The sequence below is a fragment of the Ostrea edulis genome, chromosome 1, assembly GCF_947568905.1.
Source record: "Ostrea edulis chromosome 1, xbOstEdul1.1, whole genome shotgun sequence".
Classification (NCBI taxonomy): Eukaryota; Metazoa; Mollusca; class Bivalvia; order Ostreida; family Ostreidae; genus Ostrea; species Ostrea edulis.
This window is the reverse complement of record NC_079164.1, coordinates 107,958,007-108,030,095: the sequence shown is the minus strand read 5'-3', so window position 1 is coordinate 108,030,095 and position 72,089 is coordinate 107,958,007. Positions and strand designations below refer to the sequence as shown.

Genomic DNA, 72,089 nt, shown 5'->3' with positions numbered 1-72,089 from the left:
ACAATCCCCCCGCCAGAGGAAGAGCAAGAGGACCGCCGGGTCCGGAGAAGAATGATCGTGCTGATGCTAACTTTGATGGAAGTGGATTTAAAAACCAGGTCACTGTTGCATATACAACGGGAGTACAACAGCTTCATGGACTGCAAGAAAATCATCAAACTTTTCACAAGAAATCATGTTATCCTCTAATTTCCTGTCTGCGTTATAATTTCTTTATTTTTTTAATGGTGTGAAAGTGGTCAAAAAGGTTTCATTATTTCATCATTGAAATATTCCCCTACGTTGAAAAAGTTCATTAATGCAGAATGAGAGGTAGGACTTTGTTTTCAATTGAAATTGTCTGAGGTGGATTCATGGTATACTAAATAATGGCATGCATGTTATGAAATTGTATCCAATCTTACATTTTGTATATACATGTAATCTATTTTCCACCAAAGTTTAGTATTTTTAAAACTGTATTTTTTATTTGTGAATAAGAGAAATTAATTTATAGACTGAAAAGCAAACTGTGATAGTATTAAGGGAGGTGTAAATGTTATATTGACAAGTATAAACCACCAAGCGAGTCGAAATAAAAGAAAACAATTGGAATTTTAAAAAAGTGCATCAGAGGGGCATTGTACTTGAGATAAGCCTTTAACCACTGAAATTGTTAAGATATATGTGTATTATAAGTACTCTAGTTAAAGTGGTGCTGGGAAAATAAATTGTCTGTGCTCTGTTGAATTATGAATGTCTCGAAGAAATGTTAAAAATTTGTCATCGAATGAAATACTTGGAAGCTTGAATAGTTTGTTAGTTGTAAATGTGATCTATGAAGTTTGTTTCTCCTAGTCTTGTGGCATTCCAATGCTTTGTATTACATATATACTGATGAAAATTTGTATATTAAGTGACAGCAATGCTGACTTCTACTTCCTGTTGAGAAAATAAAATTATGAAAACCAAGGTATATTTATTCAGTTCACGTTTGTACCAGTTTTTTTTTTTTTTTTTATTATTGTTTTTTTTATATATATACATGCCTGTCGTATTTTGGTATGGCACCGTTCGTTCATCTTACAACTCTGTGCATAGGACAGACAGTGGGCACAATGTGGGTCGTATACTAACTATGCCTGAAAGGATGGAATCGTCAAACTTTAATGTTCCCAATGAGGAGAGGAACTTGGAAGTTTGTTAACAATACTTTTGTATATGGATTATACGGTACAATGAAATGTTCAAAGTCTATTATTAGTGGAGAATGCCTTTTGATTTTCAAGATCGGTTTTATAAGCAGAAAACAAGATGGCCACTAATAGGACTGGGAATGGTCAAACATGATGCTCATTCAACCATCACATTTTCAGGCAGATTGTATTTTGGTATGGTTTCTACTATTCGTCCGTCAGGTCCTTGTGTGAAGTCCTAATGGGCTAGGATAATCAAACCTAGTACACCAGTTCCCCATACTGACATGAAGATGCCTGTCAATCCTTGAGGTCGTACTGGCTAATTATGAAGGAAAACTAGTACATGTACTTGGGTGTGTGATTTTTTTCCTCAGGCTCAATTTTCGAAAAAATGAAACGCTTTGGGTTGATCTAAAGTGACAGAAAAATGCCTTTTTCCAGATGTGGTGAGGTGTATTCTTTCCTTTTTGACCAGTTTTCCTCCGTATTCTTTCCTTTTTGACCAGTTTTCCTCCGATTTCGGAGAAATTCAGCCACAGGTAGGCCCGAGTACTAATAAGCCAGAGGTACATGTTCCCCTTGTTGTCTAGGTGTACCATGAGTAATAATTTGCTTTATTGGGGGTGAATTCCAAGTTAATTTGAGATCTGACAAAGTCAGTTGAGAACCAACATTTTACTACATTCCAATATTGGAGAAAGTTGAAAGAACACTAGTCATTTTTCATTGAAGCAAAGAATGATTTATTTAGATGTTGATCATTTCTTTCATTTGCGTTACTGGATTGGATTGCCATTCGAGACACAACAAAAGTGAACTCAATCCGGTTTTATCCCATCAAACCATTACATGTATTTACAAATAGGGAAAAATGGCAAAAAATTGGGAAAAGGAAAATGTGTCCCAAAGTCCTGAATCACTGGTCGGACTGTCTGACATCGTAAAAAGACCAACATCAGCGACGGAAAATATTAAAATCTAGAAATGTTTCTGGAAAGCAAAGCAAGGGTGCTATTTGAACAGTGGTAGGAACAGTTTGAGGCTTGGATAGTTTTCATAAACTGGATATATGGAGCTAACAAAAGTTGCTTAAGCACTTTGAGACTCAAACTGGACGGTGTGCACAATGTTTTCTAACCCTTTCCAAAAGCGTCATAGGTGACGCTGGAAAACTCCTCAAAGATTTTAGAGATCATTTTGGAAAGCAGCAACTTTACGAGAGAAACTGGACACCTGGATAGAAACTGACTTGGAACGATTATGTGGTAGACGCAGTAAAGGCGGAACAAGGAAAACGATGGCCTTTGCGGATATTTGTCCACCTTCTGAATGTTCGTCAACCAGAGGAACCCTGTTCGGCTTCTTTCGAAGATGTGATTCAAAGGTACACGCCTAGCACAGGAATCCTTGTCAGGATCCAACACCATTACCGGTACTGGACTTAAGAAAAAGCTTGAGAAAGCCTTGTTCACCCTCATACAAAACCTTGATAGTCCTACTGCAAACGACCATGCGCCTGGGAATGTCACTCAGTGCCTGTGTATTAGAAAAGACACGTAGCGAAATCGTGTAGGAAATGCCGTGCTAGCTGTCCGAAGATCACAAAAATGCACGACGACAACTTGTTGCACCATCATCATGCAAACGTTTGTTGTGTGATACTTAAGTGATAGTGAGCACCCTTGGGCTTCTTGGTAAAATATGCCATTCATGATATTTGCTACAACTGTCGCAAGAAATCCACAAATAATAACATTCGGGGAAAAAAATCTCGATCTAAAACACTCGATCTAAAACACTCCAAAATGAACGTAAAGTTTAAATTTTTTCTAGTTTGATATCTGTGATGTGAAAATGAATTTGAAATGATTATTGTGAAATTTAGAAGACACGTCTTTTCTGCGCTTTAAAACTGTTTGAGTCATACATTGTAGTTAAAGGACACGGACTATATATTTGTATTGTGCTCTATAGATTTATGTAGTAAGCGATACGTTTTTGTAAGAAATCCATGCTGTAAATTACGATTAATGTCTACTCATACATGTATATGCTTTTATTTTATGCAAAGTGTGTAAATCTACTACAGTCTGCTTTTTAAACGCAGTCGGTCAAACGAAGTGAAAACTCATTCAATTTAAAGTCCAAAAACAAAAGTTTTCATTTAGTTATTTGAACCAGTATAATTTCTACCCAGCATTGAAAATGGCAGTACATTAACCAATAAGAAACTGTCGAGGAATAATGACCGATATTTCGGCTTTGCTTTTACTAATAAACCGAAGGAAGATCCATGATCAAGTTAAGTTTCCTGCAGAGCTTGGGTCAGCAGAACTTCAGAAATTCACCGCCAAGGTCTCATCCATTTCTCAGGAGACATCGTGCTGCATCAATGAGGTCACCGAGTATGTTCTCAGGATCAAAGACGAAATTGCATCACTGAGGGTGGTTTTGGAGCGATTCAATGTCCAACTTGGGGAAAAAATCAAAGATGTTTTTGAAAATGGCCTTACCAAAGGTAAAATATTTTATTGAAACTTTATGTATTTCAACTGCTCCTGTCAAATCATTGTTGCAATGCTTTATGGACGTGTACACGACATCTCTAAATTTTTGTCACATTTGAAAACATTACCATGTTTTAAAGCAAGCCACTCGAGTAAACTTCGGTAATTGAATTGTCATATATTAAAATTTCATTGTAGAAAGTAGCTGCAGAATTGTGGTTATGTGAGAGAAAATTTGGGATATTAATAAACTCTTATCTACTAGTATTTCAAAATTCTCCAGAGAGCTGCAGGAAAGTTGAAAGTATAGTTGATTTAAATTTTGAGGCAATAATTTTACTTAAGTGAAGATAACGAATAATGATCGATTTCATCAATCTCATAAAGAATACAAACTTAAGAGAAGGGCAAACACGGCCCGTGGACATACCAGAGGTTACAGGTGGGATCAGGTACCTAAGAGGAGTAAGCATCCTCTGTTGACCGATCACACCAGTCGTGAGCCTTATATCTTTGATCAGGTAAACGGAGTAATCTGTAGTCAAAAATCTGTTTGTAAAGAACAGGCTAACATTGATATGGAACACGTCAGGCAGAATTCAACCCAATGACTGCTTGTATTTGCAAATTATATCATTATAGCGACCATAGAATTTGCGAAATGTCGACTTCAAACGAGGCTGTTGAAACCTCTGTAAAATCAACTTATATGTTGATGCATAATAAGCGAATATTTTTTCTTGCAACTTAATCATAAGAAATTGATAAAACCATTCATACTAGTTGAAAATAATAATAATCATGATTGAACACACCTACAAAATTAACTCTTCCTCAAGGTGATCTATCCTACTGAATACCATCTTATAGTTATTGATAAATCATACGTCTTCATTTTCTTAAAATTTGTTCGTGTAATCATTGCGACAACATTCATTTCATTGTATAGGTATCACGACTACCAATGGTCTTGGACTTCGTTACCAACTGAAAGAGTAAGTTAATAAAATGTCTTCTAATGTCCATTCATATGAATCATAATATCATTCTCTGCAATTTTCGTGACACCAGTTTAAACGTGTATTTTCAGAAAAGACTTGGATTTGAAACGTGCGAAACATATAGCAGAATTGCAAAGAAGTGCAAAGAAACAACAGGATCTGGTAGAATCTATAAATAAAATGGATGGACTTATCAACAAAGTAGAGGAAGAAGGCGTATTTTCACTGGACGATATCGACAATGTTAGTGATTCTGCAACAAGATGGAAGATATGTATTGAAAAACAACAACAGACGAGACTAATGGAGGAGATGAAAAAGAAGGAAGAAGAGATGAAAATAAGAGAAGAACAAGAGAAAATCAGATTGAAGAAACTGGAACAAAAGAGGACAGAACAAGAACGGAAAAGACAGGAAGAAGAGGAGAAAGAGAGAAGAATGAGGAAAGAGGAAGAGGAAAGACAGAAGATAGAAGATGAGAGGAAACGTCAAGAAGAGGAAAAGAGGCGTCAAGAGGAAGAAAGGAAACGACAAGAGGAAAAGAGAAGACAAAGGGAAGAAGACGAAAAAAGAAGAATGGAAGAAGAGAGAAGACTATTGGAAGAACAGAAACGGAAATTAGAAGAGGAAAGAAAACGGTTAGAAGAGGAAGAGAAAAGAAGACAAGAGGAAGAGAAACGTAGAAAAATTGAAGAAGAACGCAGACAGCGGGAAGAAGAGGAACTGAGAAAACGAGAGGAAGAAGAACGGAGAATACAAGAAGAGGAAGAAAGAAAACGAAAAGAAGAGGAGGAAAGAAAAAAGCGGGAGGAAGAAGAGAGAAAACGCATTGAAGAACAGAGAAGACAAATAGAAGAGGAAAGGAAAAGACTAGAGGAAGACAGAAAACGGAGAGAGGAGGAAGAAAGAATGAGGCCAATTATAGAGGCGCGGCTAAGAGAGGAAGCAAAAAGGAGACGGGATCCCAATAATTGGCCAACATACGTGTGAGTGATTTGTTCATTTGTGATTTTATTTCTTAACGATAGTTGTAAGATTTTTTTGGTTTCAGAAATATTCACTTTTCAGTTATAATCGCCCCAAACCGCACGACTCCTATCACAATGGCGTATGTTGTGCTGTATCGGCAATTGTAGGAGATGAAGGGTTGCACAGAGATGATATCGAATGCCGATGTTCTGATCGAGAGGATGACTTGAGCCTCGTATTGGCCGATAAATATGAACAATCCATATCATCACTTGTTACTATCAGATCCAAACAAGGGAAACAAATTGATCTTGAGGTAAAATGATTTCTGAAATAGTTGATAACTTTATGATAAACCTTTGTATGATGAGTATTATGAAATATACACATGAAACTGATGTTAGCCGTGTTATAGTCAACCCATATTGATATACTAAGTACACAAGACACTAAGACCAGGGTATATCATATTGATATACACACGACACCGATACCAGACGTGTATATTGACGTAATATTGATATACGCACGGCACTGAGATCAGCCGTGTATATTGACGTCATATTGATATACACATGGGGCTGAGACCAGACGTGTATGACAATGGGGACATACTATGGGTACGAAGTACAATTTATAGATATCCATATCATATATAATGGTACATCTACATGTTGCTATCAGCATGTAACACATTGTGTGATCAATATCAAAGATAATTACACAATTTCTTCATTGTAAAACGTGTAGTTTTGTTTTCAGATGCCAATGTTTTTGTACATACCACATGCAACGGCCCAAGGTCACCGTGAAGTAAAGTTAAAAATATCTAAAAATGGTGGAAAATGGCAGATGACCTCTCTTATTCAAGGAAATCCAATAAAAAATGAGTCGGTATGCCATATTCTTTCGCTTTGATATCAAATAAGAAATGTCGTAAAATTGGACTTTAATTTTTTAAATTGAAATCGAGACAAACTTTTGTTCTCTATTTCTAAGCTACGAGGGATGCAGTACGTGGGCACTACTGTAAACAACTTTAAAACAATTGACATAGCAGCAATATCGAAACCAAAGAGACAATATGAGCCAATCAGGGACAAGAATTCAAAATTGTTGGTGCCGAAAACATACATTTCAGAGTCACTGAATCCACCAATGAGGGTAGGCATTGAGTTCTTCTCACTGACAAATTATATATAAAGATTAGACAAATACAGAAGCGGAAAACTCGAACATCAATACATGAAACCTATAAGGCTTTATTTTACAGGTTGTTGTCAATAGAATGATGTTTTCAAGCGGAAGTCAGACGGGCGTAACTACGAGACGACGACCATACCCTGCCTATTCTACAAGCAAATAGGAAGTGTCTAGAAGTGTCTAAAATTGTATAGAATTAAATGACAAGTCGTGTCGCATGGCATTTCCCCCCCCCCCTAAGCTTATCAGTTCTTTTATCAAAATTCGTTAATTTCCACCCTTTAATATAATTAATGTACTGTTTTCAATAGTAGCATGTTCTTGTTCTGTTTTCCATTTCATTCATTCCATATGGAATTAAGATTGTTCGAAATATCAAAGCTTCATTTCGTAGTACGAAAGCCGGATAGGCTCATTTTTGAGAAAGTAAAAAAAAATCACCCCATTATATAGAGTATCTCATTATAAAGATATATTTCGTTGTAACGAATCCCGTGGGGACCCGTGTTAGAGTACTAGTAGGTCCTCAGTACCCCTTGCTTGTCGTAAAAGGCGACTAAATGGGACAGTCCTTCGGATGAGATCGCAAAAAACCGAGGTCCCGTATCACAGCAGGTGTGGTACGATAAAGATCCCTCCCTGCTCAAAGGCCGTAAGCGCCGAGCATATGCTCAAATTTTGCAGCCCTTCACCGGCATTGGAGACGTCTCCACATGAGTGAAATATTCTCGAGCGGGACGTTAAACGATATTCAATCAATCAATCAATCGTTATAACGAAATTATTAACTCAATAGAACGAGTTACTATCCTGGAATACACCGAAATAGCCAACTCGTTATTAAGCGATCACTTACGGAAACGTTTCTTTCTCCCGAAATCTAGAAGCAGCGAATTAAGATTAGTAACAAACAAATCAAGAAATCACCGGTAAAAGAAATTTTAACATTTTTTCTTTATCGGTCTTTGAATAGTTCTCAACAACTTGTCAAGTCTTCTATCGACAAGTCTACCATCGACAAATCCAAGTCATCTTCATCTCAATTGTTTTTATAGATAAATGAATATATGTAGATACATGTTGCGAAAAATCGTCAATGTACATTTATTTGAAGTCATTTGTACGTGATATTGTTTCTGTTTCGTGATATTTTAACAGCTAAAATAAAACAATAAAAACAATAAAACCAAGTTACTGTAGACTTTGTCTGTCCGCATTTTCAAAGAAAGAAAATTGAAAGTCGTGCATGAATATCAGGAGCAAAGATAGAGGTTTGATATAATACTTACTGGATCCAGCGAAATGCTGACTTCAATCGAGACTGTTGAAATCCCTGTACAATCAACTTCTTTGTCAGTAGCTTACCTCGATTTAAAAACTGACCATACGCAGAACAAGCTCTTGCATATCGAATCAGTTGAGATATATAAACACTATATGCAGGTGATAATGGAATATTGCTACATAAATATGGGAAGTTGACGATGGAGATACAACAATGTAGTGCAAATGTTTGTTCACATTATTACCTGAGGGTTCACGATGAAGTCACAGAAGACGGTCAAGTCTTACGAAGGAGTCAATAGGAAAATTCTTCCGAAATCATCTTGAGAACTGCACGGGTACAATGTGTGGTATAGATTCAAGTTTTTTTTTCACACCATGGCCCCAGTTACATTATATGATTATGCAAGTGTATAAAGGGAAATTGTTTTTAAAAGTCTTCTTAATGACCCCAAGAGTACAAGATCATTTGAAAATATGTCAAATTAATAAGCAAAAATTCCCATTTAGTGTAGATACATGTACAAGATTTTTCGCACCATGGCCACTGTGGTCTTCGTGAGGCCACAAGAAGGGTTTGAATTTTACATATGTAGGAATATATTGAAAATTCGTCCAAACGCTTTATTTAAAGAACTATTACGTTGCAAGTAGTCAAAATGATACCTAAACATCCCTCTGTGGTGTTGATTACATTTTGATCACAACATGACATCAGAAGAAGTTCAAATATTTTTATAGGAAAAATGGGAATATTCTTTGTAAATCTTCTAAAAACCCAAAAATGGTACATTATATGAAATTAATACGTAATAGAGTGCTTATGTACTATAGATATAGTGTGTTCACGCTAGGCAATGCGTTGTAATGTTGGGACCGTAGATGGGATTTAATGTAACGCAACGCTCAGTTTTGGGATTTGTTTGTTTGTTGTTTAACATCAAATATTTGATTTTTAAAATTAATATATGAACTTCGACAGTTACAGATGAAGTACCACAAAATTCGACCCATACATGACGCTCAAGGCCATAGCAGTGCGGGTTCTTTATCGTACAAACGCCTACCGCGACAGGTGGTATACAGTTGTAGACGAAAGATTCGCGACTTTCACTTTTAGTGCCGGGTGTTTGGCTTAGGAAATAGGCACTACCCATATCAAACGCCTTAGGAACAGACACTTCCCATGCCAAACGTCTTAGGAACAGACACTTCCCATTCTAAACGCCTTAGAAACAGACACGTCCCATGCTAAACGTCTTAGGAACAGGCACAGCCCATGTCAAACGTCTTAGATTTGGAACGTCGCGGGGATTGAGAATTAAATAAGGACCTTCTAGATGGCAAAGCTAGCGACCTTTCCACAAGGCTGCAGCCACCAGTTGTTGAACGATACAATCCATATGTCTCTTGTTATATGTATACTTGCGCTTATATATGCATAAATTAATTTCAACTAAGATAACTTATTGATAATATACAAAGAGTAAATAAATATTTATGATCATCGGTTGATACATGTACTTCTAAAACAAATTCAAGATACATGTACATGTGTATTATTTAAGATCCCTCTGATCCTTAAATATGGGAACGTGTAAATTATTCTATTTTTCCCTTCATATTTATTGAATATTTCAGTTTTCTTTCTTATAGTATCCATGCAATTTTTAAAGTTTGGATTACTCACAAAACGCTAAAATGCATGCACCTCTGAAAAGACTTGAACCGCCTACATCATATTTCTTTACTACTACAAATCCCCACGTTACTTACATGTCTCGGACTCTTACGTCCGAATACCATTTTCCAATTGCAACGAGCTCGTTCCGACTGAACTTTGGATGGCAGGGTTTCTAAACAAAATCTAAACACTACTATTGTATTGGGACTATAGCATTGTACGGTTCACATATTATCCATCCCAAGATTTTACAGATGTAAGTAGAGAATACCCTTTAGCATTTTCCCATCAAAACTATTACAACCATTCCTTAGATTATTCTGACATGGAAATTGATACAACAAATATTGGTGGGTTTGAATGATTAAGAAACGCTTAAATGAATTTGATATTGACTGTCATTTATCAGAGTATATATACAGGATATTGGGCTCACGGCGGGTGTGACCGGTCAACAGGGGATGCTTACTCCTCCTAGGCACCTGATCCCACCTCTGGTGTGTCCAGGGGTCCGTGTTTGCCCAACTATCTATTTTGTATTGCTTGTAGGAGTTATGAGATTGATCACTGTTCGTTATCTTCACCTTGCATAAAGTAGAAACTGGTTTGTATCATGTGTGGTATTTTTTTTATTTTTTTTTATTCTTTTCTATTCATATAGATCAAATACATGTTAGCCGTTCTTTGAACTCTTGATTTTGACTGCAGATTACTCCGTTTACCTGATCAAGATGTAGGACTCACAGCGGATGTGACCGGTCGACAGGGGATGCTTACTCCTCCTAGGCATCTGGTACCACATCTGGTATGTCCGGTGTTGGTATTTTCCCTACTCTTAACTGTTTATAGGAGCTATGCGATTGATCACTGTTTGTTATCTTCACCCTTTTATTATGTATCAATGTGTCAAGGGTTGTTTCAAACAATACAATTACAGTGATCACAAAGAGTCTCCGAAAGAAATGGCAACAACTAACCAGGCCTCAAGACCATAAACTGAGAATAGACTAAAGTCTACTCAATTTGAAATCCAGATAACGTTTGAAATAAATATCATAAACAACTAAAATTTTCATTATATGTTTGCATTTAATTTATTTTAAATAAACCTGCATTATTTTAAAAACATCTGTGCTAGATAAATTTTCAGATATAAATGAGCAATATTTTTTTCACTTAAAGAAGTCTATTCTCGGTTTATGGTCATGGGACCAAAACACTTGAAATGAGTGAAAGTTTGATAAAAGATACAAAATCACATTTCACAGAAGATTTAGATTTTGCACTTCAAATTCTCTAGAAACAGGTGTCATTTCTACCAAAGACCTTAAATCAGTCACGTAGAGATTCGGCTGCATCAATGATATTTTGTATTTTGTGACAATGCTACGCGAAATATTTCATCTTAAAAATGTAAAACTTATACGGTACCAATTTTGATGCACCAAATGCGCATTTCGACAAATAATGTCTCTTCAGTGATGCTCAACCGAAATGTTTGAAATCTGAAATAACTATGAAGTTTTAGAGCTAAATATAGCCAAAAACAGCGTGCCAAAAAGTGGAACCAAATTCGTCCAAGGATAAGAGCTATGAATGAGGGAGATAATCCTTAATTTTGAAATGAATTTCTAAATCTTATAACAGCAATTAAATATACACCCGTATTTTCAAGCTAGTAACGAAGTACTTAGCTACTGGGCTGTAGAGACCCTCGGGGACTAACAGTCCACCAGCAGAGGCCTCGACCCAGGAGTCATAATGTAAAACTTATACGGTACCAATTTTGATGCACCAGATGCGCATTTCGACAAATAATGTCTCTTCAGTGATGCACAACCGAAATGAAATTTCCATCATTAGTTAAGACATGCAGTAATTCAAAGTTAGCTTTTCATGTGGATTAAAGGTGAAGATAACGAACAGTGATCAATCTCATAACTCCTATAACCAATACAAAATAGTTGGGCAAACACGGACCCCTGGACACACTCGAGGTGGGATCAGGTGCCTAGAATGAGTAAGCATCCGCTGTCGACCGGTCACACCCGCCGTGAACCCTATATCCTGATCAGGTAAACGGAGTTATCCGTAGTCAAAATCAGTGTGCGAAGAATGGCCTAACAATCGGTATGAACACGTCAGAAAACATTTGACCCAATGATAGGTTGTATTGACGAACTAGATCGTTATAACGACCATAGAATTTGCGAAATATTGACTTCAATCGAGGCTGTTGAAACCCCAATACCAACATTTACTTTTGAGAGTGATGTACATTTGTCCAAAATTATTGCTTTATGTTCTTGAAATTGTACTTATGAATCTAGCTCTACTGATCGAGGACCAGAAAAGATTATGGGATAGATAGAGTGTCCATCATACGTCTGTTTTAATGTTTTGAGAAGAATATATTTCAATTCACCACCCTCTTCTATGGATGTGTGGAAGGGTATACCATGCATCAATACACAAACATAATTTTACAACAAAAACAGTCTGAAACAACAAACCAGACAGTATCAATACCATATAAACAGTTTACAATACATCCAGACAGCTCATTTTCACAAAACAAATGATCACAATACATCCAAGAGCTCATTTTCACAAAACGGAAGATCACATACATCCAACAGCCCATTTTCACAAAACGAAAGATCACAATTTCTGTATTGATTCTAGATGCAAAAGAAGGAATATAATTGTAAGCATCATATGATTAGTTTTTGACATTTATCGTGCGAGTAACTACAAAAGGTTGTTCAGACAAATGCAATAAGACATTATTTGTCGAAATGCGCATCTGGTGCATCAAAATTGGTACCGTTTAAGTTTTACAATAACACAATTAGTTACAACGAGTTTGTCATTCATTTTAACTGTACACCTGTTTTAATCTTTAATCGAACCACTAGCTGCCATTTTCTTTTTACTAGTATCATACATATAAATTCATATATTTTAGAACTTAACTGAATTTCTATGTTCTATCTAGAACATTGCAGCAACGAGTTCATATGATCACTTTCATTTGCCGGTCTTCTAATATGGTTTGTCTGTCTTATACTCAATATGCTATAGAAATATTTTTTATGCACGACTGCGGTGAATTAACTTTGAACAATCATTCTGAGAGTATTGCATAGCAATATATAGTCCCATGACGGAAAAAAAATATTGGACCGCAACAATGTTCGAAGTTCATTATGAGACCAAGATTATGGTAAAAAGGGAAGATTGGGAAACCAAAAGATAGGAATGATTGGAAACCAACTACTATTCAGGTACAAAGATTAGACCAGGAAAACTTCAAAATCGATCTGTAACTTGTTATGGTAAAGCAACCATCATGATGTGCTGAATATCAAATGAATATCTGCAAACACATTAAAAAACAAAAGTCCAGAAAACTGATAATTCGTGTTATTTTTTAAGTCCAAGAGCCATAACTTAGTGAAACATCAACGGACCGAGACGGAATTCGAACTTGATCTGTAACTTGTTATGGCAAAGCAATGAATCAAATATCAAATAAATATCTGCAAGCACATAAAAAAGTCCTGAAAACTGATTTGCAGGACTGACGGACAGATAGACTGACAGGCGGACGGAACGTTAACCTAAAGTCCTCTTCGACTTCGTCGGTAGGAAACTAATAAATGAATTTTAATTTTATGTTGTTACAGATAACAAAAGCGGAGATGAATTATTTTCTATAAGCGACTTTAAGGTAAAATAACTAATAAGGTCTATAGAATTGACCGTTCAAGCAATATTTCATATGATAAGGTATTTGTGAAAGTCTATAAGTGTTTTTGCAACATAGATAAAAGGTTTTGATTACACCCACAATCAAGCATGACATTGTACAAGTAGCGGACAACATTTGTATCTTGCTCAATGGCAAAATCAGAAAGTCGCCACTTGTCTAATACATTTAAAGCCCTTCTCTTGTCGTCTGGTATATCTGTCACCATTGCTTTGATTTCATCTTCCTCGAAGTTAAGTTTCGAAGCAAGATCCTTCCACTTGTCTTTTAGAAGGTTGGACATCTCTTCAATCCCGGTGTTTGCAAGTGGAGCTAAAGATGAAGTAGAGAAGATTTTATATTCCAGTACAACTAGCAGCTGTGTTCAGCTCAGCTGTGCAACTGGTCCTAACATGTGACACGACTTATGATGAGACCTTTATGACTATGAGGTAACGAACAGGTCATACCCTATGCATACTTTGTCTAGAAGGAATACCATTCGGTACTGCTCTAAAGATAAGAGGTATAGAATGAGTTTCAAGTATCGTATGTAATATGATATTTTTTCAATGATATAGTTTATCAATTTGGTGAAGGAACATGTTTGGATGCTCGATACGCGTGATTGAAGCTTCGTCATGATGTAATACTGAGAGAGAAATTTAATTTGCAGTCAGTGTCGCAATGTTTTTGGACAATGACGTATGTTAAGAATTTGTTTCTTGTTTCCGAGGACGGGATGTATACATACAAACTAATCACCTTTTTCATTGTTAGAATGTAGTTTTAGTTAGTGTAGCCGTAGAGCTATTTATGTTCTTTTTGGTTTTCTTTACTCATACTTATGTGTCCTAAGGACAGACGTGGTAAATGTGATCACGAAACAACTTATAAAACGAGGGTACTCCGAAACAGAAATAGAATAACAATTTTAAAGAGTGGACATTTAGGCGTTGATAACAACCTAGCAACAGAAACATAATCGTGTTCCGCTAGCTGTGGGCTACGTGAGAGGAATTTCTACCATCAACAAAAGAAAAGAGAAAAGACAATGGAGTTCCGCCTCAGAACATTTTGAGGTATAGAAATATAAAAACAAGTTTGTAAGGGAAATATTTTCGAAACATGTGAAAAAAGGTTCGCCCTTGTTAGTATATTGAAAAAAGAGTCTTTCATTACCAAGTTTACTTATATGTGTTGTAAAACTAATTTAGTCAACATCTTCAGTGAACCAACTTAAAATGCTATGCATTTGTAATATACATAAAGTCATGGCTTCAAGGGAAATCAGGCAAGTCACGGGACAGGTTGAGAACAGTTGCATCATTAGTCACGGCTAAATGATACAGGTCGCACAAATCGTCGTAGACAGTATTACAGTAGTTTCATATCAGGATATAGGGCTCACGGCGGGTGTGACCGGTCAACAGGGGATGCTTGCTCCTCCTAGGCACCTGATCCCACCTCTGGTGTGTCCAGGGGTCCGTGTTTGCCCAACTATCTATTTTGTATTGCTTGTAGGAGTTATGAGATTGATCACTGTTCGTTATCTTCACCTTGCATCAAACATATGTAATCATGTATAGTCGAACAACAAAGTTATGTAGCTAGTCGGGGTAAATTATGTGACAGTCGCTCACAAGTCGAACAACATCTTTTGCATTGTAAATATTTCTATGACTACTCGCGTACTACTCCGGTCGCACATATGAAATAGACAAAGGTCTTAAAGAAACTGGTGCTTACTCATAAAATATGTAATCCCTTAAAGATCTCAAGTGAATATATTTCACCAATCCGATTGAAAATAGAACAATCTAATTTCAGTCAAATATTGTATCTGCTTCTGTACACAAGGCGAAATAACAGAGCAGATCAAAATATTCATTTCTAATTCAATTGAGATTCCACTCACCTCCTTTTCCAGCAGTGTATGGCTTAATGAAATCTTCAGCACGCTGTGCAAGGTCTGGGGCAATTCCTTTTAGTATTCTCAGTAGGGTATCAACCTTCAATTCCAAACAAGACCAAATAATCGCAAAAATGTACAGATCGTATCAACAAAACACCAAACAACAATTGCCAAAATGAACAGATCGTATCAACAAAATACAACTGATTTACCTTATTTTCCTGTTTGGGTCTTACATTCGCCCAATTTTTGATGAATGCCTCGCATATCTTCCTCTCTGTTCCTGTCAGGTCCTCTTTCTGTGTTCTCAATTTGAGGTTCCTCAGTTGCCGTGGATTATCAGCCAATCTCGCGTAGAGGTCTTGAGTGTCAAATTTTCCACTGGTCAAATGAAGAGCAATAAACTTTGCCATACCTCTCACTGAAATCATGGGTATTAATTTCTCTATATTGTATGGTAGCAGTAAATGAATACTATTTTGTAGTTCTTTATATGCTTGGAATGAATATATAACTGGAATTTTCCTCTATAACTCTAACAGCTTTGAAGGTAAAATTCATAGAATGTTTTTTTTTAATTTTTTTTTTTTTTTTATACATTTGACGTATAACTGTCGACTAGGTGCAAAACTCCAGCAGACAAACATAGATTAGTGAAAACACCTAACCCGATCATTAATTCGTTACACAAAAATCCCTAAACTGTCGAAATGAAAAATAAAACTTACCTGGTATATCCAAAGCTAAAGGAGCATATCTTTGAAATCCTTCCTCCTACATAAAGAATGAATTATTGATAGTGAAATCGATTGAAATAATTCCAACGATATATACGGGTTTCTATATTCTATATATCAACAAATCTCACCTTTGGTAGATATACCACGAATGATCCCGATCTTGGCGGTTTTTGGTCTTGTTCCCCGACATTATATTTTACCTCGCCATAGTATTTTGGACAACCACTTTGTGCATATTTGTTCTGGATACTTATTTTCACTTGCAGACTTGCGATATCAAAGTTCAAGAAGAATTTAAGACTCTTTGGATTTGAAACGAAAGCAATATTTCCTGTTGCCGTTAAGAAAATATCATCGTTGTCGAAGATCCCAAATTCAGCCATTTCAGTTGGTCCAGACTTATAGCCCTCGTTTTCCATTTCGAGTTGTGTTGCACGACTTTTGGAGGCCTCCACACAACGAATATACACATCTGTAGGATCATCAACATGTTGTCTAACAATCAATCGTACCACTGTCTGATATGCTCTTTGATATATTTCCTCTGCCTTACTACAAATTTCATCCTGTGTCATCGCCTTCGGTACAACGAGACCTAAGATACTGAACACAAATAGTGTTATATGTTAATTCAACGGAGGTGTTTGAGACCCCCACAACCACTAAATAATCACTAAATGCAATATGCATAAATTACATAAGTTATCATAATTTGTAAGATGAGAGAGAGAGAGAGAGAGAGAGAGAGAGAGAGAGAGAGAGAGGGAGAGAGAGAGAGAGAGAGAGAGAGAGAGAGAGAGAGAGGGGTATATATTTGACTAGTAGAAGTTGGATACGAAGTTAAGCTCATACTTTGGCATACATTAATGAGAATATTGAAACTTTAATCGTACTCAAAACTTTGTCCATACGCTGGTAGTGGGACATTTACGGCATTCGGCAGATTTGGTGTTGATTTGAAATCCATCAGTTTCCACTTTCCGTTATTAACACTTGATGCAATTTGAAGCACTGGTTGAGTAAATTCTGAAAATCATTCATTGTAGACGGTATACATGTCTAATACCAGCAGTTGGTATTGAATAATCATAAATGTATATGAAAGTCATTTGGTGTAACGTGATCATTCCTCGAATTACATGTAAATATACTAGTAAATGCAACTGTAACAGCAATGCTGATATGATGAATGCATTAAGTAAGGTCTTAAAAGAAAACTGTGCATTAATAATTCAAGTTACTGAAATTGGTATTAGTTAAAAAGACGAGAAACGAAATAGTCTGTAGCTTTATGAAGTGAAAGACGAATGGATCGAAATACAAAACGATGTTATGTAATGCAGACAAAGGCAAAAGTAGTTGTATATGCCACACAGTTTTTGTATATCTTGCAAAATCAACTCACCAATGAAATCATTTCCCACCTCAGCTTCCTCGTTTTGAATTTTATTGAGAGAATCCCGCAAATAATTTGCAAGATGACCTTGATTTGCTCTCTCTATAGTCTCTAGCAATTCTTCAAAGCCTTCAGCATTGCAATCTTTGAATTCATCCAAAAGTTCCCTCACCTTCGTTTCATTTGTAAGCTTGCTCTGGAAATAAATAAAAAATAACACACACACACACACACAGAAAGAAAGAAAGAAAGAAAGGGAGAGACGATTTAATCGTTGTCACATCTATCTTACTGTTATCTTGTTGATCGTTTCGTCACTGAGTAAATTTTTGTTCTGAATAATTTGAAGAATTTCGTCAATAGCCATGTCTGTGGCAAGTTTCTGAGAACATTCGTGCAAAACTCTGGCGTACATCGTTTTGAACACTAAAATTGATGAAAGAGTTATTTTATTACAAGATTAAGATTAAAGTGATTATATTGATTATATGAATATTAAATTAATTTTTCTAAAATATTATGCAAGAATCCAAACGCCAAGAATAAAGCTGTGATATTTAATGTTCATAAACATCACTCCTTTTCCTATCGCACCTGTTTTCTTAATATAATTAGGCTGAATTCCCACAACATAGTCTTTTTCAATGACGTCATCAAAGTTTACACCCACAAGAGGAGTGGTAGTCATAATATGATTGCCCTCACTCTGAATTTCTGTTCTTGGAAAGAAACTATCATCGTCAACCTAGAATGTAAAACGATCTGGCTGAAAAAGTAAAGAATAGAAATTCCATCAAATGCTAGAGGTAAAAATGACAAATTAATCATGCGTGAGAATGCATTGACGATCGAAAATCCACATAGTTCAATTCGTTAAATTTCCTACAAAACAATCCACTCTTAAATATTTCATATTGTTATTATCATGCAATTTGATTTATCATGATAGCTTCATTCTTCAAATAATGAATATGTTTGCATTAATCATGCAAAATGTATACCTTCAAATGAAAGCTGGTGTCTTTTTTAAGATGGTTTCCCGGAATTCTGATGCTGATATCTGAATTGACCTTAGAGGTAACGCAGCTGCTTGTTCCATTCATGATCACGTGTTCCCTTCTTTTCCTTGATACGGCTATCAGATTTATTCTTTTAAAGTTTTGGAAACAGCCACCAACTAGATTTTTCAAGACCTATAATTATATGGAGGCATATCAATGTCACAATTATATTTTCACATTTTTTGTTTTTACAATTCTATTTTAACATTATTATTTCTAAGTTTTGTAAATTAGCAATTTTACTTTAACATATTCGTGTCTGTTTATAATTTTTATTCTGTATTTTTATTTTAGCAATTTAATTTCAACATTTTTTTTAAGCCTTTTATGATTTTGATTCTATATTTTTGTTTTAACAATTTTGTTTCTGAGTTTGATCGTACATTTTTGTTTTCATTTCTTTTCATTGTTGTAGTTCTATAATTTTGTTTTAGTAATTTTATAACAGTTCTGCTTCTGTTTCAAATTTTTGGATTAACAATTTTATTTTATCTATTTTTTTAATAGTTAGTGGGTCTAACATTTAACGATTCCGTTTCTGTGTCATTTGTATATTCAACCAACCTTGACATTGTGTTTGCGAGATAGTATGCCATCACCTCTATACAGTTTTTACGAGCTGGAAACAATTCCGGAAAGAGGAGACCAACCCGAAAGATTTAAATTTTAAATGATGTGTTTGTGAAACACGATGTCCCCGGTGGCAACGAAAAAACTCTTTTAGGTGAAGGTCAGAATGCCTAAATCTTTGGTACCGAAGGAAAGGTATAGTAACTAGATATGCAGTTATCAAATGTGAAAGCCCTATCACTCACCATTCGAGCAACGTTAAAATTGTGGACGGACAAACGGCTAGACAGATAGGAAAAATCACACACACCCCCCGATCGTGTGCAAATATGCTAATTTGCTTAGGATTTTATCAGTTCCCCACGATTACTATGGATGTAAATATATAATGAGACATTGAATATGCTGTTCCGACTTATGATTGCGTGGCCCACAAATGGTGCTTAATGCGTTTGCAGTCTGACGTAGCAGTTCAACAGCCTCTCCTGTATTCATTGATCGAAGTTTGTGCACCAAATGTTATGTACATGGTCAAAGAAAAAATCATAGGAAATCAGAATTGGAAACAAGAATAAAAATCATTAAGAGAAACAACAAAGTTAAAATGAGAGTTTGAAAACAAAAATAACAAAAAAGTATTAGATTTAAGCAAAATCGTTAAAACGAAATTGTGAAAACACAAATAAAGAATTAGAATTATACACTGTTCGTTATCTTCACCTTGAATGAAAAAGATTAAGATACAATTGTTAACAAGAATATCTAATAAAAATAAGAAATTAGATAAATATTGAATTAAGATTATAAGAACAAATAATATATAATTTGATTAAAGCAGAACACAACGTTAGAATATAATTGTTGAAACAAAAATATACAAATAAATTCAAAAATAGAAACACGAATGTTAAGGTGTAATTGCTGCACTTCGCAAATTCTATGGTCGTTATAACGATCTAGTTTGTCAATACAACCTCGCATTGGGTCAAATGCTGTCTGACGTGTTTCATACCGATTGTTAAGCCGTTCTTGGCACACTGATTTGACTGCGGATAACTCCGTTTACCTGATCAGGATATGGGGCTCACGGCGGGTGTGACCGGTCAACAGGGGATGCTTACTCCTCCTAGGCACCTGATCCCACCTCTGGTGTGTCCAGGGGTCCGTGTTTGCCCAACTATCTATTTTGTATTGCTTGTAGGAGTTATGAGATTGATCACTGTTCGTTATCTTCACCTTGCATACTTCCGTGTAATGAAAGTGTCCAGTATATTATAAAGTATTATAAAAAATAAAATTTGATCGACACATGTGGATTTTACCTGAAATCATAGCTAAAATTTTCATAAATACCTTCGACACGTTTGTTGTAGGTTCAAGAACGTTGTGCTCTGAAAGCCACTGCCCGCCGTTTATGGATACTTTGAGGATAATGTCCCTATTTGCAAGTAGCATGGCATGTGGTATGTATATTCTCAAAGGCAGCTATAATACAATTGATAAACGTGAAGGTCAATGACCGAAAGTAATTTGAGGGTAGTTTTTACAAGTAATTCTTAATAATTTTATAGAAACGTATACCTCAAATGACATTTCAATGTCATTCTTAACTTGAATCTGTATCAATGATGACGTTAGAATTTCTTCTTTGCTTTCCATGCATTTGTTTAGGTCCTGTGGTTTATCAGAGAACGAACAAATCAAGTCATCCTTGAGCAATGGTGGATTGTTTTCTATTGCCGATACTGCACAACAAATACCACAGTGAAATGAACTCTCTTCCTCCTCTCTGTGGTATCTAGCAAACAAAAGAGGCGAGATGCATGCAAGGTGAAGATAACGAACAGTGATCAATCTCATAACTCCTACAAGCAATACAAAATAGATAGTTGGGCAAAAATGTTCCTGCTTGGTGCCAATGCAAAATATGATCAATTATTAAAACCATTACTTTGAATTACTTTATCTTAATAAAAGCATCACTGTTGAAAGTAACTTTTTAATCAAATTCATAAAACCATAAATTTTAATTAAAATCAGCCTAATGGAACAAAACAGACTTAGGAAACAACATTCTTTCAACGAGTTCTGAATCAACAAGAAGTGCAGACATTTTGATAGGAGTTTATACAATGGACACAAATTATCTGCAACTAATGAACAACTTTTATGAGACTGATCACTTTTCATTATCTTCACTTTTTAATATTACGGGTCAGACTGCAACAGACCCAATCTAAACCTCATTGTGTTTCTATTATAAGCAAAACAAAAATGATATACATTCAAAGGCCATGACTGACTGAATGTTGAGCATGGGTACACATGTATCTGTAAATTCTCTTAGTTATACTCCAGTTTTATCTACTTGTTTCATTTATGATGCATTTAATATGAATCACTATTCGTTATGTTCACCTTTCATGAAAGTTTCCATAGGTGTATTTCTCAACGACTAAGCCTTTAGGTTTAGCTTCATCATACTAGGATATAAATGTATTGATGTTTAAATTCATGATTAGGCAAAATAAACGGATTTATCAATGCAACAAAAAAGGGTATGTTGGATTTCGACGATATTCCCTTTCTAAGACCAACGAATTCATATAGTATATCATTTAAAAAAAGATATTCTGGTACATGTACTAACATAAAAATTGGCCAGTTGTTGGGGTCTTTTCTTTTCCTTTCTGCTTCTTCTTTTTTCTTAAGTTCTTCTTTCCGTCTTTTTTCTTCCCATGCTCTTTTTTCTTCTTCCTCTTTACGTCGCCTTTCCTCTGCCTCTTTCTTGAGTCTTTCTTCCTCTTCTCGTTTTTGTTTTTCTTCTTTTCTTTTTTGTATTTCATCTTCCTCTTTTCTTTTTCGCTCTTCTTCCTCCTGACATAGCCTTTCTGCTTCCTTTTGTCTTTGTTCTTCAATTTTCCCGATTTCCTCTTCATTTCTTTTCCTTTCTTCTTCCCTTTGTCTATTTTCTTCCTCTTTACGCCACCTTTCCGCTGCCTCCTTTTTTATTCTCTCTTCCTCTTCTCGTTTTTGTTTTTCTTCTTTTCTTTTTTGTACTTCCTCTTCCTCTTTTCTTTTTTGCTCTCTCTCCTGATGCAGTCTCTCCGCTTCCTTTTGTCTTTGTTCTTCAATTTTCCTGATTTCTTCTTCATTCTTTTTCCTCTCTTCGTCTTGCCTTTTTCTGTCTTCTTCCTCTTTACGCTGCTTTTCCTCTTTCTCTCTTTTCATCCTCTCTTTCTCCATCCGTTGTCGTTTTTTCTCCTCTTCCTCTTTTCTTCTCTTTTCTTCTTTGGTTTTTCTCTCTAATTCTTCTTTGCGTTTTCTCTCTTCGTTCTTTTGACGTTGTTTTTCGTCAGCTTCTGTTTTTCGTCTTTCTGCTTCTTCTATACGTTTTTGTTTCTCCCTTTCTTTCCGTTTTCTTTCCTCTTCGATTTTCTGCCTTTTTTCCTCTTCAGCTTTACGTTTCTCTTCTTCCTGTTCTCGCCGTTTGCGTTCTTTCCTATCTTTGTCCTCTTCTAAACCGTCTGACCATTTATGTAGAGCTTTCGTAATATCCTTAATATCCCGGCTCCTAATTTCAGTTTCAATCTCCATATTTTGAATCATTTCGGATGTTTTGTTTATCAATTCTTGTAAATCCTGTTGTTGTTTTGCCATCTTTTGGAGAGCAGCAAGCTTTTCTAGCTTTTCTTTGTCATTATGTCTACAAAACGTTAATTTCAATATCTATAGTTTTGTTGATGTTGTAAATGTTCAATAACATAGTAAATATGACTTAAAAACGACAATCACCCAAATAACGCTTTTGAGCCGTCATTAGTGTTTCTGTTTTGGGACACTTGAATCTTTGACAGAACAACATTGATAAATCCCAATACTCCCTTTTGGTTACTTGGTCCTACCCCTCCTTCTGTACTTTCATGGTTCTCTTCTACAAGTAAAGGTTTTGCAATTGTTTTCAATTTTACACTCTTCATTCGGCATCACAAATCATTTGTAAGAAATGTTAACTGTAGTGCGAATTAATTTTTTATGCTAAAATGAACAATAAACATCTCTGTCTACCATTGTTAAGATTGCTGATGATGATATTCAAAAGTATTATTGAAAGCACAATGCTGGATCATCATTATAATGTAGCAAAATTGGTGGACAGTAGATATTGCCCTTGAATAGTACAGTGGCTAGAGCACCTAGCTAATAATACAGGGGTCCCAAGATTGGTTCCATATATCGTCTCCTTTCCTCCTTCAGATGATGTGACCAGCCTTTGAAGGTATATATTATGCATGTAGTTATTAACACAGGCATACACTTGCGTTGTTCTCTTCGAGGTGAAAGACTCTTTAAGGAGACAAATATAGCTTTGGTGAACCGTTGATACCGGCCTGGATGGCTCAGAAGTAAGAACACATGACTAGTAATGCAGGGATCCCATGATTAACATAATCATATCTTGTATATTATGCATATTATATTAGAGAACGGCAAAGACCTGGCTGTATTTGATGAATTTTAATACAAGATTTCACTATTTCCTTTTAGAACTAATAAAATGTACTGTTAGTCCTGGGTCTATTCATTAATTAAACATATTGCAGATAGTAACCAACTTCTTTACTTCCTCAGACCACTCCATCTTGTTCTTGAGGATCAGGATTTTAGAAAAGTTTTTTTTACCATCATTCAAACAATCCTGCTTTAAGTACCCCTTTTCATAGACAACAAGATCACTGGATCAAGACTCTAGATACTGCATTTTTAGATGGATGCAATGATATTGTATAGAATATAGGAAGACTTGCCCATAAGGAAATAACTAGCTGCGATAATGCAGCACTTCCTGATTTTTTTTATTCTGAAGTTTTCGGGAGAGGGCTACAATTCAATAGGAATTTCGTAATGGTGCAAAATATTCTATGAATACCCTTTTATAAACTCCGTGTATTTGTCTACACCAAATAGAGTACCAAATTTGTGATAAGAGGCATGTCTAATAAAGGTGTTTTTCATCAAATATCATGTACAACATGCAAAATTGTTCGTCTGCTCCGTCGTGCTTGTTATTGCGAGACCTCGTAGGTAGATCTAGGGAAAAACTTAAACATTGATAATCAGCTCGAAAATGTAATTGTTCGAGCCATTCCGATACAGAAAGGAAAATCATATGGTGGCAGAATAATACTATACTCTACTGTTTGTTTTGTAAATTGATTTCAAATTTAAACCTTTTCAACTCCGACGAATCGCTTTCTCCTCCGTATTTGTCCATTGATGTAAACACTATTTTATATGGGCATATGCAAATAACTTGATAACCGGAAGTTGAAACTACAGTACATCAAACATGGCGCACAAATATGAATCGAAAAATTGGAATTTATCGAAATTGTTAAAAACGGAAGAATAGAGCCTCACAAATCGTAAATTGCAGTCGTTCTTGGCACACTGATTTTGACTGCGGATAACTCCGTTTACGTGATCAGGATATGGGGCTCACGGAGGATGTGACCGGTCAACAGGGGATGCTTACTCCTCCTAGGCACCTGATCCCACCTCTGGTGTGTCCAGGGGTCCGTGTTTGCCCAACTATCTATTTTGTATTGCTTGTAGGAGTTATGAGATTGATCACTGTTCGTTATCTTCACATTGCATTGATTAAGAAACATTTAGAATATTATTTTATTTACATAAAGAAAGCCAGCAAATGTTTAGAATGACTAAAAATGTTGTGGGAGTGAATTACTCCCGCATCTGTACCATTACAGAGATCCTATGGTCTTGTAGCCCTCTCCCCAAAAAATCGGAGAGGGATGCATTATTGCAGCTAGGAAATAACGTGAATGTGATGGGACTTTTTCCAAACACACAAAGACGTAAATGCAGTCTCTCTGTCATGGACATCGTTCGTATAAACGTTCATATATAGACGATATCACGCTTGATTCACTTTAACCTTATGTCAACAGACAATTAGGTGCACATCATATTCGCATAAAACTTAACTCTGTTCCATTGAGAATTTTGAATACGTTATTTGAAGAAGGCAAAACTAGTCCATGTTGTTCATCACAGGCTTTTTGAAACACCTCGGGTTGCGGATGATATACCTTCCAAATCATGATCAAAGGATTCGACCAACAAACCGTCAGATATGGCTTAAAAGTAAATTATTTTGATTAAAAAAATGTTCTCCAGGGTTCGTGCTTTAATAAACTGTTTTTCTTTTAAAAATATTTTTCATGATTTTCTTACACCAAGGCATCAAAAATTGGGTATTTATCGTCACTTTCAATGCCATATTTACTTTAAAGTCATTAAAAATTTGTCGTTCTAAACATCCAATAAAACATACGATTTATAGGCTCTCCTACTCCAAATATCATAAATTCAATGAAGATTACAAGTTTTAATTGTATAATGTTTAGAAATATTTTCTTACAATGTTTAATTTCTTCAGCAACTGACCACGTGTCTTAGTTTTGTATTTGTTTCCATCTATATAGTGTTTATATCTCACAACTGATTCGATACGTAAGAGCTTGTTCTGCGTATAGTCAGTTTTTAAATCAACGCAAGCTACTGACAAACAAGTTGATGGTGCAAGGGTTTTAACAGTATCGTTTGAAGTCAGCATTTCGCAAATTCCATGGTCGTTATAACGATCTAGTTCGTCAATACAACCTATGATTGGGTCAAATACTGTCTGACGTGTTTCATACCGATTGTTAGGCCGATCTTGGCACACTGATTTTGACTACCGATATCTCTGTTTACCTGATCAGGACATAGGGCTCACGGAGGGTGTGACCGGTCGACAGGGGATGCTTACTCCTCCTAGGCACCTGATCCCACCTCTGGTGTGTCCAGGGGTCCGTGTTTACCCAACTATCTATTTTGTATTGCTTGTAGGAGTTATGAGATTGATCACTGTTCGTTATCTTCACCTTGCATGTTCACCTTTCATGTATTTAAGTAAAGCGTTGTATTAGATATCTAATACATTTATCTTGATTATATTAATGAAATTGACTGAATTCCATGCGTTTCAAAAAATGCCATTCTCTTAAAGGTGGCAGGGGACAGTTTTTGTTTTGTTTTGAAACATGTGGTTAAGGGGTATACATCAAAGGCAGATTATGACAGACTAATGAAAAATCATATTTCCCTTGTATGTTAATACTTGTATTTTATATTGGTGTAGTTAATAAATCATGACCCTAAATTACACGTAATCTACACATACTGGTGCTGGTACACAAAACATGCTCTAAGCAGGTGCCCCTTTTTACTTTGATTTTCTCTCATTTGGGCTAATCCGCACCACCCCCACATCATCTCAGTACCAAGGGTGGGGATTTAGACACTGTGCACAATCAAGAACCTTGCCTACCCTTCTTAAAATCTACCTTTAATATGGGGCTATCCACCTTCCCTCTCAGCTACAAACCTTTTGCTGGACCATACATGTGTTCACCAGAATTTCGTCAGCAACTGACCACATGTCTTAGTTTCGTATTTGCACCCATCTATACGCTAGGAATCATGGTGACACCTACATGTTGTATATCGACATTTTTATTAAGCATTCAGCTACATTTGACTGTATCTTAAAATTATTGTATACATTTTTACACAAGTAATATCACTTCAAATATGGGGTATTTCCATTTTTTAAAAAGTTGACCAAGCCTATAATGCGAAACTGTCCCCTGCTACCTTACCACTAACAATTTCTAATTAAACTATGCTTCTTCTAGTGTGTATGTCTATCTGAAATTGAAGTATATGATAATGATTAATTTTTATTCATGTTTGTATGATCATATATTAGATATGTGATGATTATACATTCAGGATTGTATGAATTTCATATTTCATTGCTACCAATAAACAAGTACAATGCCTAACTGCTACAGACTGTGGGTTTTTACTTTACTTATTACATTGATGCTGCCTGTTTTGACTTTTCCCTGTCTTTTTCTTTTATGTTTATTATCTTATGCTTTATATGCCCCCTAGGGCCATAATTGATTAAATAGTTTTTTCCTGCTATCGTGTATAGCCCCTACAGATTGTACACTACTTTTAATTATATCAGTCTTTCAATTCTCGACAGAACATCATCTCTATTATGAATTCTGTTGAAGACTATGCCAGACGATAGGCTAAATATGAACAAGAAAAACTTCATACCTTGTCCGAATAGATTAGAATTATCAGACGAATATTAAAATCCTCTATTAGACACATCAAACCAAAAGTACGCACCATCTACCCTTCTGTGTTTAGTAAACCAGAAATGATAAAAGAATTACATAGTTTACATGATTTCAGCTTCTCCATCGTCAACTTCCCACATTTATGTAGCAATATTTCATTATCACCTGCATATGGTGTTTATATATCTCAACTGATTCGATATGCAAGAGCTTGTTCTGGGTATAGTCAGTTTTTAAATCGAGGTAAGCTAGTGACAAACAAGTTGATGGTACAGGGATTTCAACAGTCTCGATTGAAGTCAGCAATTTCGCAAATTCTATGGTCGTTATAACGATCTAGTTCGTCAGTACAACCTCGCATTGGGTCAAATGCTGTCTGACGTGTTTCATACCGATTGTTAAGCCGTTCTTGACACGCTGATTTTGACTGCGGATAACTCCTTTTGCCTGGTCGGGATATGGGGCTCACGGCGGGTGTGACCGGTCAACAGGGGATGCTTACTCCTCCTAGGCACCTGATCCCCTTCTGGTGTGTCCAGGGGTCCGTGTTTGCGCAACTATCTATTTTGTATTGCTTGTAGGAGTTATGAGATTGATCACTGTTCGTTATCTTCACCTTGCATGAGGAATATGCTTTGGTTCCAGCTAACAAAGCTTATAACAGCAATGTCTTTCTTTGTGAGGCTCATTATTGCAACTGTATTTTAAACGAATTTGGTATGAACTCCACATTTGGTAATCATACTTATACTCCAACTGTCCTTTCAAAAGATGAAATTCTCCAAAATCATGATTCTGTTTTAAAACATTTAATATCCCAGTCAATGAAATAGATGAATATGAGTTATCCTACCTATGCTGGATATCTAAATTTCACAAAAAAACTTACAAAGATACATTGCCGGATCCAGTAAATGTTTTACCAAGCCCCTGTCTTTGCTCTTCACTAACATCTGTGAAGGAGAAACTTCAAACGCACTTTGCCACAACATATGCCAGAAGTTGTGAAAATCAAATGCGGATTTTAAAAAATTCTAAAGAACTTGAAAACTTTTCTCAAATGAACAACATCAAAACGTATGACTTTTCAACATTTTACGCGATCATTTCTCACGATGAATTAAAGGTGAGACTTTTTGACATCTTAAGAAGTTGCTTCTTCAGCAAATATGGAAAAAGGAAACATTCGTATCTAGTGATCAGTCATCCAAATTCATACATTGTGTTTAATTTCTTGCACATCGAAATTAAGTGTAAAATGCAATCCGATGGTAGATCGGGATGAGGGTAGCAATGAGACAAATTGGTCAGCAATTGGGTCATCACCATTAAACAATCTGTGGAATTTGCAAAAAGTGGCAGTTAACAAATGACGTCAAAGATCGTGCAAGATCTGGAAGGCCCATAAAACATCTGCCCAAGAGAACGAAACGTTTCACCATTTTTTGACATCATACACAATTGCTTCTTCAACAAAAATGGAAAACGGAAATATTCATATCTAGTGATCAGTCATCCAAAACATTGCTTTGTTAAACACCAATCTGACTTCACGCACAGGTACTCTGAAATTGAAAAAAAAAATATCCTGGAGTTCCTCATTGACAATTTCTTCGTAGTCTTTGGTGATCCGGTCTTCCAACAGTCTATTGGAATTCACATGGGCATGAATTGTGTTGCTTTGTTAGCTGGTCTGTTTTTATATTACCATGAAGCAGAAATTATTCACAAGCTTCTACATGAAAAGAAAAAAAATCTTGTGGCCTTTAATTCGAAATATATGTATTACAACAATGTTTATCTATTGGCAATAATCAATTTCATTCATATGTCGATTCGATACATCCTTGTAAACTCGAAATAAAAAGACACCACAGGATCCTCCACGTATGTTTCATATTAAGATATTTCTTATTGAAAGTAGATATTGACGGCAAACTAACAACTCAGCTTTACGACAAGCATGATGATTTCAGCTTCTCAATCGTCAATTTCCAATATTTATGTAGCAATATTCAATTATCACCTGCATATGGTGCTTATATCTTTCAACGGATACGCAAGAGCTTGTTCTGCATATGATCAGTTTTTAAAGGCCGAGGTTTTCAACCGGTCGGTTTTCTTCACTTAAGGTAAGTGCGGGGTGGAGCTAATTTTAGGCAGGTGTGAATCACCGAGAGTACCCTGCTAGGTTGTCTATACCGTCCCCTACACACAGGATGTTATCTGTGTTACCTGTATTACCTGTGCGTTTTCGTAAGAGTGATAAATTCAGGGTACTCATTTTTCTTGTGCAGGTTTATAGAAATGTTGATAATTAGATCTATTGAATCAAACATGTTAAAGCTCGATAAAGTGATTTTGAATAAATGAGGACGTTAGCCATTGAAGAATTAGGTTGAATATTCTTTATTTTAAGTTTTCTTGTATCCATTTGACTGCCATCGTTCGATACCAGGTATCCGACGATGTGTGACTGCCAAACATAGTTTCCGACAGGAGTTCCTGCGTATTGCGGTAAATTTTCTGGCTCTGTACCGATCATCGTCCCACGCTCCACGACTGTTCATAAAGTTTTCTTCTGTTTGAATTAGTTTTATTGGACGACACACCAGAATTCTCTGGCTACAAGAGTTGTCTGTGTGACTCGTGACTCGTCCATAACGCATGACCTACAAAAACAGTCAGGACATTCGGATTTCTCGACAGTTCCTATAATACCTGGTCCAGAGCAAGAATTCGTTCTTCCTCAGGATCCCAATTCCAACCATTATATGCAAGAAAGCCTTATGGCGGCTAATTTCTCTTCCGAAAAGTTAACAGTTACATGTGCTTTTGTCACCATGTTTCACGGGAAAAGTACGCAATAAATTTTCAACTGGGCATTAACAAGATTTATTGACATATTTACTCATTATTAATTTTTCTTCATAAACATTAATTATACATAATTACACAACATTTCCAACGAGAATTGGTACTTTCTGTTTAGCAAAAAATTATATTCTAACAATCCATAATTATCAATGGTACTCATTCCTAATCATAACCAACTATGATTTATTATAATTGATGTAATTGTATGCAAAATTTACGACTATTATTGTGTAACTATCTCTACATGAAAAAGCCAAAACCGTTTCCCTATCGAGCAGGTTTACGCGGTCAGCATCAAAAGATTGCACGATCGTCAGATTAGGCAGATAAGGTATATACAAGGACTAGTAACTAAATGTCCATCAATTTCTGAAGCTTAATTTCTTCTGATTGACAAGGGTTTACAGACCAGAAAAAGTTGAAGGCGGTGCTTATTTTCTTGGTCTTTAAATGGAGAAGGCTACTGACAAACAAGTTGATGTTACACGGATTTCAACAGTCTCGTTTAAAGTCAGCAGTACGGAGTCCTCCGTTTACCTGATCAATATATAGGGTTCACGGCATATATGTTACAGGTGGACGGTAAAGTTCCTCATTCGTACTGGTTCTTTGTGAGGGAAAATGGGATATTAAACTTTGTTTGTTCGTAGGGAGATTCGATTACGGACCCAGATTTTCAGGGTGAGGTAACCCTTGGTCATTTTTCCGGGGGGGGGGGGGACTATGTAGGGAAAGTATATCCTACAAAACGGTCCAGTTATATGTTTGTACTTTTCTACTACAATACAATACAATGCAAAGGAATGCTAATATAGAAGGTCGCTATTGCTTTCAAGTGTAATCCGGAAGTTTTTACCTCGTTATATGCCAAGCAAAGGGGGTAATCTTCTAATGATTTATAAGATCTTATTTGAAATAGTCAACTGCTTGCCAAACGATTGCATAACTCATCGATATTTTTTTTATTTAGTTTGAAACACTCAACAATTTTTGAGTTATCTGGTGACGCCCAGATTTTATTGGTGGAAGAGAGAACCCAGATACAATGTACCTAGGAGGAGACCACCGACCTTCCGAAAGTTAACTGGCAAACTTTCTCACTTCCCGGCGCGAGCGGGAATCGAACCCGCGCCGACCAGAGGTGATAATTGATAATTAAATGGAATGGGTTACCATTTCCTACACACGTATTGTCAATCAGATGGAACGGATTATTAAGGTCTGTGTATGGATTGGCGGAGAGTATGGATTTCCCAATGCGAAAAATAGATTACTTCATAGATCTTTAAACTGGGTGTTTCTACAGTTTTTCGTTATTACCAGTATTGAATATGGCATCGAATTTAAATTACATAAACCCATTGCTATGGGTACTATTTCCAAGAAATAATTAAAGTAGTTCGTTTAATGAAAGATCTATGTCACTAGTCTATTCAGTGGTGGATCCCAGATTTGTTAATAGAGGACCCAACAGGCTAGGGGTCTGGGGGCTTTAGGGATTAGAAGAATTTATGTTACTTTTTATGGTTTATTCTACCTATACTTTATACATAATAATGGATTTGCTATCTATTTATGCACTACAGCTCAGGGTCGTAGCAGTGATGGTTATTAAAAAAGATATCGACTCTCACTTTTAAATGCAAAGCGTTTGGCGGAGGAACAATCACTATCCATGTTTATGTCTTAGGTTTTTGGAAAAACCAATGTGTTTTGAGTGAACACTTTAATGTATTGGCATATTATTATCTATTGTATTGAAATGACCCCCTCCCTTATAAAAAGCATTGCTTCAGATGTGGCTTAAAGCAATGAAATTGAAGTACATACATGAACATTGTACATATGAAAATTGGGAGAAAGGTATAGTTATGAAAGGTGAATATAACAGACAGTGATCAATTTATCGTTCTGCATATATACTAGTGGCGGATTTGGAGCTCTCCCTTTAGTGAGCAAAAATGCAAATATAAGTATGGAACAACAGCAAAAGTATACGATTTGACATTATAAGCATAAATCTGAATTTCTGGTACTTTAATCCATAGCTGGTGACGTCTTAATGAGTGACAAATTATCAAAGAGACGTAAAATAAATAACCCTTATGAAAGAATACGCTATGTTTTGGCTATTTTCAACACAAGAGGTTATGACTGAAGATTTTGGATGAATACTTGCATGCAGCCTTTCAGTTTAGTGAACTAAACATTATGTTTCATTTAGTTATTTGATGATTAAAGTATTTGGTAACTCTTATGTTATTCCATAATTCCATGTAGTATAAAAATTATAATGTTGTAATCACATTCAAAGGTCAGATATTTTAAAATGCTTAACATCGTCCTTGTTTATTACTGAACGCATGTGAAAAGTTATACACACGAACTTTTGTATAAGCAGAGTTGCAATATTCCTATAGAAAACATACCTTGAACACCGGTATGAATTTACCTTCAAACAACCCCTCCGCCATCATCATTTTCATTTCTTCACTCAGCTGGATTGTAAATGTTTGTAGCAATGCGACCAGAGCTTGCATTTCAATATGAATATTTGAAATGTACTCCTTAATTTCATCAATTTTTTCCGAGGATATTTCAGTTTCATTGAAGACATCCCGATTTAAATTCAATATTTTTAATTTTTGCTTCGACTTCAGAAGATCCCTAAATTTACCGTGGACTTTCTTTCTCTCAGAGAGAATACTTATCGCATGTATGTCTGCCATATCTCCGTAAAGACTTCAGTCCTTGTAGATATATTAAATTGTTTTGTTCATTGAAAAAACGAGCTTACAATCTTAAATGGTAGTAATCGTTGACAGTTGTAAAAATGTCAAACATCATTTCAATACTGCTTTGTTCAGCAGATGATAATTTATTGTCGGTTTCAATGTACATAAATCTCTTCATAAATACTTCATTCTCGATTACCACATCCATGCCTACCCTTAGAACTCGATTGTATTTTAATGATATATGTATTATACATCAAGGTTTACTTACAGGCTAGAAATTTTCTCGCCAATATTTATAACCATGTACATGTAAGTATCCATTACATCAGCAATTTGCGAATAAAAGTAGTCCCAAATAAAAGTGGGTTAACAATACATGCAATGCCATACTAGATTCCAGTCTGGTTCTTGTTTCAGATATTCTCAAGGTCAAAACAGTTGAAGGCACAAGGCATAGAAGACTAGATTAGATTCAAGGTAAATCAAAGGTCCTGAATGTTATAAAATGAATAAGCATGTTTTCCTCATATTTTCAAGGTGATTGGAGGAATATTGAACATCGAAGAAAAGATTATAGAGACAACTAGTGTCCTCTTTTCTTAGAGGTCAAACTGAAGCGAGTTCAAACGAGACAGTCTGTAATCTAATGTTGCATTATTGTGGATACATACCCTTTCACAGAAAAGTACCGTTTCAAAGAAATAAGTAAACTTCAAGAAAAGCAACTATAATGACCTTGGTTAGGTTTAGTTCAATCTAAATGATAATTACATAACAAATTTTACTCAAAACGAGGGCACATACATCACAAACATGGTTCTGGTCAAAGTCTCAGCCAGTAATCAAATGTTAAAATTGTGTAAATACTTATAACATATAAAATACTAGTTTTCCGTTTCATACATGCAGCAGGTATGGCGGATTGAAAGAGCAATGTGCCAAATGATTTCTGGTTTATAACCGGAATGTTTTATGCATGATGAGTACCGTTTCACTTTTCAATCTCATATTGCTTTATGACAGTGTTTTATCTAAAGAGGTTATCTACAATTCCTTTTCCAACCGCGAAGCTTTCTACAGAAATGGTTGGTGAGGACTGAAAAACACGTATTGATTGTAGGATGATGTCATATTTAGCAATTACTCTAATACGGGATATCGGTACGAGAAAATTTTGTGACTCTTCAGAAAATAAGTTACGAAAAGTATGCGTCACTTGGCAACTCTTGTATACAAATTAGAGATGGTTAAAGACGATTCATTTTTAATAAAGAAAAATGTTTGCTTGGTTTGAAGATTATTTTTCAGAATGTTCCAAGCGAATGCCTTGAGCTATTGGATCAAATTTCTGATGTTTGGTAACGTAGAAAAAAAATATTGTATCGTTTATTTCCTTTACCGTATGTGGATACTTACTCAGAGTGATTTAAACAACCGACCATTTTGAAATGTGTCATAATTACAATTTATGCATCAATCTCCATGTAGTATGTACATGTAGTCCCCCTTCTCATGGCATTATGTTATTATCACATACATAGTTTATTATTTACATGCAAAGATCGATGAATAAGCTGGTCACTTAAGTTATAATGGTAGTGAATTAGAGTGGAAATACAAGGTTGATCCGATGAATTGAACTTACCCATGTACTAAAGGATGAACGCCCCTTTACGATTTTGGGTTTGTGCAGAACTGTTTTTCTTGCTAACTAAGAGTTTTCATATAAATATGGCGGCAACTTTTTTCTCCGTCTGCTCTCCACCCCACAACTTTCAAAAACGACGCTAAGTGCCTGAACTTACTTTATCTGATAGTCACATGTGCTTGTTTAATGAAAAGTTGCCCAAGTTAACGCAGAAACGTGATCTCGTTGGACATACTAAATATCAAAACTGCGACAGAATCGGAGACAAAATAATGGTTCCGATATTTCGCATTGGAATACCATTTCATTTCTCTGTATTATACTTGTCAAAGTTTCAATGTTTTAATGTAGAAAGGAGGATATTCCTATTATTTTTTAGGTTAAAAGTCAGGGATATAACAACCCAACACATTCCTAGAATTAAATTTTTTTCTAATAATCACATACATACATAAATACATGCATCCATACACATACTTCTCTCACACACTGATTCATTCATTCTTTGATAGTATTATTAAATCTGTATTTACTAGCTTTAAAAAGTATTTGGTCAGTCAAAAATAATCTTCCACCTGGTCCACATCTTATCAAAGCTGTATATGTTAAGCTTTTGCATTGAATTGCAGTATATCTTTTAACCGTAGGTGAAATAGTAATCCATTAAACACGTAAATATGTATACTAATACGGCTTACATTAAACACGTAAATATGTATACTATAAGATTAACAACTTGTCATTAAAAGACAATGGGATTTCATCTAAGAAGATATTAGACACATTAAAACCGACTCTTTTTGAAGCCTAGAATATAAGTTAATATTTGAAAAGTAATCCACCTACGTGTTCTTAAAGCTGACATGAATTAATAAATACGTACACCTTTCTCATCTTATCCGCCATATTTCTCTCAGGTAGCCTAATTTACTCTACCCGTAAATACCCCAAATGTGATTGTCACACCCGAGTGATTTTTCTAGGTGGACTCGACCAGTGCACATCTCCGATAGTAATACATAGGGAATGAGAAACAAATAAAATCACATTTTAAAACATTATGCTTTGCTCAAAATTACAAAATATTGATTGTATACTAATGCAACATTCTGGAAGTTTAGATAAGTTAGACAAAAATGCAAAAAAAAAAGCTTTCTTGCATACTTGCAAGTGCATGCAAGAATTTGCATTTTCTTATAAGACAAATGCGGATAAATCATTTGCCAATTACATACTGATAGAATGGAATAGTCAAAGAGCATAGAATATATGATTTATATCAATTCTTGCAAAATAAAGGTGCATGCCATATGCATAATATGCAATACACAAGGTATATTCGCCAAAAAAATAAAAATAAATAAACGTATCAAATACGGGCGTCTATTCAACAAATATCGGAGATGTGCACGTACCGAAAATATTAGATTCTCTTTATTCTGATAAATCCACGAAACAAAATTATAAACTCCATTTGTATCTCGTTAGAACTTTACAACACGTTGTCATTCCATTATACAGACTGCGACACACTTCACCCGTGCCAAACAAGGTGTCTTCAATCAGGGGAGATGTCAGAGTCGAAAATTTTTCGTGTATTGAATGCTTGTCTGGTCGAGGTTTTGCAGTTTATAGAAATCGGGAATCTAATATCTGCTTGGATATATTGCGTGCACAATTCAAAATTTTTCGATAATCATAACCAAACTTGGATATACAAATAAGAGAATAATAATCGAAAATATACATCTTGTTGAAAATGCGTGTATTACATTTGCAATCCATAATAAACAGTTGATTACACAAAGACACATATAAAAGGAAATTTATAAACAAAAATACAGTTTTGTTGTCTCTTTTGGAACCACATAATTATTTACGGTCTCTGTATGTCCATATTCATTGAGAGAGAGAGAGAGAGAGAGAGAGAGAGAGAGAGAGAGAGAGAGAGAGAGAGAGCGTCCTACTTTGATGTACAATATATCATTTCACAGAAGAAAGAAAATTGATCAATTATATAAATGTAAGCTTACAAGCATTAACAATTTCCAGCTATTTAAAAATTTGTGATTGATAATATATTGGAAACTTACAGGAGTTGATGTTTATAATTGAATTCATTACAAATTTTAAAAAAAAATATTAGTTTGAACTGTGTATGTAGAAAATACTGAATTTGTATGTTAGAATAACGGGAAAAGGGTAAATTGTAAAAAAAAAAAAAAAAAAAAAGAAGTGGGGAAAGCAGACCAGCCTTCCTGCCCACCCCAACCCCCTGTTTACATGCCTGAAACAAGATATCAATTCGTGTTGAAAGAAATGTGCATATCTACATTTCATTAAATTCCAAAGGAGCTCGAATTTATGTGTTCCCCTATTTTGTATGCAAGATTCGTTACCAAATTTAGAATCATGCTTTCAGTCAAAGCAGAAATGAATTCATTTTGAAGTACATCTAGTTTGAATGCAAATGTTGGGTTCCTTCTTTTAATTTCATCAGACTCATTAGAAACCCCTCACCCAAACTATGCAGCTTTGTTTTTATTGATATATAAATCGGTATAAATGAATCCGGATATAAATTATATAATGTTTTTTCGTGATCATATAGATATTAATACTAATAATGAAAAAAGAAAACGTTTATTCTCTTGCCTTCTGCATATCCTACTAATGCATTACAGTATATTGACATTGTATCATATCAAATAAAACCTCAACACGAATTTTACTGATTTATGCATACTAACATCTTATCGAATACATTTGGATATGAAATTTCGACGTACAGCGGTATGTCTATTTTCAGAATATATCCATTGCGCCAGATCTACGAAATGAAAATAATCATTATGGCATGTTACAGAAACGTTAAAACACACATGCTATAGTCCTGCAATGCATGCATGCGATTTTTCTGAATACATGTATTTATGTATTCATGAATGAAGTTCCTACGCTTGAAAATATTTTCAATTCTACACCATACAATTAGTATACATGCATGTGTTGCAAAGCAAAATATACATGTAATAACCAGACATGTATCGTCATTTTTCATGGGGGGGGGGGGGGGGGGGGGGTACAACTTGGGAAAAAATGGAAAATTGGATTCTTCAAACGTTCTTGCCATTCAAAATAATAATTAAAAAAGATGAACGAAAACAGCAATATAATAAAATAAAACACCCAAACAAACGAAGATGTTTTGTCCGATGTGCAAAGTCCTAATGTGGGGGTGAAGGGCTAAAGAGTCTTTTACTTTGACTACCTCAATAATTTCCCCCTACACTTCATTTTCTTCAATCGTTTGGGGTGGGATGGGGTGGTTAGAGTCCTCTACTATGAGTGCCTCATAATATCTTCATTTTCTTAATTGGTGGTGGTGTGTGTCTTCTACTATTATATCAGAACTTTCAAGCTGGGGTAAGTAGGGGAGGGGTTGTCACTCAATATATCTTTCATTTGCATTACAAAATAACAAAAATGGATATTGTTATTAAAGGTGGGGGACAGACACTCTTGTCCTCTCCCCTTGATGTTTGATACATTGTAACGATCCATAATATGATAAACTCGATTATTACATTTTGCATTAATACAATTTGCGTCGAGTTCGACGCAGAATGTAATGACGCAAAATGGCATAGACACATGTATATAAGATCTACTGAACTCTGAATTAGCATAAAATGAAGTAATTGAAAATAACATTATTTAAAAATACGTTTACTTTTTAATTATTGTGTGCTTTAAATGAATCAAATAAATCTGTATTATCAATTAATGAGAGCAATATTGAGTTACTAGTACTGTTCTATTTTTATTGAATTAACGATATCATTTGTCTTAATAAGAGCACGATTATTACAAGATCATCGGCTCTCTCTCTCTCTCTCTCTCTCTCTCTGTCATCCCATACACTCGTACAGTGTTGTATATGCACATTTATGTACCTAAATGATTTCCTGATTTATAAATCTGCAATACTCTGACCAGTAAATCATATGGTATAAGGAATCATGCACAATACAAGGTAAATATTATACTCTGATACTTCCCCTGATTGAATATAGCTGATCGGCACAGGTTAAGTGTGTCGCGGTCAGTACAATGGACAATGTTGTTTACTGTTGGAATGCAAATGGAGTTTATCGTTTTGTTTCATGGATTATGCAAATAAAGGGAGTTTTACTACTACTTAGAGTATTTTCGACAAGTGTACACGTACATCTGCGGTCCTTTACAGATATTACGAGTAGGCCCAGGTAAATAGTCGTCCGCATTCGATGCTTTTTCATGGCAAGCATACATGCCATGTTTATAAGTACAGTACTATTTATGTATTTGCCTTTTACTCGAAGTAATTGGTAATGGTATAGATTGTATACCCTTTGCTTATTCCATTTTATCAATAGATAATAGATGAAATATTTCTCCGCATTTTTGTATAGTTTTGACATATTTACTGCAAATGTACGCACGTTCACGTAAAGAAAAGGCATTCTATATACATTTATGCATATATATATATTTAGAATGATTTACTACTGTACGATATGTTTATTATAATTTTGAGCACTGCGTGGTGTTCGAAAACGTGATTTCATTTCTTCTTGATGTCCTATTAGTATCGGAGATGTACGTGTTACCTGTCGAAGCTACCCGCACAGGTAAATCGAAAACACTGATGTGAAGTGAAGCGTAGCAAAGTTCGTCTCCTTATATACCATGCGATGCAAGGTGAAGATAACGAACAGTGATCAATCTCATAACTCCTACAAGCAATACAAAATAGATAGTTGGGCAAACACGGACCCCTGGACACACCAGAGGTGGGATCTGGTGCCTAGGAGGAGTAAGCATTCCTGTATAACAATAGAAATTCCAACTAATATGGCGGATTAGCAGAGAAATATGGCGGACATATAGAATTATACTATATTTATTAATTCATGTCAGCTTTAATCTTATTTCAACTATAGTCCAACTGGATATGTCATTACTGGTGATGTTGATATAGTTGGAAATGAGGACCTCAAATCACTTATTCTAAAAGGTCCTAAATACAGAGAGCCTCAGTCTTTCAATTTGCGACAGAACTTCATCTTTATTATGAATTCTGTCGAAGATTATGCCAGACGATGGGCTAAATATGAAAAAGAACTTGATACATTGTCAGAATGGGTTAAAAGCATAAAAGGAATATTTAAATCCCGCATTAGACACATAAAAACAAAAGTACGTACCATCTATCCTTTTGCGTTTAGTAAACCAGAAGTAATAAAAGAATTAGATAGGTTACATGAGGAATATATTTTGGTTCCAGCTGACAAAGCTTGTAACAACGATGTATTTGTGAGGCTCATTATTACATCTGTATTTTAAACGAACTTGGCATTAATTCCACTTTTGGTAATCGTACTTATACTCCAACTGCCCTTTCAAAAGATGAAATTCTTCAAAACCATGCTTCAGTTTTAGACACATTTAATATCCCAGTCTATGGGTCGAATAAATATGAGTTACCGTACCTATACTGGATTCCTAAACTACATAAAAACTCTTACAAAGATATATTGCTAGATCCAGTAAGTGCTTTACCAAGCCCCTAACAGCTGTGAATGAGAAACTTCAAACTTACTGTGCGACTACATATGCCAGAATTGGTTTATTATAGACAAGCCTTGCAAAACTGCAAAAATGATAGCAATTTATGGTGTACATTGTACTTGTAAGCTGACCTTCTCCTGGGATAGAAATAAATACATGACAATAATACGTTTACCTATATACAAGTTTTATTTTTTGCACTTATTGTATTTTAAAACAACACCCCCTCCCCACTGTGGCTGTTGTTGGTCTTGGCAACTAGGCAACGAGGAAAATTTTAAAGTTTTACATTAAAATTTTACCATGAAAATTACACTTGTGTATTGACACCCAAATGGTACAGGCCAAAAACACATCATTGCCTAATGTTATATCATAAAATCAAGCAACAAATTTAGCAGATCTTCTCATTCCGGTTGACGACAATGAGACGATTTGCAATCACCCCCAAACATCAATCATTAAAATGTCAATTTTCAATTAAACAAAAACCATATGACTATGATTCCGGTGAGCGGCAATCAAAGTGTATCATATATATATGTGACCAAATTGTCACCAAATAATTCAATACATACAATATTGTCCAATCAAATCATTCAATGTCCATTCACAGAAACCAGACACGCATTCTTCCACATGACAGAAATGGTTACAATATTAACCATTGAAGCCACGCCACCAAGTGGGGGAAGCGGCTAGTTCCTGGAGCCAAGACCTTGCCACAAAATACCCTAGTATAACTTTGGATACACTTGCCATCCATTCGTTATAAATTGTTCTAACCCTGCACTAATATTGTTGAGAAAAATTTCATTTCCTATATTTGATATATGGACCCCATCTGCCTCAAAAAGATTTGTGTTTACATGCTTGATATCCAAATACTTGATATAACATCCCCTATTCCTTACTATATAAGCCGCCACTGAACTGTTGATTCTTTTTGCAGAATTATTCATTTTTTTAATGCTATCTGATGAATACCAGTTCTTTCTAGGCAATATTTGTGACCATACTAGCTTTGTATTGGGTAAAAGTTTCCAAATTTTGTCAATTGTACCTTTCATATATTGTATAAGCTGTTTGATTGGTGTGTACCCAATATTATTACCACCACAATGCATAATAATGTAATCAGCAGGGTCAGCAACTTTCACCAATGTTTTGATCTTGTTGTACATTTCATACCAGCCCATACCCCCTTTTCCTTGCCACCAAAATAGACGCATTTAATCTATACATTAGTCCCAAGTTAACTCCATCTGGTCTGATTCTAGCTGCTAAAAGTGCTCTTTTGACTATTGATGAGCCCACTACCCATACCTGTTGTTCTGAAAGTGTATATATAGAGACATGATAAGATTATATAATTATATGACTTAAAACCATTTTCATATATACTTAAATATATGACAGTCCTAAGGGTTACACCCACATTTATATTCTGATTACATCCTAACATAAATTTTGTATGCTTTAGATTTTCATCTTCCTGCTTTACAGATTTCTTCCACTGACATACCAAACATTGCTGCACTGGTTGCTGCCCCAATTCTAAATGAATGAGACTTGTATTTTTTACCTTCTAACCCTATTATCGACAAAACTTTATTTAAAACTGCCGTAAATTGGTATCTAGTTAGTGGTTGTCCACTAAAATGACAGAAAAACTTCCCCTGCACTGAAGGTCGTATTGCTAGATATTCTTGAATAATCTTAATTGGTTGTATTTGAGACCCAAATTGGCTATTCTGAATAATAATTGTTTCTCCTTCCCCTATTTGATCCACTTTGGAATGTTTTAGTTTTATTTGCATTTTATTGTCTTCTGTAAACATTGTTATGTCTTCATAATCAATTGCATGTCCCAGATCTTTTTGGTTTTTTACTGTCATTTCTCCAACTCTAAAGAAACCAAAAAATGCTAAAGTGTAGGCAGCTTGAAACAGTTTGCATTCATAGTAGTTTGTACACACCAAGTGCAAACTTTGTAGCATTTGATTTAATATATTTGATGTAATTGGCAGTCTGGCATAATTTTTCTTGACCTTTCTTCTGAATCCTTCTAAGAGTTTCTTAACCAGAAAGCTTTGAGTTTCATCCCTATCGTTTTGAATTTTTAGTTTGTAAGAAATAGATGAAATGTAAGTTCTAGCTGTTGCCACTGAGAGATGTTTTGCTGACATATAACCTATGAATAAAACTATTTGCTCTAACGTAGGGGGCCATATTTTGCTAAGGTTTAGGGAATCCTGGAAATCCTCAAAGCATCTCAGTTCCTGGTTGTATGTTTCTTGAGTATTTTGGGTTGTTGGTAGATGTAACAAGTTGTTTACTTCATTTCTAACATCAACTGCTGAAATTCTACTGGTATTTTTTCAGGTATCTTATTTGCTTGTGGAGCCAATTCCTGAAATGTTTTAAATTGTTTACGTGACAGTGCATCTGCGATACTATTTTGTGTACCTGCTATATGTTTTGCCTTGAATACTATGTTGTTTTTTAACAGTATAAGGACCAACTTTCTTATCAAAAAGATGATTCTTTTTTATTTTGATGTTTGTTTGTTAATAATTGACACCAGTGCATTGTTGTCAATATACACTGTGATCCTCCTGTTCTTAAAGTGCATTTCGCCCCATATGTAAATAGCTAATACAATGGGCACCAGCTCCAAAAATGACATTTCTTTAAAAATACCTAATTCCCATTTTGTTGGCCAAGGCCAGAAAACCCATCTACCTTCCCAGTATGCACCACATGCCAAATCTGGATTGCCTGTATTATCTGTAAACAATTCCATATTTTCATTACTCAGCCATTCACTTTCATGCAAAAGTCTAACACCATTGAACTGTTCTAAAAAAAAAAGTAACCAAGTTTTAACATCTTCCCTAAACTCATTTGTGATTTTGATATGATGATGAGCTTTTTTCACCTTACAAGTAGCATCATAAAACCTCCTGTTGAATGCTCTTGCATTTGGCACACCTTTGCTGAAAAAAATTAAGCTTCCTACTATGCTTTGTACTTCTTGTAACTGTAATGAGGGCCATATTTAGCATGGATTTCAACTGTTTTACCTTTTCTAAAGGAATTTTTACAACCATATCAACCGTATTTATTTCTAAACCTAAAAATATAATGCTTGTAGGTGGCTCTACTGTTTTTTCATTTGCTAACGGTACACCCACCAAACTGCACAAATTCTGAAACTCTTTCATTAAATGTGAACATTCTTGAGTACCTACTCTTCCAATAAATAAGAAATCATCCAGATAATGATAAATCGTGCCAATACTTGTCCGTTTCTGGAGTTGCCAGTGTAAAAATGTTGAAAACTTTTCAAACATCTTACATGACATTGCACAACCCATTGGTAAACATTTGTCAATGTAATATTTTTCTTGAAATTTGAAACCTAGCAAATCAAAATCACCAGGATGGATTATAATTAGTCTAAATGCAGATTTGATATCCATCTTAGCCAGCAATGTTCCTGTTCCCAATCTAGTTACTGTTTCTAAAACCTGATCTAAAGATGTATAAGCTACTGTGCATTCTTGGGGATCTATGTTGTGATTAACACCATTATTTTCTGGAAAAGATAGATGTGTAATTAATCGCCACATTCCCTCTTTTTTGGGTACAATGCCTATTGGCGATATTTTTAAATTTGATATTGGTTTATTTGAATATGGCTCCCCTATCCTTCCCTTTTCCACTTCATTATCTATTTTTTTCTTTTGCTCTCTCAGGGTGTTTTTGACTGATGTAAGATTATCTGATTCACTCTCTATTCTTGGCCCTTTGTACCCTAATCTGAATCCAAATTTAAATCCTTGCAAAAGTTCTAAAGCTATATTTTTTTTTAGGATCACTGCGTAACGATGATTCTAAATTGTTTATATCTATAGGGGTGGTCCCAAGCTTCCATACATTAGAAAGTTCCCCTTTGACCTCTGAATTGAGATCCCTCTCTACCTCTTGTGTTTTGGTACTGACCCCTTGAAAATCTGTAATTTCCCTGTCCACGAAAATTACTAAAACCTTCCCCTTGTGTGCTGATGTTTTTTGATTGACAAATGTTGCTAGGATGTTGACCCCCACACTTGATACATATATGTAAATATGCACAGGGTGATCTGAAGCATGAACCTTGGTAGTTGTAATTGTAGCATTTTTTACTCTGACTCCGGTAAGTTGGAGCAGCAGACAGAGTTTTAACAGCAGGTAAAACAAACATCAACCATAATTCTGAATCAACCTCACCCCATGGTTTTGTAGGGTTCTTTGCCATTTTTAATCTGAATTGTTGGTCATACTCTTTAAATCCAAGATTTCCTGACCTAGATGCTGCTAACCTAACATCATTAATGTATTTCAAAATTTCTAATGTTTTTGCCGGATGTGCTTCTAAATAAATACTGCAAAAATTATAAATGCATCCGTCCATTGTTCAATGTTGTTGATTTTTTTTTTTTTTTTTTAGAATTTTTCTCGAATGTTTGTAATTCCCCATTCACCATTACAATTGTTTGTTTTTGTGGCTCATTAGAATTAATCAACAGTTTTGCCAATTCTACATACTGACCACTGACTATTTTGTTTTTAATTTCTTGTGAAACATTAAGTCCAATGACATTATTGTAACTGTTGACCATATTTGGTATATCTATGCCCTGTGTGCCTCGAATAGTTTCCCTGGAATTCTCCATGCGGAATCCCGATGGTTCATCCCTGGATGATACATCTAATTCTCCCTCAAATCCATTATTTGTTGATGTCTCCGTTGTCGTCCGCTCTTGAAATTCAATTGTTCCTTCCAAATTTTTATTTGTTCGCCCCTTTCTCATAACTTCAGCTCCCTTCTTCTTTTTCTCTCTTGTTGATTTTTCTTTTGGCATGTTTTTTCTACAATTTAACTTATTTTCCGTTGCTTCTGAATCTTATAAAAAAAATTGTCTCAACTTTTATCTAACCGTTCTCCCGAAATTGCCTCGTCATAAAAGGAAATGCTATTGTATTTGCCAACTTATTTCCGGAAGGATTCCGGAATAGTGTTTCCGAAAAAATCCTCAGAAATAAAATATATTCAAGTCTGGCTAAAATAAATGGATTTATAGTTAATTCTATAAATCTTAGTAAATCAAATGTGGACTCTAAAAAATTCTAAAGAATCTATTACTTTTCAACACTTTACACGGCCATTCCTTCGATAAATTAAAGACGAGACTTTTTGACATTATAGACAGTTGCTTCTTCAACAAAATGGAAAACGGAAATATTCCAATCTAGTGATCAGTCATCCAAAAATTACTTTCTTTAACATTACTCTAATTCCATGCACAAGTACTATGAATTTGAAATAAAAAATATGCTAGAGTTCCTCATTCATAATATTTTCGTGGTCTTTGGTGATCAGATCTTCCAACAGTCTGTTGCAATTCCCATGGGCACAAATTGTGCTCCTTTGTTAGCTGACCTGGTGTTGTATTCCTATGAAGCAGAATTTATTCTAAAACTTTTACGTGAGTAGAAAAATCTCTTGCTGTGGCCTTCAATTCGACATTAGATATATCGATGACGTTTTGTCTATTAGCAATAAAGCGTCGTCCACTTCTGCTTCATACTTAGATACTTTATTGAAAGTAGACATTAACGGCAAATTGAAAACTCAACTGTATGAGAAACGGGATGATTTCAGCTTCTCTATCGACAACTTCCCACATTTATGTAGCAAGATTCAGTTATCACCTGCAGATGGTGTTTATATTTTTAAACTGATTCGATACGGAAGATCATGTTCTACGTATGGTCAATTTTTAAATCGAGGCAAGCTACTGACAAACAAGTTGATGGTACAGGGGTTTCAACAGTCTCGATTAAAGTACACATGTAAGCATTTCGCAAATTCTATTGTCGTTATAACAATCTAGTTTGCCAATACAGCGTATCATTTGGTCAACTGCTGTCTGACTTGTTGCATACCGATTGTTAGACCGTTCTTGGCACACTGATTTTGAGTACGGGTAACTCCGTTTGCCAGATCAAAATATAGGGCTCACGGCGGGTGTGACCGCTCGATGCTTAATCATCCTAGGCACCTGATCCCACCTCGGGTGTGTCTAGGGGTCCGTGTTTGTCCAACTCTCTATTTTGTATTGCTTGTAGGAGTGATGAGATTGATCACTGTTCGTTATCTTCACCTTTCATACGTGAATTTAATGACACCATGTTGCAAAAGGAAGCTATGCTTTGCAATAATCTTTTATGTACTGATTTTGCTGCGGATGGCTCCGTTTGCCTGGTCAGGGTGTAGGGCTCGCGGCGGGTGTGGCCGGTTGGTAGGGGTGGGGTACTCGCTCTTCCTGGACATTAGGTCCCGCCTCTGGTGTGTCCAGGAGTCCGTGTTTGCCCAACTCTCTATATTGTATGCTCATGGGAGTTATGAAATTGATCACTATCCATTGTCTTCACCTTTCATGTAAAGGTGATGGTAACAAATAGTGATCAATCTCATAATTCAAGGGTTGGGTAAACAAGCAGCAACCGACGAGAGCCCTTTATCTTGATCAGGTAAACGGAGTATTTAAATCAAAATCAGTGTGTTAAGAACTGCATAACATATGTTATGAAACACGTCAAACAGCATTTGACCCAACAATAGGTTCTATTGGCAAATTAGATCGTTATAACGACAACAGAATTGCAAAATGCTGAATTTAAACGAGACAGTTGAAACCCCTACAACATTAATTTGTTTACCAGTAGCCTGCTTCGATTTAAATGATGTATTTATGATATACTCTGTGAAGTTTACAAGGGACACATGCTCTAACCGAACGGCTGGTGTCCCTCGGAATATCCTTCAAAATATCAAAGATTTGTCATAATTACAGTCGTCAAACACTCACAGTAAAGATTGTCATATTTCACTAACTGGCATTTAGATCATTCTTAAACCCATGGTTTTATGTAGTATATGTGCTCCATCTCAAAATGTTCTTTCAAAACTGTAAACCCTGTCATATATAAATCACTATGAATGCATTTCCTACTAATTTCCCTCGACATAGTCTCACTCCAAAACAGTTGTGAAATTTTGACTTTTATTTTAATGTTGTCTACACAATTCAGTATAATCTTTGTGAACTGATTTACGCCGGGGAAACTAAGGGGTCACGTATTCTGGAACATAGCTTTCAAATCAATATTGGAGGTCTTCAGTTTATCTATAAACGCTTCAATCCACCTGAGGGCCTCCGTAGCCGAGTGGTTAGAGCATCGCGTTCAAACTCACACGGCCTCTCACCTCTGTCGGCGCGGGTTCGAATCCAACTCGCGCCGGTAAGTGAGAAAGTTTCCCAGTTTACATTCGGAAGGTCGGTGGTATCTTCCCAGGTACATTGTATCCGGGTTATCTCTTCCACAAATAAAAACTGGGCGCCATCAGATAACTGAAAAATTTTTGAGTGTGGCGGAAAACATCATTCATTCAATTAATCCACCAGATCACTCCATCTTGTCCATGAAAATCAATATTCTAGGGGGGGGGGTGTACCATCAAACAAACAGCCCAAATTTAAATACTCAGTACCCCCTTTCGAAGATAACGAGATCACTGGATCGAGGCACTGGCCACCGCGTTTCCATATGGGTGGAATGATAGAAAATGCGGGAAATCTTACTAATCCACATGGAAAGAACGGTAATATGATGGGATGTTTTCCAAGCGCACAAAGGCATAAAAGTAGCAATGGGCATGATGCATACAAAAGACCAAATATATACGATGTCGCATTTGATTCACTTTAATCTTAGGTCTACATAACATTCGTACACAATTTAATTCTGTACCATTGAAAGTTTTAAATACGTTATCTGAAGAAGTGAAAACTAGCCCATACTTTGGTTTTTCTACACCAGAATGCAGACTGAATTATGTGATTGTGGATGTTGTCCAACACAGGCTCTTATTAAAACCACGGCGGGTTACGGATGATAATATTTCTGAATCACTCTGTCAGTTCCTTAAACTAAAATTTATTAACAAAGGAATCGATGCCCTTAACATAAGCAACATTTTTCGTCATATGAAAGATCAGTCTAGTATTTAATCATATTTCAAGTTCAAGCCTTCATTTGTATTTCCTATTATTGCATTAAACTTTTTGATTAAAAACAAATCTAACTGTGTCTAGATATAGATATTATGCAAAATAATATTAAATGTTTTTGTTCTTCCAACTGTAGTCCAACTGGATATGTCATTACTGGTAATGTCGATATAGTTACAAACGATGAGCTATATTCACTTATTTCAAAAGGTTCGAAATTCAGAGAGCCACGATCTTTCAATTGGCGATAGAACTTAATCTGGAGCTCCTCAAGGACATTATCTTCATAGTTTTTGGTGATCAGGTTCTCCCATAGTCTGTTGGAATTCCCATGGACACGAATTGTGTTGCTTTGTCAGCTGACATTTAATATATTCCTACGAGGCAGATGTAATTTAAAAGCTTCTACACGAGAAAACAAAATCTCGACAGAGTTGAAGATAATTGTTACAGAGAACAGAAGCAGAGATAAATAATTTTCTATTAGCGACTGTAAGGTAAAATAACTAAAAAGGTTTGTAAAATTGACTGTTCAAGCAATATTTGATAAGATAAGGGATTTTGTGAAAGTTTATAAGTGCTGTTGCAACATAGATAAAAGGTTTTGATTACACCCACAATCAAGCATGACATTGTACAAGTAGCGGACAACATTTGTATCTTGCTCAATGGCAAAATCAGAAAGTCGCCACTTGTCTAATACATGTAATGCCCTTCTCTTTTCGTCTGGTATGTCTATCACCATTGCTTTGATTTCATCTTCCTCGAAGTTAAGTTTCGAAGCAAGATCCTTCCACTTGTCTTTTAGAAGGTTGGACATCTCTTCAATGCCGGTGTTTGCAAGTGGAGCTAAAGATGAAGTAGAGAAGATTTTATATTCCAGTACAACTAGGAGCTGTGATCAGCTCAGCTGTGGAACTGGTCCTAACATGTGGCACGACTTATGATGAGACCTTTATGAATATGAGGTAACGAACAGGTCATACCCTATGCATACTTTGTCTAGAAGGAATACCATTCGGTACTGCTCTAAAGATAAGAGGTATAGAATGAGTTTCAAGTATTGTATGTAATATGATATTTTTTCAATGATATAGTTTATCAATTTGGTGAAGGAACATGTATGGATGCTCGATACGCGTGATCGAAGCTTCGTCATCATGTAATATTGAGAGAAAACTTGAATTTGCAGTCAGTGTCGCAATGTTTTCGGACAATGATGTATGTTAAGAAAGAATTTGTTTCTTGTTTCCGAGGACAGGATGTATACATACAAACTAATCCCCTTTTTCAGTGTTAGAATGTAGTTTTAGTTAGTGTAGCAGTAGAGCTATTTATGTTCTTTTTGATTTTCTTTACTCATGCTTATGTGTTCTAAGGACAGAAATGGTAAATGTAATCATGAAACAACTTATAAAACGAGGGTACTCCGAAACAGAAACAGGATAACAATTTAAAGAGTGGACAAATTTGGCCGTTGATAACAACCTAGCAACAGAAACATAATCGTGTTCCGCTAGCTCTGGGCTACGTGAGAGGAATTTCTACCATCAACAAAAGAAGAGAGAAAAGACAATGGAGTTCCCCCTCAGAACATTTTGAGGTATAGAAATTTTAAGAAGTTTGTAAGGGAAATATTTTCGAAACATGTGAAAAAAAGTTTGCCCTTGTTAGTATATTGAAAAAGAATGCCTTTCATTATCAAGTTTACTTATATGTCTTGTAAAACTATTTTTGTCAAAATCTTCAGTGAACCAATTTAAAATGCTATGCAAAAAATATTCATTTCTAATTCAATTGAGATTCCACTCACCTCCTTTTCCAGCAGTGTATAACTTGATGAAATCTTCAGCACGCTGTGCAAGGTTTGGGGCAAATCCTTTCAAAATTCGCAGTAGGGTATCAACCTTCAATTCAAACAACTCATTTCCAAACATGACCAAACAACAATTGCCAAAGGGAACAGGTCGTGTAAACAAAAAATAACCGACTTACCTTATTTTCCTGTTTGGGTCTTACATTCGCCCAATTTTTGATGAATGCCTCACATATCTTCCTCTCTGTTCCTGTCAGGTCCTCTTTCTGTGCTCTCAATTTAATGCTCCTCAGTTGCCGTGGATTATCAGTCAATCTCGAGTACAAGTCTTGGATGTCGAATTTTCCACTGGTCACATGAAGAGCAATAAACTTTGCCATGGCTTTCACTGAAATTGCGGGGATTATTTTTTTTTCTATATTGCATGGTAGCAGTAAATGAATACTGTTCTATACTTTTTAATATGCTTAGCAAAAATATGGAATTTTCGCCATTAAATCTGATAGCTTTGAAGGATCATCACAGGTAAAATTCATGCATTTTTAAAAATACATTTGGCGAATTACTGTCGACTCGGTGCAAAACTACAGCAGACAAACACTAGTGAATATGCCTAACCGGATCATTTATTTGCCACACAAAAATTACCAAATTACCGAAATGAAGAAAAAACTTTACCAGGTATGTCCAATGCTAAAGGAGCATATCTTTGAAATTCTGCCTCCTACATAAAAGGTAAAGAGAACAAACAGTGATCAATCTTACAAAAAGCAACACAAAATAGAGAATTAGGCAAACACGGATCCCTGCACACACTAGAGGTGGGATCACGTATCTAGGAGGAGTAAGCATCCCCTGTCTATCGGTCACACCCTTGCTCAGGTAAACGGAGTTATCCGTAGTCAAAATCAGTGTGCCAAGAACGGCCGGAATCGATATGAAACACGTCAGAGAGCATTTGAACTATTGATATGTTGTACTGGCAAACAAAATCGTTGTAACGACCGTAGAATTTGCAAAATGCTCACTTTAAACGAGACTTTTGAAACCCCTGCACCCTCAACTTGTTTGTCAGTAGCCTGCCTCGATTAAAAACTGACCATACGCTGAACAAGCTCTTGCATGAGAAATGAGTTGAGAGATATAAACACCAAATGCAGGTGACAATGGAATATTGCTACATAGATATAGGAAGTTGAAGCAGAATTGATGTTTTTTATTTCGAGTTTACAGAGATGTATCGAATAGGTATATGAATGAAAATTATTATTCTTAATAGATAAAACGTCGTCGATATATCAAAATGTCTATGAATTATTGATATTGAAACCGTTGGAAATAATTCCAACGATATATACGAGTATGGATTTTTGTATTCTATATATCAACAGATCTCACCTTTGGTAGATATACCACGAATGATCCCGATCTTGGCGGTTTTTGGTCTTGTTCCCCGACATTATATTTTACCTCACCATAGTATTTTGGACAACCACTTTGTGCATATTTGTTTTGGATATTTACTTTCACTTGCAGACTTGCTATATCAAAGTTCAAGAAGAATTTAAGAGGATTTGGATTTGAAACAAAAGCAATATTTCCTGTTGCCGTTAAGAAAATATCCTCGTTGTCACAGATTCCAAATTCAGCCATTTCAGTTGGTCCAGACTTATAGCCCTCGTTTTCCAGTTCGTGTTGTGCTGCATGACTTTTGGAGGCCTCCACACAACGAATATACACATCTGTGGGATCATCAACATGTTGTCTAACAATCAATCGGATCAGTGTCTGATATGCTCCTCGATATATTTCCTCTGCCTTACTACAAATTCCATCCCGTGTCATCGCCTTTGGTACAACGAGGCCTAAGATACTAGACACAGATTTGTACATTATACAATGATGGTGTTATATGTTAATGCAAGATGATTAAATTATCATAATTTGTAAGATTTCAAATTGAAAATTATCTATCTATCTATCTTACATGAAAGGTGAAGATAACGAACAGTGATCGATCTCATAACTCCTACAAGCAATACAAAATAGATAGTTGGACAAACACGGACTCCTGTACACACCAGAGGTGGGATCAGGTGCCTAGGAGGAGTAAGCATCCCCTGTCGACCGGTCACACCCGCCGTGAGTCCCATATCCTGTTCTATCTACATATATCTACATGTATATATCTATCTATCTATGAGATAGAGAGACTATATTTGATACGAAGTTAAGGCTAGACTTTGGCTTACATTAATGACAATGTTAAAAATTTGATCTTACTCAAAACTTTGTCCGTGCGCTGGTAGTGGAACATTTACGGCATTTGGTAGATTTGCCGTTGATTTCAAATCCACCACTTCCCACTTTCCGTTATTAACACTTGATGCAATTTGAAGCACTGGTTGAGTAAAGTCTGAAAATCATTGATTCTAGACGGTATACATGTCTAATATCATTTGGTTTTACGTGATCATTCTTCAATGTAAAGCCTCGAGTTACATGTAAATATAACTGAAGACAGTGCTGATATTATGAATACATTAAGTCTTAAAAGAAAATTGTGCATCAGTATTCAGTTTACTGAAATTGGTGTGAGTTAAAAAGACGAGAAACGAAATATTCCGTAGATTTATGAAGTGGAAGACGGATGGATCCAAATACAAGGCGATGTTTTGTAATGCAGAAAAAGGCAAAAGTAGTTGTATATGCCACACAGTCTTTGTATATCTTGGTAAATCAACTCACCAATGAAATCATTTCCCACCTCAGCTTCCTCGTTTTGGATTTTATCTAGCCAATCCCGCAAATAATTTGCAAGATGGCCTTGATTTGCTCTCTCTATAGTCTCTAGCATATTTTCAAATGCTTCAGCATTGCAATCTTTGAATTCATCCAAAAGTGCTCTCACCTTCATTTCATTTGTATTCTTACTCTGGAAAGAAATAAAAAATGAGAGAGAGAGAGAGAGAGAGAGAGAGAGAGAGAGAGAGAGAGAGAGAGAGAGAGAATTTAATCTTGTCACATCTATCTTACTCTTATGTTGTTGATCGTTTCGTCACTGAGCAAATTTTTGTTCTTGATAATTTGAAGAATTTCGTCAATTGCCATGTCTGTGGCAAGTTTCTGAGAACATTCGTGCAAAACTCTGGGGTACATCGTATTAAACACTAAAATTAATGAAAGAGTTATTTCATCTTTAGATTATGATAGGAATGGTCATATAGATATTAAATAAATATTGTTAAAATATTATGCAAGAATCCAAATGCCAAGAATAAAGTCATGAAGGTTTATAAACGTCACTCATTGTTCGATTGCACCTGTTTTCTTGACATAATTAGGTTGAATTCCCATAACATAGTCGTTTTCAATGACGTCATCAAAGTCTACTCCCAGAAGAGGAGTGGCCATCATAATATGATTGCCCTCACTCTGAATTCCTGTTCTTGGAATAAAATGTTCATCATCTACCTAGAATGTAAAATGATATGTCGGCAATAGTAAGAAATAGAAATCCCATCAATGCTAGAGATAATATTTACAAATTATCAATATTTATTATGCATGAAAGTGAATTGACGATCAAAAATCTTAATTCACATAGTTCAGTTTTTAAAATTCCTACAGTACAATCCATTCGGCTGATCTCATTATTACGTAAATATTTGATATTGTTGTTATCGTGAAATTTTATTTATCATTATAGCTTCATTCTTTAAAAAAAATGAATATGTTTGCACTAATCATGCAAAATGTATACCTTCAAATGAAAGCTGGTGTCTTTTTTAAGATGGTTTCCTGGGATTCCGATGCTGATATCTGAATTGACCTTAGAGGTAACGCAGCTGCTTGTTCCATTTTCGGTCATGTGTTCCCTTCTTATCTTTGATACGGCTATCAGTTTTATTCTTTTAAAGTTTTGGAAACTGCCACCCGCTAGATTTTCTAACACCTTTAATTATATGCAGGTATATCAGTGACACAATATTGTTTTAACATTTTACAATTCCATCTTAACATTTTTATTTTTATATTTTGTATTAGCAATTTTACTTTAACATTTTTGTGTCTGTTTAAGAATTTTTATTCTATATTTTTGTATTAGCAATATTGTTTCTGAATATGATTGTAATTTTTTTGTTTAAAAATTTGATTTATCATTTTTATTTCTGTTAATGATTTTAATTCTATAACTTTGACTTAGTAATATAACAGTTCTGCTTCTGTTTCCAGATTTTGGATTACTAAATCTACTCTTATTATATTTTTATAGTTAGTGGGTCTAACGTCTAACAATTCCGTTTCTGAATTGCTTGTATATTCGTCAATTTAGTTTTAAATGAATTAAGGTCGCTCCAATCTCGTGTAATTTATCAAATTAATGGTTCAAAGTAGAAAAACTATATTAATTTTCACTTGATATTGTTTAATTTAATCAATAACCAAAGTTAATATCCATGTTTATGGTGTGTAAACCGTTGCTATATTCGATGTATGTAATCACAAGATTATCAAAAATGCATTAGAAGATATAGAATATACATCACAAGATTATCGAATATACATCACAAGATGTTGAACATACATCACACGATTATCGGACATACATCACAAGATATTGAACATACATCACAAGATATTGAACAGACATCACAAGATATTGAACATACATCACAAGATTATCAAATATACATCTCAAGATATTGAACATACATCACAAGATATTGAACATACATCACAAGATATTGAACATACATCACAAGATTATCAAATATACATCACAAGATATTGAACATACATCACAAGATATTGAACATACATCACAAGATATTGAACATACATCACAAGATATTGAATATACATCACAAGATTATCGAATATACATCTCAAGATATTGAACATACATCACAATATATTGAACATACATCACAAGATATTGAATATACATCACAAGATTATCGAATATAACAACGTTTTACATGCCCCATATGTTCAATATCTTGTGATGTATGTTCAATATCTTGTGATATATGTTCTATATCTTGTGATGTATGTTCCCCTACATGTTGCCACCTTTCAAAAGATGTCAGACATACATAAAAGAAAATGGCCCATTTATCATAAAGATGCATAAAAATTGCTTCAAATGACAAAATTTTCACGTCAACAGTTTTAAAACTGCTACTTTATAAACATAGATAGTTTAATTGTGGATATTAGGGAAATCATTTCATAATAACAATAGAGAAAATACCAGCATAACAGTTGTTGCCCTTTACAACATTTTTGGTTTGAATATATAATTGATTATTATAGAATATTTTTTTGCATTTAAACGCAATAATGTATTCAAACGCGATAAAAGATTTTGCGTTTCAACGCAATAATATTTTTGTGTTTAAACGCGAACTTTTGCGTTGAATCGCAATAATTTTTGCTTTATGCAATAATCATTACGTTTAATCGTAAACTTTTGCTTTTAAATGCAAAGTTGTTTGTGTTAAAACGCAAAGTTGTTTGCGTTTAAACGCAATCTTTTTGCGATTTAACGCAATGATTATTGTTCTTTCTATTTACTGGCCTCAACAAGCTTCCGTAATAAACAGAGACAAAAAATGTTAAACAGAAACAATAATGTTAAAATAGAATTGTGAAACCAAAAAACCATATAATCAGAGTTATAAATAGATTGATTGATTTTATATTGTTTAATGTTCCTCTTGAGAATATTTCACTCATATGGAGACATCATCATTGCCGGTGAAGGGCTGTAAAATTTAGGCCTATGCTCAGCGCTTACGGCCTTTGAGCAGTGAGGGATCTTTATCGTGCCACACCTGCTGTGACACGGTACCTCGGTTTTTGCGGTCTCATCCGAATGACCGCCCCATTTAGTCGCCTCTAACGACAAACAAGGGATACTGAGGACCTATTCTAACCCGGATCCCCACGGGAATTGTACACAGAAACAAAAATGTTAAAATGATATTGTTAAAAGAAAAATATAAAATTGAATTAAAGATAGAAATAAAAATGTGAAAATGTTCTCCTGGTGATTGTTTCACTGATATACACATGTATGTCCATATAATGAAGGTATTCATTACATTATTAAGAAGTATCAAAAAGAAAACTTGAGGCAAATACGTGGATTTTATCTTAAATCATAGCTCAACTTCTCAGAACTTTTCATAAGTACCTTCGATACGTTTGTTGTAGGTTCAAGAACGTTGTGCTTTGAAACCCATTTTCCGTCGTTTATGGATACTTTGAGGACAATGTCTCTATTTGCTGGTAAAATGGCATGCGGTATGTATATTCTCAAAGGCAGCTAAAATACAATTGATAAACGTGAAGGTCACTGAACAAAAGTAATTTGAGAGTACTTTTTGAAAGTATTTTGTAATTCTACAATGATTATTTTAAAATCAGATTGCGCAAACTCGTACCTCAAATGACATTTCAATGTCATTCTTAACTTGAATCTGTATCAACGATGACATTAGAATTTCTTCTTTGCTTTCCATGCATTTGTTTAGGTCCTGTGGTTTATCAGAGAACGAACAAATCAAGTCATCCTTGAGCAATGGTGGATTGTTTTCTATTGCCGATACTACACAACAAATACCACAGTGAAATGAATTTTTTCCCTCCTCTCTGTGGTATCTAGCAATCAAAAGAGGTGGATTTCATTTCCAATATTTTAGCCTTTGAAATCTTTACCTATTGTAAAGATAATCACTTACTTATGAATGCGTTTCAATCGTAAACAGTGTGTGCATGAATCTTAATGTAGTTTGTCTTTTTCAGCGGCTGGAAATTTCGGCAGAAATGAAAGTAGAATTTGAATATAGAATTCATTTGATTTTTGAAGATACATGAAAGTTTTAACCATGACTCTTCACGCATGCATACGCTTAATGAAAAGGTGAAGATAAGGAACAGTGATCATTCTCTTAACTCTAATAAGGAATATAAAAATTAAGATTTGTGCAAACACGGACCCCTGGATATACCAAAGGCTGGATCATGTGCCTAGGAGAAATAAGCAGTCCTTGTTGACCGGTCATACCCGCCGTGGGCCTTATATCTTGATCAGGTTAACGGAGTAATCTGCAGTCAAAATCAATGTGTAAAGAACGGCCTAACAATTGGTATGAAACTCACCTGGCATCATTTGACTCAATGACCGGTTGCATTGGCAAACTAAATCGTTATAACGACCATATAATTTGCGAAATGCTGACTTTAAACGAGACTATTGGAACCCCTATTACAGTAACCTCTTTGTCTGTAGCCTGCCTCGATTTAAAACTTGATCATACGCAGAACAAGATCTTGCGTATCGAATCAGTTGAGAGATATAAACACCATATACAGGTGATATTGGAATACATCTATTGCTACATACATTTGGGAAGTTAACGATAGAGAAACTGAAGTCATCCCGTTTGTCATAAAGTTGGGTTGTCAGTTTGCCGTTAACATCTATCCCCAATAAAATGTCTAAGTATGAAGCAGATGTGGAAGACTCTGTGGTGTTTTTAGGTCACCTGAATTCATTCAGGTGACCTATTGCTATCTGTTTTTGTCCGTCGTCGTTCGTCGTGCGTTAACATTTGAACATTTTCAGCTTCTTCTCTGAAACCCCTGAACCAATTTCAACCAATTTTGGCATATAGCATCTGTGGGTGGAGGGGAACAAAAATTGTGAAATTCGTGGTCCCTGCTTCCCTGGGGCCTGAGGGGTGGGGCAAAAACCATCAAAATGAGTGTAATTTTAAAAAATCTTCTTCTTTACTCCTGGACACCAAGAAGCCAAACTGTGGGCATAATTATAATGAGCGTTGAGCCCTCTACCAAAATTGTGAAATTCATGGCCCCTGGGGCAGGGGTTCTTGTGTTAGGGTGGGGCTCTATTGGTCATATAGTGAAAATGTAGAAATTCTTTGAAAATCTTCTCTGTCTCTGGGTATTAAGTAGACAAACTAATAGCATGGTAATGATGAGCAAGGATGCCTCTTTATACCCCCCGCAACAAGTTGTGGGGGGGGGGGGTATACTGGAATCGGGTTGTCCGTCTGTCTGTCCGTCCGTCCGTCCGTCTGTAGACGCAATGGTTTCCGGGCTCTAAAGCATTATCCTTTCCACCTACCGTCACCATATCATATATATGGACTACCCATGGGATGAAGATGTTCCCTATCGATTTTTGGGTCAAAAGGTCAAAGGTCATGCGCACTGGGCATCGAAGTAGCAACACTCAGAAAAGAGGTAAATTATACCTATTACCAACACCCTTTGGGAGATTGGGGTAAGCGGGGGGGTATTCTTAGTGAGCATTGCTCACAGTACCTCTTGTTAAAAATTGTGAAATTCATGGCCCCTGGATCAGGAGTTCTGGTGCTAGGGTGGGGTTCTATAAGTCATATAGTGAAAATGCATTATTTCTTTGAAAATCTTCTTCTCTGTCCTTGGGTATTTAAAAGTAGACAAACCAATAGCATGGTTATGATGAGCAAGGATGCCTCTTTCAAAATTGTGAAATTTATGGCCCCTGGGTCAGGGGTTCTGGTATTAGGGTGGGGCCCTATTGATCATATAGTGAAAATGCATTTTATTTCTTTGAAAATCTTTTCCTCTGCTGCTGGGTATTAAGTAGACAAACTAATAGTATGATAATGATGATCAAGGATGCTTCTTTCAAAACTGAAATTTATGGCCCCTGGGCCAGGGGTTCTGGTGCAAAAGCGGGGCTGACCACATAGCTATTCAATGTTTCTTCCATCCAAAAGTAAAATTCTTATATTTAAACACAAACCTAATTCAAACATTGGAAGGTTGTTACATGATACTCAGATGACCTATAAGGCCCCTGGGCCTCTTGTTTATTTCGAGTTCACTGGGATATATTGAATCGACATATGAATGAAAATGATTATTCTAAATATATAGAACGTCATCGATATATTTAAATGTCGAATTGAAGGCCACAGCAAGAGCTATTTTTTTCTGATGTTGAAGCGTTAAATTGTCTCATAAGAATATAAAAACGGGTCATCTAACAAAGGACGACAATTCGTGCCCATGGAAATTCCAACACTGTTGAAAGACAGACTACAAAGATATTGTCAATGAGGAACTCCAGCTATCTTTTTAATATCAATTTCAGAGTACTTGTGCGTAGAATCAGAGTGGTGTTTAACAAAGAAAATTTTTGAATGACTGATCACTAGATATGAATATTTCCTATTTCAGTTTTGTCGAAGAAGCACTGTCTATGTCGAAAATCTAGTTTTTAATTTATCATGAGGAATGGTCGTGTAAATTTTAGAAAAGTTATACGTTTTGATGTTGTTGACTTGGGAAAATTTTTGTCATTTCAAATTTACTAAATGTTCCTTGGAATACACAATTGATTTACACCACTTCTGGCATATATTGTGGCACAATACGTTTGAAGTTTCTCCTTCACAGTTATTAATATATTTTCGAGAAAAACAAAGATAGGGGCTCGGTAGAACACTTACTGGATCCAACAATGCATCTTTGTAAGGGTTTTGTGAAATTTTGGAATCCGGTATAGGTAACACTAAGTATGAAGATTGCTGGTGTGAAGCAGATGAGTTTATGCTCTCATTAATATTCAAAATTCTTAAGCAGATAGCGTGTCTTACGTCACATATTCGTGTAGAAAATGTCAGTACAACACGAATGTTCCCGCCTGGTGCAAAAGCAAAACATGTTCAATTATAAATTCAACTATCAAAATCATTACTTTAAAGTTATCTTTATAAACGTATGACCGCAAGTTCTGTATCAGCAAGAATTATTTGCAATGTAAATCTTATACGGTACCAATTTTGATGTACCAGATGTGCATTTCGAAAAAGTATGTCTCTTCAGTGGTGCTCAACCGAAATGTTTGAAATCCGAAATAACAATGACGTTTTAGAGCTATTATAGGCAAAAACAGTGTGCCAAAAAAGTGGAGTCAAATTCGTTTAAGGATAAGAGCTATGCGTGAGGGAGATAATCCTTAATTTTGAAATAAATTTCATAACAGCAATTAAATATACATCCGTATTTTTAAGCTAGTAACGAAGTACTTAGCTACTGGGTTGTAGAGACCCTCGGGGACTAACAGTCCAACAGCAGAGGCCTCGACCCAGGGGTCATAACTGATGAACAACTTTTTATGATATTGATCACTGTTCGTTATCTTTTAAATATCACGAGTCATGAATACAGCATACATCGTTAAACTGTAATAATAAACCCAATCTAAATCTCATTGTGTTTCTACTGTAAGCAAAACAAAAATGATAGGCATTTAAGGGACATGACTCTGGTATAAATGATATTGGTATAACTAAATTATTTCATAAATTTTTATTTTCATAATTCTCAAGTTTTATTTATCTATTTCAATTATGACGCATTTAATAATAAAACTGAAAGTTCCTATGAGTGTATTTATCAACAACTAAGTATTTTAAGTACCTATATCATGGTAACAAAAGGATGCAGTATGTGGAAGGTCTTAAATTCATTTACTATTATCTCAAAAGCTTGAACAAGGTTAAAAATGCAATGATGGTTAAAGTCATGATTAGACAAAATATACAGATTTATCACTGTAAAACAGAGTATGTTGAACTAAAGAAATATGCCTTTTCTAGGATCAACGAATTCATAGAGTATATCATAACAAAAATTAGATATGAAGCAGAATTTATTCAAAAACTTCTACGTGAGAAGAAAAAATCTCTCGCTGTGACCTTCAATTCGACTTTTAGATATATCGATGACGTTTTGTCTATTAACAATGATAGCTTTCATTCATATGTCGATTTGATATATCCCTGTGAGCTCGAAATAAAGGACACCACAGAGTCGTCCACTTCTGCTTCATACTTAGATATTTTATTGAAAGTAGACATTAACGGCAAACTAACAACTCAACTGTATGACAAACGGGATGATTTCAGCTTCTCCATCGTCAACTTCCCACATTTATGTAGCAATATTCCATTATCACCTGCATATGGTGTTTATATATCTCAACTGATTCGATATGCAAGAGCTTGTTCTGGGTATAGTCAGTTTTTAAATCGAGGTAAGATACTGACAAACAAGTTGATGGTACAGGGATTTCAACAGTCTCGATTGAAGTCAGCATTTCGCAAATTCTATGGTCGTTATAACGATCTAGTTCGTCAATACAACCTCGCATTGGGTCAAATGCTGTCTGACGTGTTTCATACCGATTGTTAAGCCGTTCTTGGCACACTGATTTTGACTGCGGATAACTCCGTTTACCTGATCAGGATATGGGGCTCACGGCGGGTGTGACCGGTCAACAAGGGATGCTTACTCCTCCTAGGCACCTGATCCCACCCCTGGTGTGTCCAGGGGTCCGTGTTTGCCCAACTATCTATTTTGTATTGCTTGTAGGAGTTATGAGATTGATCACTGTTCGTTATCTTCACCTTGCATATTCTAGAATATGTACACACATAAAAATTGGCCAGTTGTTGGGGTCTTTTCTTTTCCTTTCTGCTTCTTCTTTCTTCTTCAGTTCTTCTTTCCGTCTTTTTTCTTCCTTTGCTCTTTTTTCTTCTTCTTCCTCTTTACGCCGCCTTTCCTCTGCCTCTTTCTTGAGTCTCTCTTCCTCTTCCCGTTTTCGTTTTTCTTCTTTTTTTCTTTTTTGTATTTCTTCTTCCTCTCTTCTTCGCCGCTCTTCTTCCTCCTGACGCCGTCTTTCTGCTTCCTTTTGTCTTTGTTCTTCAATTTTCCTGATTTCTTCTTCATTCCTCTTCCTTTCTTCTTCCTCTTTCCTTTTTTTGTCTTCTTCCTCTTTACGTTGCCTTTCCTCTTTTTCTCTTTTGATCCTCTCTTCCTCCTCCCTTTGACGTTTTTTCTCCTCTTCCTCTATTCTTCTCTCCTCTTCTTTGCGTTTTCTCTCTGCTTCTTCTTTGCGTTTTCTCTCTTCGTTCTTTTGACGTTCTTTCTCTTCAGCTTCTTTTCTTCTTTTTTCTGCTTCTTCTATACGTTTTTGTTTTTCCCTTTCTTTTTTTTTTCTTTCCTCTTCGATTTTCTGCCTTTTTTCCTCTTCAGCTTTACGTTTCTCTTCTTCCCGTTCTCGCCGTTTGCGTTCTTTTCTATCTTTTTCCTCTTCTAAACCGTCTGACCATTCATGTAGAGCTTTGTTAATGTCCTTAATATCCTGGGTCCCCAATTCCGTTTCATTCTCAATCTTTTGTATCATTTCTGATGTTTTGTTCATAAATTCTTGTAAATCCTGTTGTTGTTTCGCCATTTTTTGAAAAGTAGCAAGCTTTTCTAGCTTTTCCTTATTTATTTGTCTACAAAAGATTAATTTCAATATCTATAGCTTTATCAATTTTGTTGATGTTGGAAAAAGAGATTACTTACAAACGATAATCACCGAACTGAGGCACTACTGTTTTGGGACACTTGAATCTTTGACAGGGAAACATTAATAAATCGCATTACACCCTTTTTGGCACTTGGTCCTTCTTTTCTTTCATCGTTCTCTTCTACAAGTAAAGGTTTTGTAATTGCGTTAAAATTTACATTCATTCATTATCACTGCGTTGAAATATATTAGGAAGAAATTTAACCTGCAGTGTGAGTTGATTTTCTATGCAAAAATGAACAAGTTACACCTCTGTATATTGTTAAAGTGGGGATGATATTCAAATAAATGACTGAAAGCACACTACTGCATGCATTTTATAAGATTTCATCAAAATGTAGCAAAATTGGTGGACAGTGGATATCGCCTTGGATAGCACAGTGGCTAGCGCACCTGGCTAATAATGCAGGGGTCTCGGGTCCGGTTCCATACATTATCTTCTTTCTTACTTTAGATGATATCGTCTCCAAACTTATTAAGGGATATACATGTATAATGTATGTAGGTATCTTGGTATGGGTATTCAATTCAATGTTATTGGATCTCATCACCATTATACAATGATATTCAGAGATATAAAGACACAAAGCTGTTCATATACATTTAGTAAATAATACATGCGTGTAATAAAGTATTTATCATGTTTTAAAAAACTGTGTTATTATTAATGTGAAGTATGAGCATTCTAGGTAGGTGAGCTCATTCTATTTATTTTCTTAATGAAAGTACAGAGTTTTCTAAAAAAAAAAAAAAAAAAACCAAAAAAAAAAAAAAAACCAAAAAAAAAAAAAAACACCCAGTATTTATTGTTAGATATGATTTGTTTAAAAGTAAAGACATTTTTAATTCTTATTTGTTTAGGTGATAACAACTTCATTCTTTCTTCTTGTATTGCATCACAGTTGAGTACATAATGAAATGTATGCCTCCTATGAGAAGAAACCGTACAAACAGTGACAAATAACCTAACACTGTAATGCAGTTTTGTCGAATATGTCATTTATTGAATGACATAAGGTAAATTGTTGAGTAAAATGGATAACAAACCATTAAGGGGGATCACCTGAATAAACAAGACCTGCTGAAACATGTACATAGGTGTCAGGTAAAGTGTGATCCCCCCCCCCCCATGAGACTGACTAGAAAAATACATGTAGTGAAAGTACAAATACAAGTTAGAGAGTACATGGAACATGCATACAATATATACATAAAAGAGTTGAAATTCATCTCCAATCTCTTGTGAATTACAGTATGCACATACGCCCACTTTCAATCGGAAGAGGGTGATTGCAAGTTCGAAATCTACAAAATGTAATCGCATCATGCTTTGATAATAAAGTAAGATAATTTTCAAATTTCAGTTCTTCTTTAAAAAGTCTGTAGTTTAATGCTTTTGGTAAAATAGAGTGCCAATTTTGTTTGAAATTATCAATTAATGTTAGTTTCACTTTAGCCTTTAACTACCTTGCATTACATGGGGTTTGATATAGTCCACAAGAGTTCAAAATATTTTTAATATTTTCTTTTCCACTAATTGATTTTGACCAGTAGGATATGATGCGCGTTTTAATTTGGATTTCAATGGGGTATCGACCAAGTTCACCATATATCATGAAATATGGCGTTGGTTGTTTTAAACGTAGCAAAAGTTTGCAAAATTTGAGATGAGCTCTTTCTTTAATTGCATTATTATAAAATTCCCAGACTTCACATCCGTATAACAACATAGGTTGTACAATCTTATCGAATAAATTAAGTTGGCAATGTACTGGTAGATTATGTAATCTTCCCATTTCAAAACTTCATATAATGCTTTTGTTGCTTTTTCAACTATTCTCCATTTTGCCATTTTAAATGAACCAGATTTACTCAATATTATTCCCAGATAATTAAAATTTGTAACTATTTCAATTAATCTATCATCATATATAAACTGCAAATTTTCTTTTTGCTTCTCTTTATTGAATATTGATAAGTTAGATTTATCAATATTTATCTTTAGATTTCATTGTTTATAGATCATAAGATACAAATAAAACAAAAATGCTGACATTTTCACCCTGTCCAACACCATTTTCGCACTGAAAATACGCCAACATTTCATTATTATTAACAATTCTGGATTTGAATCGTCTGCACATATTTAAAACAATATCATACATTTTGCCACTTATATTATGAAAATAGCTTAAAACATAATGTTTTTCCCCAGACATTATCAAACGAATAATTTTTGTTTCTATGCTTTCAGACGTTCAAATAACATGTGTATTGAGAATAAATTATCGATAGTTGGGTATTCCTTTCGAAACCCTGGCTGCTTTTCATGAATTATTTCAAACTCTTCAGAAAATGCATTTAGTTTTCATTAAGAATTGAAGTGAATAGTTTTCCATTGCAGATTAATATCGTAATGGGTCTATAATTTTGTGGTTTACTCTTCCCACATTTATTTTTGTAAATAGGGATAGTATTACCTTCCAACCAAGTAGTAGGAATCATCAGATGAAGAAATTGGGTTAGGGAAGTTAGCTCTTGAACTTGGGAGCACAACTGAACAGGATGCTACCACTAAGTATTTACTGGTGCAATACTGATCCAATCGGTGCAAACATATTACATATATATTACTGAACTCTATCCAGTTGAAAAAATTGGGTCAATTCAAATTTTGAAAGGGTTTTGCAGGGACAATATTTTGTGGCGGAAAGGTTCATTAATCAAAAAGTTCTAAATCTGTGTGACTTTGCAGTTTCTGGTTCATCTAATATATCTTCTATTTTTATACTCCTATACGTGTATTTCAGTTTTATATTTATGTTAGAAGACATGATTATGTATATAGTCTATGTTATGCTTGATTTCTGTTGCGTATATTGTGTAGACACCAACAAACGAATCAAGCCTAATTGAATAACTTTTAAGTGCAAAAAGGGTTCATGTTTAGAACACTGTAGCTTAATAACATGCATTGCGACCCCAGTTTTTCAGTTCAGTTTCCTAATTCTCCTTCAACGTAGAAATCAAAAATACACTTCCCAAAAAATTGATATTACTCCAAATGTCAGGTGCAAACCTTTTTAAATTATTTTTCATACATGTATATAGGTAATATAATTTGCTGTGTGGCTTTTATATACTCGTTTCTTATACCGTCTTCCCCACATGATTTATTATTATTACAGTGTATTATAATTATTATCATGGGTAAACTTGAGATCGAAGACTCTTTAAAGAGAGAAATGTATCGAAATTGGTGAATCGTGGATATCGGCATGGATGGCTCAGAGGTGAGAGCACCTGGCGGTCGTTTCACTAATCCATCGCTGATTACGTTTCTAGAGGTTTTCGATCACTTTGACGTGGAAGTCCAAAAGCGTTTTAAAAACCTGTTGTAGTCATTGCACTTACGATTGCGATTTTAGAATTCTTCTCTCCGCGTAGGTAGATTTAAAATTAATCTTACCTTGGAAAGAAATATTCAGTCAATATTTCCTCATCCTAATCGTCTGCAGTTAAATAATCTATGAATAAATATCCATGTCAATAAAGATGGAAGACTTAAGCCCGATCTTTAGTGTAAAGTACAAAAAATTCCTAGAACATTAAAAAACTTAATAGGATAAGTTTTATTGATTTTCATGACTTACAATACATTACAATATATATATATATATATATATATATATATATATATATATATATATACAAATATACAAAGCACTAAAATGACCAACGACACGAACAACCAGATTGACCAGTGGACAATCTGGTTGTTCTTGTCGTTGGTCGATTTAGTGCTTTGTAGATAATCTGGTTGTTCGTGTCGTTGGTTATTTTAGTGCTTGGTATAATTTTTTGCTCTAAACACTTTCTAGAAATATTTCGACCGTGTTACCCCGTCGTGATTCTCTGTCATAGCAACGTAACGAAAGACTACATATATAAAAGTACTCTGACGTCACAGTAAGTACTATACAATTGTAACACCATACCAATAAATTTAACAAACCAAAATGGAAGAAGACGACGATATCATGATCACCCAGAACTATCAATTTTCACTTAAATGTGTATATATTAGAGTGAATAAGATGTTAATAATATAAAAACTGAATCTGTGGTGAAAATCTAAATAACACGTTATACTTTTAAATAGTATTTTGATTATCATTTTTGATAAGTCTTGATACCCACGCAGCTGTAATTGCTTGCAATTCAAGGATTATATCAATAACACCTCTTCCTCCTTCATTTACCGGACTTATTATGGTTTTTCTTTTTATTCTGTCTTTTTTACTCCACAGAAAGTTAAAAATGCTTTTATTTATTCGTTTTAAAATCAATATTATAAATGATGTAGAAAACTATATTGTATACAAATTCATTTAGTATTTAAAAAATCGCTACTTCTGGAAGTAACCTGTCTCCCAGCTAGGCTGCCTAAGGGTCACCCATTTATGGACTCTCGGTTGGCGTGTGTGGACCTTTAACCCTTTAACTACTAGAAATTCTCGAATTTTCCTTCAAAGCTAATAAAAAAAATTTCAAATCGAAATTAAAGCATTCTCTAGTCACATTTTCATGATATAAGCTATACATACTCTGAAATGAAAAATCTTGAAGATTTTAATAATGCACTAAAATGTGGTGTAACGGTTGCCATGACAACAAAAATAGCCCACAAATCCCAAAAATGTGTTTCGTCACCATTTTCGTCATAATTATACAACACACCAATCGAATGTTTATCAGCCATCATTTGAATTTTAGGATTAGTTGTATTCAGATACATGTATAACAAACATTTATGAAATAGAGTGTCATTTATTGTAAATATATACATGTACATCAACGCCAGCAAGCAACACGGCGCGAAGGCGTATTGCTTGTTGGCGTGACGGTGCGAAGGCGCGTTGCTTGTTGGCGTGAGAGCGCGAAGGTGCGTTGCTTGTTGGCGTGATGGCGTGAATGCACGTTGCTTGTCTGCGCGAAGGCGCGTTGCTTGTTAGCGTGACGATGCAATGGTGTTTTGCTTGTTGGCGTGAGAGCGCGAAGGCGCGTTGCTTGTTGGAGTGATGGCGCGAAGGCGCGCTGCTTGTTGGCATGAGAGCGCGAAGGCGCGTTGCTTGTTGGCGTGATAGCGCGAAGGCACGTTTCTTGTCTGCGCGAAGGTGCATTGCTTGTTTGCGTGATAGCGCGAAGGTGCGTTGCTTGTTGGCGTGAGAACGCGAAGGCACGTTGCTTGTCTGCGCGAAGGTGCGTTGCTAGTTGGCGTGAGAGCGCGAAGTCGCGTTGCTTGTTGGCGTGAGTGCGCGAAGGCGCGTTGTTTGTTGGCGTGAGAACGCGAAGGCGCGTTGCTTGTTGGCGTGAGAACGCGAAGGCGCGTTGCTTGTCTGCGCGAAGGTGCGTTGCTTGTTGGCGTGATAGCGTGAAGGCGCGTTGCTTGTTGGCGTGATAGCGTGAAGGCGCGTTGCTTGTTGGCGTGAGAGCGCGAAGGCGCGTTGCTTGTTGGCGTGACACCGCGAAGGTGTGTTGCTTGTTGGCGTGACGGCGTGTTGTGACTAACGAGCAGTCACGCTTTTGCAAATGGCCCTATCCGGACACCATATGTACATGTTCTTTATGTACAGTATATGCATAGGTGTGCGTGTATATGTCTGTGTATGTACGCTTGTTTTTTCTTTCTTCTTTCTTAAATTCTTTTCCCCTTTTCTCTTTTGTTCTACTCTGGATATTGACTTTGTGTATTGTATACTGTTGTATTTGTATTTCTCTATACCTTTTTCTACATTGGTTTATGAGAATAAATCATCACTCAGAACAAAACTGAGTCTATATCGCTTTCAGCGCTATACTCCATGATCAAATTACGCGCTGTTTATATCACAGTCATGACAACAGAAATGGAAACATTTAGTCAAAACAAGTACAGAAAAACTTTGACTAGAAAAATGGTTTAGTTTTTACTCTACTTTTTGAAAACATAATTTGTTTCATTATATTCCAATTATTAACAAAACGCCATCAATTTAATCCCGTCGGCACTTAAAAGGCGTCAAAAGGCAAACTAGTCAACAATTTCAAGTTCCTTAAATAAGGAGCCAAGAGAGGTAAGAGGTTTGTTCCCCATCATTTTAAAAAAAATGGAAATGATTTCTGCATTCTTGTCGAAAAGTTGTTTGTTTTGACGTTATGCAATTACTGATGTTAGCTAAACGATCATTGATTACGTAATTAGCAATTCGTATAAATTAGGGAACAATGTAGAAATCTTCAATCACATCATTTCAAAATTTAACGGATTGCTCGCAACGAGATCGTGTATAGTTATTCTTGAAGGGGTCGGAGCCCCAAGGGTCTGATAAAGACCCATCCCTTTCAATGGGAGGAAGTTATTTATCTTTGTGCATATATAGCAGTGGCGGATTTACCCCCCCCCCCCTTTTCCCCTTGTGACCCAAAAATAAAAGAATATCAGATTAGAACAAAAGCAAAAGTATAAGATTTGACATTATAAGCATCAATCTGAACTTTTAGTACTTCACCTACAATTGGTGGCATTTTGATAAGAGTGAAAATTCTCGAATTGACGTATAACAACCTTCATTAAAGGATGCATTATTCTTTAGAATGTTTTGGCTATTTTCAACACAAGAGGTAATGCCAAAAGATTTGGGACGAATAACACTTGCCAGCCTTTTAGTTTAGTGAGCTAGATGATTAAAGGATATAGTGAACCTTATGTTATTTCAAAGTAGCATTACAAAATTATGATGTAATCACATTCAAAGGTCAGATTTTCATGCTTAGCTTGATATAGCCATTGTTTATCATTGAACGCATTAGAAAAGTTATACATAAGAACTTTTGTATAAACAGAGTTGCAATCTTCCTATAGAAAACATACCTTGGACACCGGTATGAATTTACCTTCAAACAACCCCTCCGCCATCATCATTTTCATTTCTTCACTCAGCTGGATTGTAAATGTTTGTAGCAATGCCACCAGAGCTTGCATTTCAATATGAATATTTGAAATGTACTCCTTGATTTCATCAATTTTTTTCGAGGATATTTCAGTTTCATTCGAGACATCCCGATTTAAATTCAATATTTCTAATTTTTCCTTCGACTTCAGTAGATCACTAAATTTACCGTGAGCTTTTTTTCTATCTGAGAGAATACCTAGCGCATGTATGTCTGCCATATCTCTATGAAGACTGCAGCCTTTGCAGATATATTGAATGGTTTTGTTCTTTAGAAAAGGGGTGCTTACAACCTTCTTTGGCAGTATTCCAGCTTTGTTCAGCAGATTGATTTCTCTTTGTCAACTAGGAAGTTTAAAAACGAGACTGACAATTTCAATAGGTTTCGGATTCAATGACATTTGGATTAATAAAAGACCTAGGGTGCGTTAAATTTACCTAGAGAAGCCATTGTGCTAAAATGAACTTAATATACAGCACAACCAGCCGCAAGACATCTGACCTACTACCCGAATTGAATAGTGACTTTAACCTAATATCTGAATAGACCAGTAGGTGTGTCGAAGCTTAACTGGCTGCCCTGTAATCCCTCATAGGGTGCTTAGCAGCTGCAATGACAAAAGTGATACAAGTTTAATATTTATTAATTGGATCAGAAACAGGATGCAAATTTACATATATGGTGGAAAGGGTCGCATGCAAACTTTTTGTGGGGAACTGGGGAGGCGGCCAGTGTGCCAGTTTGACTACCAAAGTAGGGGCAACACAGGGGGCCCTATGTGGACATAGGTGCCCGAACCTGAACGAGTCCCCACGTTCTAAGGGAGGTAGAGATATCTGCGCATCTCACCGGTCTCCTGCGTGCTACCTGGTTTAATTAACAAGTGCGGAGCAAGCTTGTAGACCCTCCTACAGTTGTCGCAACATGCACCAGCCTGTAGCATCCCCTCCCTTAGTAGGAGGTGGATGTGGCCCCAGCTATGAACTAGCTGAGAGCCCCACGAATTAAACTTTAGCAACTTATGCAAGAAATTAGTATTTCCTATGAATATCCACTGACCCTTGACCTAGTTTAATGGTCGTCTGGAGGGTGCACGTGAAATACCTGCCCCCTGCTTTAGTAGTAGGTGGAAGGAGAGCCGGTTTTGGCGCAGAATTAGTGATCAACTACCCCAACGCACTCCCCAGTCCGTCACAGACATTGGAACAATGTCCCCCACAAAAATTGATATTTGTATGTTTGTTTCCTTTTTTCTTCATGCATACTTGAAATTGGAGGCACTTAAATAGTGGGGTGGGCGACGTGCACCCTCGTCGTCGCCCAGGGCTCACAGGCGCGAGGGGAGAACATTTATCTCTACGCTCCCCTCTCCGAACCCCCTGTGCACTCTCAAGCAATGGTTACTAAGACCAAGTTATCACCAAATTGACACATTTCGGTAATCGCTCTCAACTTGAAGATTACCTGCATTTCCTGTAATTTTCGTGGGAATATTTAAAACTTTCAGGATTTCCGAGCAGTAATTAGATTGAATTCTGAAGTTGATCATTGCAAAAAAGTGTAACCTCGAAGGCAATAAATTAACAAGGTCATCTCAATTCTGCGGGGTGGGCGACGTGCACTCTCGTCCGTCACCCAGGCCCCCTGAAGGCACTATAGGAGAGCGTTTATCTCTATGCTACCCCCTTCGAACCCCCTTGCGTACTCTCAAGCAATGGTGACTTAACCAAGAGGTCACTGGTATCACCGAATACTTATAATTTCCATTAGTGGAACTCTTCAAATCAAAGGCGTGTAAAGTCGTGATACCGGGACAACATACGTAAACATTACTTAGGCATACGTAATATAAATTATGGTATCGAATACATATTACATGTATAACCGACTGCAAACCACGACACTGATTAAAATCTAAAGGCAAATTTAGGAATTGATTATTCTTAAAAGAAAACAGACGAACTTATTAAACTATGTGAAGGAGTGCAGGTACTAAATCTGTCAAATCTGACCGATATAAAGCATCAATCGCAAGAAGAACTGTGAAGGGAAAAACCAATATGCACATCCGACACAATAACTTTTCTTGTAATTAATGGGATTCATATGTTATCAAAATTATTATGTCACACTATGAAGACATTCTATTTTATTCTACAATTCGGACAGGTTGATATGGCATGGACTTTGTAATCGTTCATGTACCCCCTTCTCTCTCTCTCTCTCTCTTTCTCTTTCTCTCTCTCTCATTTTCCAATATTTTAGACTAAATTATATATTTGCCAAACTGCCTTTTTTTAAAAAGACGTTTATAACACTAATTAACACAACAAATGCGTTTCCAAACTGCAT

General features: G+C 35.6%; 4 protein-coding genes across 5 annotated transcripts in view; 2 read left to right on the top strand and 2 right to left on the bottom strand.

Annotated features, from left to right (window-relative positions):
- Positions 1-951, top strand: part of LOC125666316 (translocon-associated protein subunit alpha-like) — an 11,065-nt gene extending 10,114 nt beyond the window's left edge. For both annotated transcript variants that reach the window (XM_048899497.2, XM_056153236.1), the window contains one exon: positions 1-951. This exon is cut by the window's left edge. In XM_048899497.2, the coding sequence (XP_048755454.1) occupies positions 1-55 (55 nt within the window). In that variant the 3' untranslated portion in view covers positions 56-951.
- Positions 952-1,086: 135 nt separating this feature from the next.
- Positions 1,087-7,966, top strand: LOC125664747 (golgin subfamily A member 6-like protein 22). The gene is made up of 7 exons (XM_048897558.2): positions 1,087-3,696; positions 4,635-4,680; positions 4,776-5,672; positions 5,755-5,971; positions 6,418-6,549; positions 6,655-6,819; positions 6,929-7,966. Exons 1-7 carry the CDS (start codon positions 3,423-3,425, stop codon positions 7,019-7,021), a joined length of 1,824 nt encoding a protein of 607 aa, XP_048753515.2. The 5' UTR covers positions 1,087-3,422; the 3' UTR covers positions 7,022-7,966.
- A 4,235-nt stretch (positions 7,967-12,201) lies between these two features.
- Positions 12,202-33,063, bottom strand: LOC125664608 (uncharacterized). The gene is made up of 15 exons (XM_056145514.1): positions 32,814-33,063; positions 23,055-23,193; positions 21,910-22,965; positions 20,841-21,057; positions 20,613-20,744; positions 18,630-18,821; positions 18,223-18,373; positions 17,921-18,054; positions 17,638-17,824; positions 17,126-17,258; positions 16,361-16,835; positions 16,221-16,266; positions 15,705-15,913; positions 15,496-15,589; positions 12,202-13,910 (listed from the first exon to the last, which is right to left on the bottom strand). Exons 1-15 carry the CDS (start codon positions 32,899-32,901, stop codon positions 13,633-13,635), a joined length of 3,531 nt encoding a protein of 1,176 aa, XP_056001489.1. The 5' UTR covers positions 32,902-33,063; the 3' UTR covers positions 12,202-13,632.
- Positions 33,064-48,162: 15,099 nt separating this feature from the next.
- Positions 48,163-69,976, bottom strand: LOC130051310 (uncharacterized). The gene is made up of 15 exons (XM_056153222.1): positions 69,681-69,976; positions 62,754-62,865; positions 61,822-62,670; positions 56,752-56,968; positions 56,502-56,633; positions 54,063-54,254; positions 53,623-53,773; positions 53,336-53,469; positions 53,048-53,234; positions 52,583-52,715; positions 51,698-52,172; positions 50,978-51,023; positions 50,479-50,687; positions 50,297-50,390; positions 48,163-49,332 (listed from the first exon to the last, which is right to left on the bottom strand). Exons 1-15 carry the CDS (start codon positions 69,955-69,957, stop codon positions 49,055-49,057), a joined length of 3,486 nt encoding a protein of 1,161 aa, XP_056009197.1. The 5' UTR covers positions 69,958-69,976; the 3' UTR covers positions 48,163-49,054.
- Positions 69,977-72,089: the final 2,113 nt, after the last annotated feature.

Excerpts from the sequence above, each read along its gene's own strand:
- LOC125664608 (XM_056145514.1), bottom strand. The coding sequence starts at position 32,901 with ATGCAAGCTCTGGTCGCATTGCTACAAACATTTACAATCCAGCTGAGT. Across the intron at positions 18,055-18,222 it reads TAATTATATTAAGAAAACAG|TGTTCAAAACGATGTACGCC; the intron begins GTGCGATAGGAA and ends CATCAATTTTAG. Across the intron at positions 17,259-17,637 it reads GGTGGGAAATGATTTCATTG|AATTTACTCAACCAGTGCTT; the intron begins GTGAGTTGATTT and ends AATGATTTTCAG.
- LOC125664747 (XM_048897558.2), top strand. The coding sequence starts at position 3,423 with ATGACCGATATTTCGGCTTTGCTTTTACTAATAAACCGAAGGAAGATC. Across the intron at positions 3,697-4,634 it reads TGAAAATGGCCTTACCAAAG|GTATCACGACTACCAATGGT; the intron begins GTAAAATATTTT and ends TTCATTGTATAG. Across the intron at positions 6,550-6,654 it reads ATCCAATAAAAAATGAGTCG|CTACGAGGGATGCAGTACGT; the intron begins GTATGCCATATT and ends TCTATTTCTAAG.
- LOC130051310 (XM_056153222.1), bottom strand. The coding sequence starts at position 69,957 with ATGGCAGACATACATGCGCTAGGTATTCTCTCAGATAGAAAAAAAGCT. Across the intron at positions 53,774-54,062 it reads ACACCAGCTTTCATTTGAAG|GTAGATGATGAACATTTTAT; the intron begins GTATACATTTTG and ends TTTACATTCTAG. Across the intron at positions 52,173-52,582 it reads GCGCACGGACAAAGTTTTGA|TATCTTAGGCCTCGTTGTAC; the intron begins GTAAGATCAAAT and ends ATCTGTGTCTAG.